Here is a 72,089-nt window from a genome sequence, read left to right as displayed (position 1 = left end):
CAGGAATAATAAACTGTTGATGTTCTTCATTTGTTGCCATATTCATCTATGATTGATATGTCAAAATTAAGCTTCCTTTATATAACCTGTATTTTTGGAGAGAAATCTGATTTTTTTTAAGTTCATTTGAATTTATTTTTTAAGGTTATTTGGAAATTTTATTTTAAATTTAGAAACCCCGCCATGTAATCTGTAAGTGTGCTTTAGATGATTACATTGACAGATTGACTAATTGAAAGTTCATGTATGGAAAATGAAACATTTGGTTTAATCAATATAGAAAGAATCTTTTCTAATTTCTCACATTAATATGTAAGGAGTATTTTTTAAGGTAATTCCATTCGGCCCGAAAATTTATGAACACAAAATGTCCCGAAACAATTTTTTTTTTTCAAATAAGGTCCCGAATGAATTTACCCTTATAAATAAATTCTTTTTATTTATGATTTGATAATTACTCTTTTTTGGAAATAAGGAATTTAACATAAATAGGTAAAGACTTTGTCATAAATTGCTCTTTTATTTATTATAAAAAGAGCAATTAATGGCTTTAGTAATATATTACTTGGTCATTATAATTCATTAGATTAGTGAGATTAAATTTTGTTATATATTTTGATTCTCTTAACACATGTATATAATTTTATACGAAATATAATATAAGTAAAATTAATAAATAATAAAAAAATTATTTTATAAAATCTGAAAAAAATTGTATGATGCATGCATACAATTTGATAGTTGGACTATATTATTTTTTTCTTAATTTAAATTATTAAATTATATTCACTTTAAAAATATTTATGAAAATAATACTATTTATTAGAGAATTTTGTACTATTAATCTGTCAAAACTTATATAATTAAAACTTTTCAATCTGATTAAAATAATAACTTCTTTAGCATGAAGTCAAAATTTAAAGAGAACGTATTTGATTCAACAATAAATATAAGATATATTTTTGTAGTAGAAAAATTGATCTTATCTACTAAGGGTATGTAAAAAACCGATAAAACCAATTATTTGAATCAAATATCGAAAATTAAAACCGGAAAATATGCTTAATCAACGGATCGAGTTGAGACCGAATTATTCTAAACTCGAGCTTAAACTCAAATATGTTATTCAAGTTTTATGTCGAGCTCGAATGAGTTTAAATTTTCAAGTTCAAATTTAAACTCAACTCGATTTGAATTAAAAAAATAAAAAATATTATTAGTAATTATACATTTATTTTTTTTATTATAAAATATAAATTATATAATTAAGATGATTATATATCTAAATATTAAAAATTGAAAATCACGAGCTTCTCGAGTTGATCTCGAACAACTCATATATCGTTTGAGCTCGACATAAAACTTGCATAACATAATGAAACTCAAAACGTTTCCATACTATCGTTAGAACAACTCATATATCGTTAGAATTTGAATACAAAATCTCGATCAAGCTCAACTTCATTTCAATAAAAAATAAACAATCTCGATCAAACCACAATATCTATAAAAATAAAATAAAATTGTCCAAATAATTTATTTTACCTAATATTATACTTTTAATTTTAAATTTTGATATACTCAAACAAATATAAATGCATTGATAAATATAAAACTTACCCTAAACCCTAAACCCTAATACCCTAAACCCTAAACCATAAGCCCTAAACTCCAAAATCCTAAACCCTAAACCCTAAAATTTTAAATTTAAATAAATATAAAAGCATGTATAATTTAATTTATTATGAATTTAATTTTTTAATTTTCTTAACTTTTTAAATTATTTCTTTGTTTCTTTAACGTTTCCATACTAAAACTAATATAGTCAATTGAAAGATTTAATATTTATATAAAATATTTAATATTTGGTAACAAATACCTTAATTATTAATTAAGGTAAAAATGGAAAATTTGTAGTTAAATCAAATCATTTGTTTCCATATCAACTATATTCATATTTAAGATTAGCTTAATTAAAATTTAATTTATTTTATTTTATTTCATATTTAATAATAAAATTTGATAAATAATTTTAATTATTAATTGAATTCCATAATATTAATTTTTTCCAGAATTTGATAATATAATATATTAAATAATTTAATTGGTTACAAATGACGAATTGTTAATATATAAATTAAATTAATTGTTTATTTTCAATTTGACTAGAATCATATTCAAATCACATATGAGATTGAGCAACATAATTTTAGAAACGTGCTTATATCTAGAAATTTTAATTAGCTAATAATAGCAAGTTGAGAATTTTGATATGTATTTTCAATTAATGACAATTTCGTAAAAGGCTATATATTCAATAAAAATTGGTATACTTTCTACACTTGAATCACTAAGTATTTTTTTTTGTTCATAATGTCTCAAAGAACTCCAACCAAACAAGTGAAAACCAGAGAATGGGATATGACTCCATGTCCTGCAACACTTGAAACTTTATATCTCACCACCCGTGGAAAGTTTGATTATCTTAAGAGTGAAGTTAAAGTATTTCTGAAAAGGCTTCTCATTTTTGTTAACGATGAGGAATTACGTGATATCATGTTGTTCCAGGAGCCTATGACAACTCATTATGAAATTTTTCGTGACGTGTTGAAAGAGGAGAAGGAAGACAAAGCACTCGCACTATAGACAAAGCACTCGCATTATTGCCTATTAAAATTAGAGGTGGAAATAGGCTGGGTCAGCCCGTGAACCGGCCCGGTCAAACCCGGTCCGAAATCGGCCCGGTCAAATTCGGAATCAAACTAAAACCGGCCCGGAACCGTACAAAGGGCGGTTTCGAACCGATTTCAAATTTGTTAAACCGTGAACCGGCGGTTCAAGAGTCGAACTCGTTGATAAAAAATATATATTATATATTTAAAATATATATTATATCTTTATCATATAATAAATATGCTTTTGTAATATAATATATGTTATATTTGTTTTAGTTAAATTTTTGGTTAATATTTTAAATTTTAAAAAAAAATTATTTATTTTCTTGTAATACTATCTCCGTGAGTTATTTTATTGGTAAATTACATTTTATAGTAATTAATTTTTTTTTCTAAACCGTTCTAAACCGGAACCGGAACCGTCCGGTGCCAAACAGTCATGGAACCGTCTTTTAGGGGGTTCTGGGCCAGTTACACTTTTTCTTAAACCGTGACCCGGTGATTCCGAACCGGAACCGCCGGGTTATGAACCGTGGCCACCTCTAATTAAAACCCTTAAAATTTGGACATTGCTACTTTTTATGAACAAAAATAGTAAACAAAAAAAAACATAGTTGACTAATTATTAAAAGATACTAATGTCCAAATCTTAAAAATTGCTCTAATCGTATCAAAACTTGCTCTGTAAATATTGCCACCCTAATTAATTCATTTTATTTCATTTCATATTTAATAACAATATAATCAAATTGAATAAGCTATCTTTTTCACTCAAATGAAATATTTTCCTCATTATTCATGTTCTAGATCCATTTGTATCTATCATTTTATTTTAATTTTTAATTTATCCACTGTTGAATAAAAAAAAATAGTTATATCACTCTTTTATATAGGCTACATAAAATAGTTAGTCATTTATAACAGTAAAACAATTATTAAAGTGGGAATGCAATTTTATTTCTATTGAAAATAGTGAGTCATTTATTATAGTGAGAGGAAATTTATTATAGTTAATAGGAGAATAATTGTTAGTATGAATGGAAACGATATTGATCGCTCCCTTTCCATATCTATTAAGGATAGTTTTTGAAATAAAATTTCATCATATATTTTACCAAATATGTATAATAAATTATTAAATATAATACAATTTTTTATATATAAGTTTTAAATTTATATTTTCTTTTTTATTGTATAATTATTAATTAACTCGAGTTGATCTCGAACAACTCATATATCGTTAGAACTTGAATATAAAATCTCGATCAAGCTCAACTTGATTTCAATAAAAATATAAACAATCTCGTTCAAACCACAATATCTATAGAAATAAAATAAAATTGTCTAAATAATTTATTTTACCTAATATTATGCTTTTAATTATAAATTTTGATATACTCAAACAAATATAAATGCATTGATAAATATAAAACTTACCCTAAATCCTAAACCCTAAACCCTAAACTATAAACCCTGAAATCCAAAATCCTAAACCCTAAACCCTAAATTCTAAATTTAAATAAATATAAAAGCATGTATAATTTAATTTATTATAAATTTAATTTTTTAATTTTCTTACCTTTTTAAATTATTTCTTTTTTTCTTTAACGTTTCCATACAAAAACTAATATAGTCAATTGAAAGATTTAATATTTATGTAAAATATTTAATATTTGATAAAAAAGACCTTAATTATTAATTAAGGTAAAAATAGAAAATTTGTAATTAAATCAAATCATTTGTTTCCATATCAATTATATTCATATTTAAGATTAGCTTAATTAATTTTTTTTGTTTCATATTTAATAATAAATTTTGATAAATAATTTTAATTATTAATTGAATTCCATAATATTAAATTTTTCCAGAATTTGATAATATAATATATTAAATAATTTAATTAGTTACAAATGACGAATTGTTGATATAAAAATTAAATTAATTGTTTATTTTCAATTTGACTAGAATCATATTCAAATCACATATGAGATTGAGCAACATAATTTTAGAAACGTGCTTATATCTAGCAATTTGAATTAACTAATAGTAGTAAGTTGACAATTTTGATATGTATTTTCAATTAATGTCAATTCCGTATAAGGCTATATATTCAATAAAAATTGGTATACTATCTACACTTGAATCATTAAGTATTTTTTTTTGTTTATAATGTCTCAAAGAACTCCAACCAAACAAGTGAAAACCAGAGAATGGGATATGGCTCCATCTCCTGCAACACTTAAAACTTTATATCTCACCACCCGTGGAAAGTTTGATAATCTTATGATTATGAGTGAAGTTAAAGTATTTCTGAAAAGGCTTCTCATTTTTATTAACGATGAGGAATTACGTGATATAATGTTGCTCCAGGAGCCCATGATAACTCATTATGAAATTTTTCGTGACGTGTAGAAAGAGGAGAAGGAAGACAAAGCACTCGCACTATAGACAAAGCACTCGCATTATTGCCTATTAAAAATAGAGGTGGCCATAGGCTGGGTCAGCCCGTGAACCGGCCCGGTCAAACCCGGCCGAAACCGGTCAAACTCGGAATCAGACTAAAACCGGCCCGGAACCGTACAAAGGGCGGTTTCAGACCGGTTCTAGATTTTTTGAACCGTGGACCGGTGGTTCCGGATCGGAACCGGCGGTTCAAGAGTCGAACCCGTTGATAAAAAATATATATTATATATTTAAAATATATATTATATCTTTATCATATAATATATTTACTTTTACAATATAATATATGTTATATTTGTTTTAGTTAAATTTTTGGTTATATATTAAATTTAAAAAAAATTATTTATTTTCTTGTAATACTATCTCCGTGAGTTATTTTATTGGTAAATTACATTTTTTAGTAATTAAATTTTAATTTTTTTCTAAACCGTTCTCAACCGGAACCGGAACCGTCTGGTTCCGAACCGTCATGGAACCGTTTTTAGGCGGTTCCGGGCCAGTTCCACTTTTTCTTGAACCGTGACCCGGTTATTCCGAACCGGAACCGCCGGGTTACGAACCGTGGCCACCTGTAATTAAAACCCTTAAAATTTGGACATTGCTACTTATTATGAACAAAAATAGTAAAAAAAAAACATAGTTGACTAATTATTACAAGATACTAATGTCCAAATCTTAAAAATTGCTCTGGTCGTATCAAAACTTGCTCTGAAAATATTGTCACCCTAATTAATTTATTTTATTTCATTTCATATTTAATAATAATATACTAAAATTGAATAAGCCATCTTCTTCACTCAAATGAAATATTTTTCTCATTATTCATGCTCTAAACCCATTTGTATCTACCATTTTATTTTAATTTTTAATTTATCCACTGTTAAATAAAAAGAAAAGTTATATCACTCTTTTATATAGACTACATAAAATAGTTAGTAATAGTAAAAAAATTATTAAAGTGGGAATGTAATTTTATATCTATTGAAAATAGTTAGTCATTTATTATAGTGAGAGAAAATTTATTATAGTCAATAGGAGAATAATTGTTAGTATGAATGGAAACGATATTGACCGCTCCTTTTCATTATCTATCAAGGATAGTTTTTGAAATAAAATCTCATCATATATCTTACCAAATATGTATAATATCTTATTAAATATAATATAATTTTTTATATATTAGTTTTAAATTTATATTTTCTTTTTTATTGTATAATTATTAATAAACTCAAGTTGATCTCGAACAACTCATATATCATTAGAACTTGAATACGAAATCTCGATCAAGCTTAACTTGATTTTAATAAAAAAATAAACAACCTCGATCAAACCATAATAACAATAGAAATAAAATAAAATTGTCCATATAATTTATTTTACCTAATATTATACTTTTAAATATAAATTTTAATAAATATAAAACTTACCCTAAACCCTAAACCCTAATACCCTAAACCCTAAGCCCTAAACCATAAATCCTAAACTCCAAAACCCTAAACCCTAAAATTTTAAATTTAAATAAATATAAAAGTATGTATAATTTAATTTATTATGAATTTAATTTTTCTTAATTTTCTTACCTTTTTAAATTATTTCTTTCTTTCTTTAACGTTTCCATACTAAAACTAATATAATCAATTGAAAGATTTAATATTTATGGAAAATATTTAATATTTGGTAACAAAGACCTTAATTATTAATTAAGGTAAAAATGGAAAATTTGTAATTAAATCAAATCATTTGTTTCCATATCAACTATATTCATATTTAAGATTAACTTAATTAAAATTTAATTTATTTTATTTTATTTCATATTAAATAATAAATTTTGATAAATAATTTTAATTATTAATTGAATTCCATAATATATAATTTTTCCAGAATTTGATAATATAATATATTAAATAATTTAATTAGTTACTGATGGAGTCTGTCTTATAAATCGGTGAATGAGACCTGCAAAACAGAGTAGAAGCTAACCAGACGGTGGTTGTCCGATTACCTCTCCGATGCAAAAATCAGTTTAGAGCTTTGAGCAGCGTTTTGAGTATATGAATGTAATTGAGTTTCTAGGCATACCTCATGCTCCTTTTAAAGTAGATGGACGCTTACCTTATAGAGTTGTAGTAGGTAAGTGAATCCTACTTTGTAGGGATTTACCTTGATTTAGCGTGATCTACCTTATTCAGACATGAGTCCTATTTAGGAACGTCTTCCTAAATAGTCTCGTCTTCCTAAGATAGACCTTATCTTTCCAAGTTGGAGACTGTGTCCAAATGGGAAGATACTTTGAGATATGATAGTAAATCTGGCGATTCGTCCGAATCCAGGATTAACGCGCTTTGGGCGGATCCTAAGGGATTTAGTCTTCGTCTTGTTGAATGATACATCGGCAGATCTTGGGGATTCGGCCGTCTTCCTCATATTCAGGTCTTTCATTAGGAGTCCGGTATCACCTGAGAATGGATCTCCTGTGACTCGGCTCTATTGTAATTAGTGTAGGATTCGGTATCCATCATTAGCCTCCCCGCAAGTGAGCTGAAGTAGGTATTCATGCCTTAGTAAAATTTGGCTCTTTTGGAGCTGAGTCTTTTCATATTCTGGGCGAGTCGCTTCATATGTCGGCGAGTCGCTTTTCTTCTTTAGTAAGATTCTCTTTTCTTGCCACGTGTCATCATTTAATGATTTGATGTTATCATGTTCCTCGTATTTAAACTCTTCGTGTTTCTCTTTTCCATTTCCACTTATCTTCGAAAGTACTCTAATTCTCTGATTATATTCTCCTGACCTTTTAAGATTGTTTTGTTCTTTATTTGCTCGTTGTCTTTCATCATTCGCTTTTCCAGATTTCAGGTATGTTTCTTTTGTTTGTTTGTGTTTTGAAGATTTAAAGCTACTTCACTCTTTTCTCCAATTTCTGTAAATGACATTCTGGGAATTGTTTCGTTGTTCTTGGTGTTTTTCGATATTTTTTCTTGTTTGATCTTTAGTTTTTATTTGTGTTTGTGATTTCCTGTTCTAGGATGCCTCTTAGTCGAGTAGAAAATGCACGCACCGCCATGCCCATCACCAAATCGGGGCTTCGTAGGAACGAAGTCTTAGATATTTATTTTAAGTATATTTTTCTTTTCGACTATAGAGTAATATTACCCAATGCCGATATGGCTTCTTCTGAGTCCTCTGGTTCGTCTTGTAGGGCGATTGTCTTTGAAGAGCAGTTCGCTGCTGATCTTAGGTTCCCTTTAGATCCTTTTCTAGTAGAAGTGTGTAGGGATTTAGGAGTTGCCTTAGGGAAGCTCTATCCTGGTACGATTAAGATAATACTCTCTTTTGCCGAAGCATGTAGGCTTCGGGGTCATATCCCTTCTTTTAATGTCCTTCATTATTTCATAGATTTTAGAAAGTGTGACGGTTGTTTCGTGTTTGCACTTGGTAGGAGAGGTCGATCCCGTATTTATCTTTCTTGTTTAAATAATCGCTGGCAGAGGTGTTTCTTTATAGAGTATCATAACTTTGCTTTTCTTCATTTTCCGGATGGTTTTTCTACTCATCAAGTTCAAAATTATTCGTCTCCTTTAAATTTATCCGAGTCCATCCTTTCTTTTGACTTGTCATCCCGTAGTGTCTTTCATCGTCCTATTTTAGACGTTTTGATTAGTAGTCATCTTCGATATCGATGGTTTCCTTTGGAGGATCCTTCTCGAGGCTTGGCAGATATTCGATATTCCTTTCTTCAAGGTATACTTATTAATTTAAGTTTATTAGTGTTTCTTTTCCTTTTGTAGGATGTCTTCTTCTTCTGACGATTTGCTTTTCGGGTTTCAAGTAAATTTGGATATTCCAATGGGCGGTCCTGAAGTCCACATCCCCGAGCCTGAGGCTCAGGTTACTGTTGTTCCTGCTGGGGCAGTGTTGCTTGCTGGCGATGGAGTAATCGTCATAGCAGATGGCGATGCGGTCGAGGAACCTTTGGGCGATGAGGCTGTTGTAGCTCCACTTCCTCCTCCAGCTCCAGTGAATATTCCAGAAGAAGCTGGGGAAGTAAATTCGGGCGAGGTGATTGTTATTGACTCGGAAGAGGTATTACCGAGTCAAGATATTATGGATTCGCCGTCCAGGAAGCGGCGTCGAGTTAGCGACAGATCTCCTTCAAGGGAGAGTCTTCCTGGAGGTTCGTCTTCTGCTCCTAGCTTGGTGCAATGGGTTGAAGGTCATGGTCCAGCTAGCTTGCTGAATCCACGGGTTCTGGCAGAATACATTAGGACTGGCGATTCCTGAAGATATTACTTGGTTTGCCTCCAAGCCTGGGCAGGAGCTTTCGGATATTGCTTGTTTCCATGGCTTCTCGGTAAGTTGATTGTTATTTACGTAAACTGCTTTTTATAGTCGCTTTCCGTTATATATATTTTTATAATTCGTTTTTCTTCGTGTTGGATGATAGGCCCTTCAATCTATTTTGGTGCTGAACGACCGTCGTCAATGTGCCGAGGAGGAATTCGAGCGCCTTTCTTCTCTTCTAGCGACTTCTGAGGCCGAGAGGGCGAATATGAAAGCTTCATTAGAAGAGCATGATTCGCTCCTGTCACAGCTTAAGGCGCAGGATGCGATTAATCATCACCAGGTCAAAGTAATTGAGAAGAAAACTAACGACCTGACTCTGGAGACTGAAGAGCTCATCCGGATCAATACTCTTGTCGGTGAAGAGCGAGATAAGCTGAGATCTGAGGTAGAGGGCCTTCATATTCGTCTTCTAGATATGAAGGCTTTTTATTCTGCTTTGATCAGCGAGTATCGTCTCGCTATTGAGAGAAAACTTTTGGAGCAGACTCCAAACATAGATCTGTCTGGAGTTAACGGGTTGGATCCTCAAGCAATTGCTCGCGATCTTCTTGAGAAAATGTCGAAGGATCGCGCGAAATAGATTTTTGGTTTTACCTTTTTGTATGAGATAACCTTATCTTGTAATATTATTTTGTAATATCAATTTATGAATACATCTCTTTTTCTTGAATGTTGGCTTGAGTGTTTGCTTTTGTTTTTATTTTATTATATCCCTTGGTGTATCGAGTTTAATATTTTCCGAGTCGATGCTTGATTTAGAGTTAGTTTAAACTCCAAGTTTTAGTCTTTTTGCCTCGGGAGTTAATCTAAACTCTTGTTTTGGCGATTCTGCTTTGGTTGAGTTAATCTAAACTCTTTTGTAATTTTGCTTTGTTCGAGTTAATCTAAACTCTTTTGTAATTTTGTTTTGTTCGAGTTAATCTAAACTCTTTTGTAATTTTGCTTTATTCTAGTTAATCTAAACTCTTTTTTAATTTTGCTTTGTTTGAGTTAATCTAAACTCTTTTGTGGCGGTTCGCCTTTTTGCGTTAATCTGAACTCAATTTTCATTATTTTTCGTCTTTGGTTTAATCATTCGTGATAGATCTTGATTTTTCGTTTCTTTTGTGATTCGTCTGGCCAATCATATAGTAGGAAAATTGAACTTTATTGATAAAAAGACCGCATACAAAATATTAAAGATAGTTGTGACGCCATCGGGTAAGACAAAAAATCTTTACTAGCGATGGGTCGTTTGTCCCCTCTATTCTTCCTTCTTCTCGGTCTTGTTCTCTTGGAGATCCACCACAGACTCGTCGTAGCATTTCTTAGCTATATTCTGATCTCCTCTCAGCGTCACCACTCCCTTTTCAGTTGGTATTTTCATTGCCAGTGCTCTTATGCTAGTCACTGCGGCTGAATCGTGAAGAAAAGGCCTTCCAAGGATGGCATTGTATGTTAGCTCCATATCAATTATGTTACATAGTGACATAACCTTTTTGTTGATTCCTCTCTCCGGGCCGATTATTACTTCCAATGTGACTGCTCCTAGCGGATTGATGGAGGGACCAACGAGTCCTAATAGTGGGATTGGGACTCGGCGCAATCTTGACGCGGTTCCTCCAAGCATCTTGTACGCCGCGTTTGTCACTGCACTTCCTTCATCAATTAGGATTCGCTCCATATTCCAATTCTCAATGATAGTAGTCAGCACCAGGGCATCATTATGGGGTGCTTTCACGTGCTCGTAGTCTTCAATATCAAAAATTACAGGTGGCATGTGGGTTTCTCTGATGTTCATCACTTCTTTCCTTTGCTTTCTTCTGATCGTTGAGTTGTTATGTCCTCCTCCATTGATCATGTGTATGGTTCCCAATATTTTGGATGGGCGTTCGTCTTCTTTCTCCTTTCCTTTGTCATCACTACATCTTTTTTCTCCTTTGCCGTTGTTTTTCGTTTTGTAGGCCACGAATTTCCTCAGTTCTCCCGTGTCTATCATTCACTCGATTTTGACTTTCAAATCTCTGCAACTGTCTGTTTCATGTTCGTAATCTTCGTGGAATTTGCAGTATTTTCTCGTGTCTTTTATTTCGGCCTTCATCTTCGGCGGCCATACTATGTTTTTGACGTTTTCTTTGATCCACATAAGGACGTTGGTTCGGCTGGTATTCAAAGGTGTGAAGTTGCTTTCATCGTCTCGAGGGTCGTACCTAGGTTCGTACCTCGTTTGGGGGGGCGAATTGCCTGCTCTCTTCTGGCCTTCCTCTTCTATCTTCAGATTTTGACTTTGGTTTTTCCTTTGATTTTTCTTTTGACTCTTTTCCCATTGCTTCTTTCCCGCGTATCGCCCTCCGGCACTCGTCTAGTTTGAAGTATTTTTGGGCTATGCCCATTAGGTTCGAGAAAGTCGTGGGTTTATTAACCAGCAGCTTGTCTACTAGTTTGCCGAATCGCGTTCCTTCTCGCAATGCTTCGGTTTCCATGTCGACGTTCAGGTTATCGATCTTCATATCTTGCTTGTTAAATCGCTCGATATAGCTTCTTAGCGTTTCTCCTTCTTCCTGGATGCATGACCTTAGGATGCGTGTGGTTGTTTTTGCTGGTATATTCGTGAGGTATCTGTTGAGAAACTCAGTTGACAGTGAGGCGAAGCTCTTGATAGATCCTGGTTTCAGCTTGTTGTACCATCTTTGGGTGGTACTTGTGAGAGTGTTGGGAATACCCGGCATAGAATTGTGTCTGATACGCTTAGTAGCCCCATGGTGGCTGTAAATCTGGAAGTATGATCCCCGCGGATCTCCTTCTCCGTTGAATGTTGCCAAGACTGGTAGCTTCATGTTGTATGGAATTGTTTCCTCCATGATTTCGGGCGAAGGGATGATCCCTTCAGCCTGATGTCGTCTATATCCAGCTCTTCCGACTTCAGTTTCTTGAGTGCTTTGGCTATCTTCTCCTCCAAATCCTCTTACACTACGTATGTGGCTTTGCTCTTTTGGGGCGATTATGAGGACTCGCCCTCCCCTTCTTGGTGTTTTTTCTTCGGCTGCTCTTTCCCTGCGTCTTTGTCCTGTCGTTTACTCTTGGGTGGGCATCTTCTTTTTCTTTCTCCCTTCGTTCTTCTCTTTTCGAGTTTAGCCCGCTTCGGGCGTCATCCTGGTTCTGCTCATTTCTGGGTGTTTCTCCGGGGGTTTGTTCGTCGGATTTTTGATGATTTTCTGGGAATTCTTCATCGCTCCTGTTCTTATTTTCTCGTTGGTTTTCGTCGTTTCTTCCCTCGTTTCTTTCTTCGTTTCCTCCGTTTCTGTGTTCCCTTCTTCTATCATTTCCTCCTCTAGTTGGCTCTTGTCGGCCTGGGTTTGTGTTTCGGTTCTTCCTCTTCTTCTCGTTGCTGTTGGGCTGAAATTATCCCTTAGGATTTTCATTGTTTCTTCATGCCTTTCGTTTCTTTTTGCTTCATTGGCTAATTTATCCAGGTTTGCCTGGACAAATTCTAGCACTTTTTTCAACATCTCGTTGTACAAATCTTGTGCTGCCATGCCTGGCGTTGGTTTTTCATCAGTTCTCAGATTGAAAGCAATTGGGTTGCTTCCTCTCATCAGGTTGTTTTCGTACTAGGGTGTTGAAAAAGAGGGTCCTCCGGTATCACTTCTCCCTCCGGAGCCGTGCAGCCCATATTCAGTGACGTTGATTATTTCTGGCGTGTTTTTAGGATCCATTGGTTATTTGTCTTTCAGGTTCATTCCTTCAGAAGTCATCTTCTTCTATGGAATTTGTTTGAGTTCAGAAAAGCTCCTTCGAATTTGAAGTTGAGTTAAGCTTTTCCCACTGACAGCGCCAATTGATGGAGTCTGCCTTCTGAACCGGTGAATGAGACCTGCAAAACAGGGTAGAAGCTAACCGGACGGTGGTTGTCCGATTAACTCTCCGATGCTAAAGTCAGTTTAGAGCTTTGAGCACCGTTTTGAGTATATGAATGTAATTGGCTTTCTAGGTATACCTCTTGCTCCTTTTATAGTAGATGGACGCATACCTTGTAGAGTTGTAGTAGGTAAGTGAATCCTACGTTGTAGGGATTTACCTTGATTTAGCGTGATCTACCTTATTCAGACATGAGTCCTATTTAGAAACGTCTTCCTAAATAGTCTCGTCTTCCTAAGATAGAGTTTATCTTTCCAAGTTGGAGATTGTGTCCAAATGGGAAGATACTTCGAGATATGATAGTAAATATGGCGATTCGTCCGAATCCAGGATTAACGCGCTTTTAGCGGATCCCAAGGGATTCGGTCTTCGTCTTGTTGAATGATACATTGGCGGATCTTGGGGATTCGGCCGTCTTCCTCATATTCAGGTCTTCCATTAGCAGTCCGATATCACCTGAGAATGGATCTCCTGTGACTCGGCTCTATTGTAATTAGTGTAGGATTCGGTATCCATCAGTTAGAAATGACGAATTGTTAATATATAAATAAAATTAATTGTTTATTTTCAATTTGACTAGAATCATATTCAAATCACATATGAGATTGAGTAACATAATTTTAGAAATGTGCTTATATCTAGCATTTTGAATTACCTAATAGTAGCAAGTTGAAAATTTTGATATGTATTTTCAATTAATGACAATTCCGTATATATTCAATAAAAATTGGTATACTTTCTACACTTGAATCACTAAGTATTTTTTTTGTTCATAATGTCTCAAAGAACTCCAACCAAACAAATGAAAACCAGAGAATGGGATATGGCTCCATCTCCTGCAACACTTGAAACTTTATATCTCACCACCCGTGGAAAGTTTGATGATCTTAAGAGCGAAGTTAAAGTATTTCTGAAAAGGCTTCTCATTTTTGTTAACGATGAGGAATTACGAGATATAATGTTGCTCCAGGAGCCCATGACAACTCATTATGAAATTTTTCGTGACGTGTTGAAAGAGGAGAAGGAAGACAAAGCACTCGCATTATTGCCTATTAAAACTAGAGGTGGCCATGGGCTGGGTCAGCCCGTGAACCGGCCGGAACCGGCCCGGTCAAACCCGGCCCGAAACCGGTCAAATCCGGAATCAGACTAAAACCGGCCCAGACCCGTATAAGGGCGGTTTCGGACCGGTTCCAGATTTGTTGAACCGTGAACCGGTGGTTCCGGGTCGGAACCGGCGATTCAAGAGTTGAACCTTTTGATAAAAAATATATATTATATCTTTATCATGTAATATATTTACTTTTGCAATAAAATATATGTTACTCCCTCCGTCCCATTCTAATTGAGAAAATTTCAATTGCACATTATTTAAGAATTTTAGTAACATTACATTTATATCCTTATATTACATTAAATGCATCACAACTTTTCAAAAATATGCTTTCTAAATGCATTAATTGAAGAGGGTATAAAGAGAAAAGTAGTGTGAAAAGTACTCTATAAATAGAAAGTGTCAATTAGAATAGGACACCCAAAAAGCAATAGTGTTTAATTAGAATGGGACGGAGGGAGTATATTTGTTTTAGTTAAAATTTTGGTTAATATTTTAATTTTTTTTTAAAAATTATTTATTTTCTTGTAATACTATTTCTGTGAGTTATTTTATTGGTAAATTATATTTTTTAGTAATCAATTTTTTTAATTTTTTTTCTAAACCGTTCTAAAATGGAACCGGAACCGGAACCGTCTGGTTCCAAGCCGTCATGAAACCATCTCTTAGGCAGTTTCCGGACAGTTCCACTTTTTCTTGAACCGTGACCCGGTGATTCTGAACCGGAACCGCTGGGTTATGAACCGTGGCCACCTCTAATAAAAACCCTTAAAATTTGGACATTGCTACTTTTTATGAACAAAAATAGTAAAAAAAAAACATAGTTGACTAATTATTACAAGATAGTAATGTCCAAATCTTAAAAATTGCTCTGGTCGTATCAAAACTTGCTCTAGAAATATTGTCACCCTAATTAATTCATTTTATTTCATCTCATTTTTATTAATAATATACTAAAATTGAATAAGCTATCTTCTTCACTCAAATGAAATATTTTTCTCATTATTCATGCTCTAGACCCATTTGTATCTACCATTTTATTTTAATTTTTAATTTATCCACTGTTGAATAAAAAAAATAATTATATCACTCTTTTATATAGGCTACATAAAATAGTTAGTCATTTATAATAGTAAAAAAAGTATTAAAGTGGGAATGCAATTTTATTTCTATTAAAAATAGTGAGTCATTTATTATAGTGAGAGAAAATTTATTATAGTCTATAGGAGAATAATTGTTAGTATAAATGGAAACGATATTGACCGCTCCTTTCCATATCTATCAAAGATAGTTTTTGAAATAAAATCTCATCATATATCTTATCAAATATGTATAATAAATTATTAAATATATTATAATTTTTTATATATTAGTTTTAAATTTATATTTTCTTTTTTATTGTATAATTATTAATAAACTCGAGTTGATTTCGAACAACTCATATATCGCTTGAACTTGAATACAAAATCTCGATCAAGGTCAACTTGATTTTAATAAAAAATAAACAATTTCAACCACAATATCTATAGAAATAAAATAAAATTATCAAAATAATTTATTTTACCTAATATTATGCTTTTAATTATAAATTTTGATATACTCAAACAAATATAAATGTATTGATAAATATAAAACTTACCCTAAACGCTAAACCCTAATACCCTAAACCCTAAACCATAAACCCTAAACTCCAAAACCCTAAACCCTAAAACCTAAAATTCTAAATTTAAATAAATATAAAAGCATGTATAATTTAATTTATTATGAATTTAATTTTTTAATTTTCTTACCTTTTTAAATTATTTCTTTCTTTCTTTAACGTTTCCATACTAAAACTAATATAGTCAATTAAAAGATTTAATGTTTATGTAAAACATTTAATATTTGGTAACAAAGACCTTAATTATTAATTAAGGTAAAAATGGAAAATTTGTAATTAAATCAAATCATTTGTTTCCATATCAACTATATTCATATTTAAGATTAGCTTAATTAAAATTTAATTTATTTTTTTTTTATTTCATATATAATAATAAATTTTAATAAGTAATTTTAATTATTAATTGAATTTCATAATATTAAATTTTTCCAGAATTTGATAATATAATATATTAAATAATTTAATTAGTTACAAATGACGAATTGTTAATATATAAATTAAATTAATTGTTTATTTTCAATTTCACTAGAATCATATTCAAATCACATATGAGATTGAGTAATATAATTTAAAAAATGTGATTATATCTAGCAATTTGAATTAGTTAATAGTAGCAAGTTGACAATTTTAATATGTATTTTCAATTAATGACAATTCCGTATAAGGCTATATATTGAATAAAAATTGGTATACTTTGTACACTTGAGTTACTAAGTATTTTTTTTGTTCATGATGTCTCAAAGAACTCCAACCAAATAAGTGAAAACCAGAGAATGGGATATGGCTCCATCTCCTGCAACACTTGAAACTTTAAATCTCACCACTCGTGGAAAGTTTGATGATCTTAAGAGCGAAGTTAAAATATTTCTGAAAAGGTTTCTCATTTTTGTTAACGATGAGAAATTACATGATATAATGTTGCTCCAAGAGCCCATGACAACTCATTATGAAATTTTTCGTGACGTGTTGAAAAAGAAGAAGGAAGACAAAGCACTCGCATTATTGCCTATTAAAACTAGAGATGGCCACGGGCTGGGTCAGCCCGTGAACCGGCCCGGTCAAATCCGACCCGAAACCGGTCAAATTCGGAATCGGGCTAAACCGGCCCGGAACAATACAAAGGGCGGTTTCGGACCGGTTCCAGATTTGTTGAACCGTGAACCGGTGGTTCCGGGTCGGAACAGGCGATTCAAGAGTTGAACCCGTTCATAAAAAATATATATTATATATTTAAAATATATATTATATCTTTATCATATAATATATTTACTTTTGCAATAAAATATATGTTATATTTGTTTTAGTTAAAAATTTGGTTAATATTTTAAATTTTTTTTAAAAATTATTTATTTTATTATAATACTATTTCCGTGAGTTATTTTATTGGTAAATTATATTTTTTAGTAATCTATTTTTTTTTCTAAACCGTTATAAACCGGAACCGTCCGGTTCCAAACCGTCATGGAACCGTCTCTTAGGCGGTTCCGGGCCAGTTCCACTTTTTCTTGAACCGTGACCCGGTGATTTCTGTTGGGTTTTATAGGTTCATAACGCAGCGGAATTTCAAAAATTTATCTAAAAACCCAAACCAAGATCCATGTAATTCGAATTAACAGAATAATTACTTACTTGTATGTCGAATTCAACAGCAATGTAGGAAGGAAGGAGGTGGTTCACTTTGGTGATACCTGGCCTCGGATCGGAAACGCCTCCAAAAGAACGCGTCCTCTACGAGTATCCACACGAACAGACCTTAGCCAAATCTAGTGCTTGTGTGCTAGCACTATTGCTTCACAAGCAATTTCGAATTTTAGTGATTTAGTGAATAATGAATTTCGTGATTCTCAAACCAATTGCTTAATGTGTATTTATAGTGATAAACAACACTAGGATTTGAGACAAATTCGAATTTCAATCTCATTGCAATTCTACAAGTTTATGTTTATCAAAAACTCCTTTATAATAATTATCCATATATATTAATTACTATATTTATTATCTTCCAAAAATAATAAATTAAGGAAAACACTTATCCTTAAATTTCGAATTAATATATATTTATTAATATATATATTACGAATTATATATATATATATATAATTAATCACTTAATCACATTGGGCTTGTACAACCCATAACTGTTTTGGGCCTGTCCTTAGTGTGCGACCCTGTAGGTTCATATAACGTTGGCAGTAGGCTCGAAATCCCTATTTCAGCCCACAAGTCATAAGTGGTCTCTAGCAAGACATTATGACTACCCAAGTTATATGAATATCGATAATCCGATTTAACCATTTACAATAATATTTTAATCCCTTTGTCTCTCGATATCTAGAATGAATATAAGGCATAGTTATGTCATCCTTATAATATTCAATCATTAGTTTCTTGACTCTAAGTAGACTGAAAATGATAACTTCTTATCAATTAGCATGGCCATGCATTTTTTTCAGTCTATCTTCTTCAGGGGGCCCATAGATATCTCACTCAAATAAATGAGGGACAAATTCCTTCTCAGTCACTCACATTTCTCACATAGTTACTTTCATATCCAATGACAATCTATTCCATTATCCTGTTAAAGATAATGTAAGACTGTATCAAAATATGAAATAGCAATGTAGAAATCCATGATGATTTCAAGGTCAAAGGATTATACTAATAGAACTGTAATGAGAATTACTTATGACAGTGATCTATGTAGTTGTTCGCCTGGAAATATTCCGGACTCGAATCTTTGAATTTATAATCGGGATCGGTTTGAGGTTTGATACTTTAACGAACCTATGCAGATATTCACAGGGCTTGTTTGGTTAAAGACACTTAACCACGTGATCTAAAAGATAATAATCTGGGAGTCACGGACTCAGGCGAGATTAATACCGAAAACTACTCCTAAATTAAAACAATCCGGAGATTGCGGGATAAAAAGCACTGGGCTTGGTTTTTGATTGATTGATTTGTTGATACAAAAATAATAAAACTCTGAGCTTTTTATAGCTCCTCATACTTAAGACTCCTAATTTAACTAGGACTAAGACTCTGAAAGAAAATCACTCCTATTGAGCTACAAACTCCTAATAAAATAGAAAAAAGCAATAATAAACAAGCTTTCCGTTGGGCCTTAATCCCTGATAAGCCCGTATGAAGTTCTATTCGGTAATTATTTGGGCCGGTGTAAACAATGCCCCCAACAAGTCTGAAACGTTTATCTTTTGGGCTTGTTCTTCCTTCTCAGCACTTCCAAGCCCACTACTGAGGCCCAATTCGTTCGAAAAAATTTAAAGGGGTGCGCATCTATAAACCTTTCGGTACCCCCTTTAAGCCACGTCATCTCCAGCTGTTCTCCACGATGCCACGTTTTGGCCCCACGACCCTTCGGCTTCCTCTGATTTGGTCTTTTAACAAAAATACCATTTCATTTCATCACTTACCTACTCTCTCTGCATTTATCAAGCTTTCTCTCTCCTCAGCAACCTCGAGTAATTCACCAAGTCTCTTCTGGTAAGTTTTCGCCCTAACCTTTCTTGTCTTTGATTCGCCCCTTTTGATCATTCGCCTAACCGAGATATTCTATTCTGCAGTTGTCACGACCCGATTTCCACCCCGAAACTCGAGCTGAGACCGGCGCTAGGGAATGGGAGTGGTTACTCCGAAACCCGTAGCAAGCCTGAAAATACAGTAAATTTTTTCTCGTTTTCCAAATCAGACAGTCGTTCATAGATTCACTTTTAAAATCAGACTGTCTTTCATAAAATATACGACCCCATTTTATAAACATCAGAGTTAAATATATAAGTACATAATGCTAGACTACTGCGGATATCTAGATCACAAATCTCTTTTCCAGACCTGTATAAAACAACTCCCGAGAAATTAAGACTTCGGGAGCTATCATTGAACCATCATTTGCTTTCCTGAAAATTGGAGGGACAGTGAGGTCAGTATATTGGGATATACTGAGTGAGTCCACATATTACTAATAGATATTACATAAAGGATGAAATCACTTCAAAACCCTTTTATGTAAAATAGTTGCTTTGAAATCATTTTCAAAACTATTTTGATTTGAACTCACCGTATACTCTCTTCAAACACCTTGAAAGTATTTATAGAAAATACTTTAAAAACCACTAGAATCATATATAGTCTATAGCATTTAATGCTATTGACTAAAAATCACTATAATCATATACATAGTCTATAACATCTAATGCTATTGACTGATAACCATATTTGGTTATCTTTACTCATATAACATCGATAGCAACTCTATCCGATGTGTCATAGACGTATCAACTACGTCTAACATTAGTTGGCTTTCACATGAATCCTATCACATCACATTCTACATGAATGCACTCAGAATATGGACCGTCGTCTCAATTCTGTATGTGGGCCCTGTTAAGTCTAGGCCGTAAATATTGCTGCCACCATATGACTTAATTCTGTTAAGTCTAGGCCGTAAATATTGCTGCCGCCATACGACTTAACCACATTATGCACATGTCTGAGATAACTATCCGCTGTCAATCCTAGGCCGTAAATATTACTGCCGACATATGACTCACTAGATAGTTATCTGATGCATTCTAAACGTATCATTTACGTTTAGCATCAATAGCAGAGCTATCTGATGTGATCAAACATCAACGTTCGATCGACTAGCCAACTAACGTATTCTATTCACATCATACTACTCGTTCTCTTATTGGTTGTAAATATAATGTATTGACTCCACAGGTATGGTGAATCTTACATTAGACGGATTGTCATTACAACCAATTCATGTTAACCTATAGCTTGTATAGGCTTAGTCATACTGATATTGTATGATCATTAATGAGGTAAAGCATTATTGTAGTGCTCCGTACTGGAAACACAATTGCGTTAACCTCATATCACAAACATAGTTAGCACTGAGGTAATACTTTATTGTTGTATTCCGTACTGGAAACACAAGCTGTATTAACCTCCCATTATTATTGGGGTGCTTTTCGTGTATTATGTGTACTCATTCATTATTGGTTTGATAATCGTTCTTGGTTTGTACTATAGTTACCCTCCCCGGTACTTTAACTCCAATGAATTATTTGTAATACGTTAGTATCAAACAATACACAATAAAAACGTATATACATATATACTTTTAAACAAGCAATAGCAATACCATAGTATTGCAATTCATATAGCCCATAGTATATCAAAATACTTGGCCTTATGAATATCGCAAAGCAATAAAGTGTACTCACCACTTGCTATCCATATAATCTCAATTCCTTAACGTATGCTCCTGTAGCCTATTAGCCAAACACCCTGGTGCTCTGACTAGGCAGATCGACCACTTGTCGGATCTAATTAGGATTCAAATATTAAAATATAATCTAACATTGAATCCCTATCTTTACTTATAACGTATGAACGTATAGACTTTTAAATAATAAAAGTCCTAAACTCGGCCCGGCGTTAAACATCTCGTTTAACCCTCCAAACGTCCTCGTTTACATTTTAGAGTCCAATTAAATCTAATTGGATCTAACTATGCGTTTAGGGTGAAAAGCCCACTTTAGTCCCCTTCAGGACGACGGGTGCACGTTCGTGCACCATGGTACACGTTAGTGTACCTTGTGCACGTTCGTGCACTTGTGTGCACGTTCGTGCACTTGTACAGGCAGGCCTTCTGGAACTTCGTTCCCGGGCCAATTCCCGACGTGCTTTCCACATTTATAATATTCTAATTTATTTCTAATTAATCGATTACTAATTATCAATTATTACCTCATATGCTTGCGGACTACCGAAGAAATCGGAGTCGAAATCGCGAAATGGATCGCGCCGCGCCCCGCCTCGGCTTGCTAGGTATAGCAAGCACGTCAAATTGAATTTGACGCACAGAATGAGCTGCCCCCTCACTTCTATTTATAGAAGTTTGATTTGGCTAAAGTACCATTTGGTACTAGCTCAATCTTGTACTTTAACTCTAATTTTAATTAGTCGTCCGTAGTCCAAACAGAGACTAATTCCAAATTTTATGAAACGTTGCTTAAAAATTCCATAAAATATAACGCAAATAAAAATATAATTTTTATTCGCATCCGACTTATATTTTATTTTTTAATAAATCCCCGAAATTTATTAGGTCTAAATCAGTCCCAGTTAAATAAAATTACTACGTCCAAATTTAATGAAAATTGAACCGTAGATTCTTCGAATTATTTCGCGAATAATGACACAAAAATTATTCGCTCGGGACCTATATATGATTTTATTTTTAATTTAGACCAACTAATAATATTTAATTAGTTTATAACTGAAACTAATTAAAGTTAAAAGTTCAGGGATCAAAATGGACATTTTTCCAACTTCACCGCCTCACTCCAACCGACTCAAACCTTTTTAATTTCTTTTATATATATATATATATATATATATATATATATATCTTAACTTTTACTCGTCCATAAAACGTCGAGCCTTCCAAGTTTCGACATTTTAATTTCGGGGTTTTGTCCGAAATAATTTACTCTCCATTTAGAGAGGTATATTGATATATTTATTATCAATATATTTTTAAATACGACGCCCTGTCATATTCTCCGTTTATTAGTCTCGTTCAGTCCCACTTTCAAATAAACTCCGTCCAAACTTTATGAAAATTTGACGGTAGCTTATTAAATATATTTCAGAGATAATAATATAAATATTACTATCACGGGATTGGCAAATCAATTAATATTAATTTTCTCTGTTTTACTTATTCCCGCTACATTCACTTTAGCGTCCACAATTTAGCGAACTTAACTTTTATCCTTCGCTAAATAAAATAGATCTTTTACGAATATTTTTCATAATATTCGAATCTTAAAATATTATTTTTTATATTTTGATTATCGTATTTTGATCTAGTGGCATATTCTATTCATTAGAAATCACGGGGTATTACATTCTCCCCTCCTTATAAAAATTCGTCCTCGAATTTAAAATCTTTTTCCACATAATTCAAATAACTCCATAACACTTTTTTTTTATCACACTTATGCTTAACATAGCATAACTTAACTTTCGAGAAGGGTTAAACTCTACCCTTACAACATTCGATTCGTGATTCATACACGAATGCTCGCAACCAAACTATTTTGTCGTGATATACTCATCACAAAACTAGTTTGTCGGTTACATTCTTCTTACTACTTTTGTACTTACTTTTCTCATCACGCTTTCACTGCGCTACTCCGATTCATCATTACTAACTGTTAACTTTACAGTTAGATTTACATGATTTCTATATGACATCATTCTTATGTCATAACCTCTTGGTTCTACGGACCACATATCATCTGATGTGGATGATCTTTAACTAAAGATCACTTAGTACTCAATTCATTATCAAAATGAATTGATTCGTACTTTCAATCTATCCACTTCTCGTTATTCGACATACGCAATATGCATATCGTATTGCGTATCAAACAGTCGTACTCTCTCTTACTCTCTACTCTAGAGAGTAAGTTCGTTTGTACAAACGTAACTATTATGGCTTTACACCCTTGTAAAGCCACGACGTTGTTCTTGTGTTCGGAATCATCACAAGACTCTTTTAAAGGCTTTTTTTTTTGATTCTAACATCAGAACAGCTCGCATCGCCTCACTATCGTTCTAACGATTTACCTACTTACATAGGCCTAATAAGACAAGGTACTCTCCTTTGTTCTATTCCTTATTATATTGCAAAGCCAATGTCTAGACATACTTATGTTCAAAAACACTTCCGTTTAAAACCACTTTTCTTTTCACATATTAAATCATGTCATAATTGTACACCGGTGTGATGACTTCTCTCATCACTAAGAGTTGCAATGGCATTCATCTTTTCTTTTCATCATACATAATGCAGATGATGCATGATCTACTAATGAATGTGGTATGAATGTAGTGATGAAATTTTCTATCCGTGCCAATGCAAATGCCGTAGTGATTCGTGTCCGGGTACAATTATGTATTTTCAAATGCCTTTGTTCATAAACATAGGTCATTTTATAAAACGGGTTTTACATAAGTTTCTATAGACAGTGGGCTTTTATAAAAACTTCTTAACTCATAACTTTCCACATTCCCTTTTCACAACTTTATACATCTATCTACTTATACGAAAGGATCTAATCCTATTTGTTACGTTCAGGCATCATTCGAGGAACAAGCCTCAAACAATTCTTTTTGTACTAGATTGGCCTGAGTAATTTAATCACTGTTGGGCCTTCTAGTGTTTCATTCCTCACCACTTCTACCTTATTATACAACATAACTGGTTGTACCTAACCAGAAGTTATCGTATAATAACTTTAGGTTGTGAAGGAAGTAGTTGGTTCACATTATCCACTGCATTCCAATGCATGGAGTGCAGACATTTCTTTTTATAGTGGCCCCGTCGACCACATATAAAACATGTGTCTGCAACTACACGACAGACACTTAAATGTCTCTTTCCACATTGTTGTCATGTGGAATTTAAAAAAAATTAGAGCTTCCTTGCTCAAACATCTACTAATGGTTCTAGCCTCTTTGGCTTCCTTTCTTTGTCTTTCTTTCTTATGGTTTCGACCTTGTCGTCGTTCCATTTCTCTACTCACTTGCTGTAACGTTTGGTTCTCATAACCATAACGTTCACTCCTATCTTATTTTGATTATAAGGGATCATAAATTTCATCAAAATGAATCAATGTACCCTCATGTTGTCGTGCACTGTCGACCACTTGCACTGATTCCTTGTCTGACTGAGTTAACAGTCCTACAAATTTTTAGATCCTAATCCCTTCACAAATCTAGTATTAACTCTGACTTGATCTATCACATCAAGTCTAGAGCAAACCTGCTCAATCGGTTTAACTCAGTAACATAATCCTGAACATATATGTTACCTCGTGTTATCGAGAGCAACTTGTCCATATTCCCCTCAACCACAACAAACGGTAGGAAAAATTCCTCAATTAAGGTCACAAGCTCCATCCATGTTACATGACCCATTATTGGTTCAATGATTTGTCAAAACCAATCCTTGGCTGGACCTTTCATTGACATTTTAACCAATAATATCGTTTGTCTTTCATTAGCTTGAAGTCTACAAGCTTGATGCTTGACTTTCACTAGAATGTCCAATGCATCACCTGAGCCATCACATTTACTTGGCTCAATTTCATTTATGCCAACACTAATTCCCTGTTAGCACTTCTCACTTGACATTGATACTGTTATTGTACCAACTATCTTATCATTAACGCACAACTCCACACATCAGTAACTTCTATTTCCAAATGAGTTATATCATTATTGGGTGATTGCAGCACTCCTAGTGCCTGCACAATCCCAATTTGATCTACTTCTGGCCATCCCCGGCCTCTGCCTCGTCCACGGCCTCTACATGTCGGCTGGACTAGGTTATTTTCATTTTCATTCACTTCGATCTCTTCCCGAGCCGCAAACACTCATTGTGTTGTTACAGACACCCAAGTGTTTCTTTACTCCGCCATTCTATGCATAAAGAACTCTCACTGAGTTCCTGATGACATAGATAACATGATATTTATATATCATGTACACACAAGTTTATACACTTTGCAGTGTTTCAATCATATTCGTATATACTCAAGTGTATACGCATCAAACAATCTAAGCTTAGCCACACCTATACATTATAGGTTACGACCGAGAGAATTTAATCCGTCTAGGTCATATGTGACTATAACTCACATATCACAAGCATTCAATCTTGTGATAGTCAATCACATAGAAAATATTTATCAAATCATAACTTATATCACATATATAAGTCATGCACAAATAAAATCCAGTTCATTTAGATTTTAAACAACCATGTCACACATACCTTAAGTCTCGAGAGTACTCTACTATTCGCAGACTGCGTATGTTCATAAGCTTATCACTTCTCTGAGTGAACAAGCTGCAAATCATATCATTTACAATACACATATAGTATGATTCTCGAGAGTTTATAACTCTAGCGCAGACTTACTATTTTCTCAGCATATCACTTCTCTTAGTGAACATGCCGTAAATCACATCATGTCATATCAATGACACAAACATCTAGGCAAATCATAGCCATAAACAACACATATCATTTAGAGTATATCACATATACCATGAGTCTTGAGAGTACACAACTCTTCACAGACTATAGTATACTCGAAAGCGTACTACTTATTCGAGTAAACACATAGTGCATATGGTACTTATGCACACGTCTAACTCATATCCTATTATTACATATAGGACAAGACGTTTTCGCAAATCTTTTGAAAAATCGATGAAAACATGCAAAAGACATGACAGGAAACTCCTATGATCCGCAGTACTCCTAAGTACTTATGAAAACTTTTTTTTTTATAGTATAACAATGTCTTTAATTCTCGAGTTAGAGAACCATTGTTCTGATACCAACTTTGGTATCAATCATAACTCACTTGACATATATTAACAATAATGTCTTAGACTATACAGTCCGAGAACTATTTCTCTGATACCAACTTTGGTATCAGACAATAGTTACTTGACATTATCAAGCAATGGTATGAATCATTGCTCTGATACCACAATTGTCACGACCCGATTTCCACCCCGAAACTCGAGCTGAGACCGGCGCTAGGGAATGGGAGTGGTTACTCCGAAACCCGTAGCAAGCCTGAAAATACAGTAAATTTTTTCTCGTTTTCCAAATCAGACAGTCGTTCATAGATTCACTTTTAAAATCAGACTGTCTTTCATAAAATATACGACCCCATTTTATAAACATCAGAGTTAAATATATAAGTACATAATGCTAGACTACTGCGGATATCTAGATCACAAATCTCTTTTCCAGACCTGTATAAAACAACTCCCAAGAAATTAAGACTTCGGGAGCTATCATTGAACCATCATTTGCTTTCCTGAAAATTGGAGGGACAGTGAGGTCAGTATATTGGGATATACTGAGTGAGTCCACATATTACTAATAGATATTACATAAAGGATGAAATCACTTCAAAACCCTTTTATGTAAAATAGTTGCTTTGAAATCATTTTCAAAACTATTTTGATTTGAACTCACCGTATACTCTCTTCAAACACCTTGAAAGTATTTATAGAAAATACTTTAAAAACCACTAGAATCATATATAGTCTATAGCATTTAATGCTATTGACTAAAAATCACTATAATCATATACATAGTCTATAGCATCTAATGCTATTGACTGATAACCATATTTGGTTATCTTTACTCATATAACATCGATAGCAACTCTATCCGATGTGTCATAGACGTATCAACTACGTCTAACATTAGTTGGCTTTCACATGAATCCTATCACATCACATTCTACATGAATGCACTCAGAATATGGACCGTCGTCTCAATTCTGTATGTGGGCCCTGTTAAGTCTAGGCCGTAAATATTGCTGCCACCATATGACTTAATTCTGTTAAGTCTAGGCCGTAAATATTGCTGCCGCCATACGACTTAACCACATTATGCACATGTCTGAGATAACTATCCGCTGTCAATCCTAGGCCGTAAATATTACTGCCGACATATGACTCACTAGATAGTTATCTGATGCATTCTAAACGTATCATTTACGTTTAGCATCAATAGCAGAGCTATCTGATGTGATCAAACATCAACGTTCGATCGACTAGCCAACTAACGTATTCTATTCACATCATACTACTCGTTCTCTTATTGGTTGTAAATATAATGTATTGACTCCACAGGTATGGTGAATCTTACATTAGACGGATTGTCATTACAACCAATTCATGTTAACCTATAGCTTGTATAGGCTTAGTCATACTGATATTGTATGATCATTAATGAGGTAAAGCATTATTGTAGTGCTCCGTACTGGAAACACAATTGCGTTAACCTCATATCACAAACATAGTTAGCACTGAGGTAATACTTTATTGTTGTATTCCGTACTGGAAACACAAGCTGTATTAACCTCCCATTATTATTGGGGTGCTTTTCGTGTATTATGTGTACTCATTCATTATTGGTTTGATAATCGTTCTTGGTTTGTACTATAGTTACCCTCCCCGGTACTTTAACTCCAATGAATTATTTGTAATACGTTAGTATCAAACAATACACAATAAAAACGTATATACATATATACTTTTAAACAAGCAATAGCAATACCATAGTATTGCAATTCATATAGCCCATAGTATATCAAAATACTTGGCCTTATGAATATCGCAAAGCAATAAAGTGTACTCACCACTTGCTATCCATATAATCTCAATTCCTTAACGTATGCTCCTGTAGCCTATTAGCCAAACACCCTGGTGCTCTGACTAGGCAGATCGACCACTTGTCGGATCTAATTAGGATTCAAATATTAAAATATAATCTAACATTGAATCCCTATCTTTACTTATAACGTATGAACGTATAGACTTTTAAATAATAAAAGTCCTAAACTCGGCCCGGCGTTAAACATCTCGTTTAACCCTCCAAACGTCCTCGTTTACATTTTAGAGTCCAATTAAATCTAATTGGATCTAACTATGCGTTTAGGGTGAAAAGCCCACTTTAGTCCCCTTCAGGACGACGGGTGCACGTTCGTGCACCATGGTACACGTTAGTGTACCTTGTGCACGTTCGTGCACTTGTGTGCACGTTCGTGCACTTGTACAGGCAGGCCTTCTGGAACTTCGTTTCCGGGCCAATTCCCGACGTGCTTTCCACATTTATAATATTCTAATTTATTTCTAATTAATCGATTACTAATTATCAATTATTACCTCATATGCTTGCGGACTACCGAAGAAATCGGAGTCGAAATCGCGAAATGGATCGCGCCGCGCCCCGCCTCGGCTTGCTAGGTATAGCAAGCACGTCAAATTGAATTTGACGCACAGAATGAGCTGCCCCCTCACTTCTATTTATAGAAGTTTGATTTGGCTAAAGTACCATTTGGTACTAGCTCAATCATGTACTTTAACTCTAATTTTAATTAGTCGTCCGTAGTCCAAACAGAGACTAATTCCAAATTTTATGAAACGTTGCTTAAAAATTCCATAAAATATAACGCAAATAAAAATATAATTTTTATTCGCATCCGACTTATATTTTATTTTTTAATAAATCCCCGAAATTTATTAGGTCTAAATCAGTCCCAGTTAAATAAAATTACTACGTCCAAATTTAATGAAAATTGAACCGTAGATTCTTCGAATTATTTCGCGAATAATGACACAAAAATTATTCGCTCGGGACCTATATATGATTTTATATTTAATTTAGACCAACTAATAATATTTAATTAGTTTATAACTGAAACTAATTAAAGTTAAAAGTTCAGGGATCAAAATGGACATTTTTCCAACTTCACCGCCTCACTCCAACCGACTCAAACCTTTTTAATTTCTTTTATATATATATATATATATATATCTTAACTTTTACTCGTCCATAAAACGTCGAGCCTTCCAAGTTTCGACATTTTAATTTCGGGGTTTTGTCCGAAATAATTTACTCTCCATTTAGAGAGGTATATTGATATATTTATTATCAATATATTTTTAAATACGACGCCCTGTCATATTCTCCGTTTATTAGTCTCGTTCAGTCCCACTTTCAAATAAACTCCGTCCAAACTTTATGAAAATTTGACGGTAGCTTATTAAATATATTTCAGAGATAATAATATAAATATTACTATCACGGGATTGGAAAATCAATTAATATTAATTTTCTCTGTTTTACTTATTCCCGCTACATTCACTTTAGCGTCCACAATTTAGCGAACTTAACTTTTATCCTTCGCTAAATAAAATAGATCTTTTACGAATATTTTTCATAATATTCGAATCTCAAAATATTATTTTTTATATTTTGATTATCGTATTTTGATCTAGTGGCATATTCTATTCATTAGAAATCACGGGGTATTACAGCAGTTATAATGGCTGCTCCTAATGACGCTATCGCCGCTCAAGTGACCGACAAGATGAACGAAATCCAAGCCGCTGCTCCAAACACCGATCTTCAGGTAATAGTGAAAACCAACGACGACAAAGAATGTGTCGGACCAATACTCGTTTCGCCCAGTCATCTCTGTGAAATTGCTACCCCTTTTCACGAAGAAGTCCTACCACGATTCTCACTCGCCCACCAGTCTTCCATTTGGGTGAACACAATGTTTAGAAACTGGCCTACAGAGCACAAGGGTTATCAAGAATGGGTAAACCGATTAAAACCTCACTTCGGCCAATTGTGGAAAGATGTTGGCATATACGACATGATCGGCCTCTGCAAAGCGAGCAGACCAATAGCGAAGCATTATATCATGGGGGCTTCCCTCTTCTGGTCGTCCGCTGTCAACTGCTTCTGTTTCAAGTTTGGTATGATGACCATCACTCTCCTGGATCTGGCTGCCATCTTGAACATCCCTGTAATCGGCGAACGTATCTCGCCCAACTTGGACGCCGAAATCCCCGCTTTCAAGCTGTCAAAGGCCCAACGGAGTTACGGTCTCTTCGTCAAACTTTTCATGGGCGAAGAACACTACAAACCAGACGCCAAAGAGCACATCGCCTTCCTGGCCTTCTTTGTGGCGAAGTTCGTACTCTGCACTTCATCTTTCAGAGTTACAACTGACTGCTTCACACTCGCCGCTGCTCTGGCCGAAGGGCGAAAATGTAATTTGGGCGAGTTCATGCTGGCTCACTTGTATAGGAGTCTAAATGAGATCGCCCCTCATGCCGAAACACGAACCTTTCAGTGTCCCAGTGGTCCGCTGTGGGTCCTGCAACTATGGCTCGCCCTTTACTTTCCAGAACTCTTTGAAATCGGCCCTCACATTAAAGCCGATTTGTGCGGCTACCAACTGATCGCTGCCGGCACCCGTCTCCCACACGTTTTGGACGTTTTAGAAGTGTTCACCAACTCCTTTCGTACCTCAGAGCTCTTTTGCCCCATCCTAACTCTGAAGTATCCTCCCTCTTGGTTATACCTCGGCTGGGATAGTGACGACACTGAAGAAGCTCTGGCCGATCCTAAACGGAGACTTGGAGGTCAATATTGGGGTAGCTCTTTAAAGAGCAGGAACTTAATCGCCGGTCTGGAATATAACCGCAGCAGTATAGAGGCATACTGCCCTAACTATGTGGCTCGGCAGTTCGGATATAACCAAGGAATTCCCTGTCCTTTATTGATCTCCGTCAATAATCGCGGGACCTACAGGCCTTCTTTAGAAAATTATGCTGACTTGCAATTCATAACTCGCCTTAATAGAGCATATCTTCCCCCTATATCTGAAATCTCTCGCCCTTCCATCTCACCCAAGTGTACCCCTGAATTTGATAGCTGGTGGGCTTCAGTTGTAGAATCGTGCTTCGACCTCTCTCCAAAAGAAATCCTATCCCTTCATGATTTTTCTTTACCTCCTTTATCAAGAAACCCAACTCATGCCGATCTGTTTCTTTTGCAGGCACCGAAACGTCCCAAATATGAAGGTAACCTATTCCATCTTTTTGAAATTTCTAGGTTCGAACGTTTTTACAAATTTAAATACAACCCTTTAGATCGGCCAGGTATGAACCTTAGGATGCAACGTCATAGACGAATAGCTAGGACTAAGTTCAACGAAAAGATGAAAAAAGTTTGGAAAGATAAGTACGAAAAAACATATTCTTATGAATTCTTCTTAGCCCATATTCGCCCAAAGTTCAAATATAAGAGTCCACCAGTTCCTAAATGTAACATGTTCACCCCTAATCCAATTAAACTGCCTAAAAAACGAGTAAAAAAGTCTAAGCCGATCGTAAATAACGAAGGGGTCACTTATACTGGCATCAGATGTCCCTCTGATGTCGAGGCGATAAGTGAACTGGTCAAACATGGCTACACTAGAATACCAGGTAACAAAGATATCATTTCGCCTTTGAAACTTTCCTTTATTTCATACTAACTTGCTGTTTTCCAGTTGGCGTGCCGAAATGGGCGAAAGGGGACGTTTACGACACAGATGGCGAAGACCTGCCAGAAGCAAAGAAATCTCGGCGCAAGCGTCCGGCGAGTAAAAAACCATCTAAGAAGGAGCCCAAGGAACCCAAGGCTAAGAAAATGAGGGCTGAACTCTCCGGATCTCGCCTTTTCGATCCCGCTCCTTCTGATCCTGAAATAAATCGCCCTTCCAGGAGCGCTCATTCCTCTTCAAGGGGTGATACCCAAACGGGGGACGATCGTACTGGCGACGAAGGCATTTCCTTAACGGGGAATCGCTCTTCCCAAAAAACATCGTCAGAAGTTGCCCCGACGGTGTCGCAGATGCTTAACTTTTCTCCGCTTCCTACTCTGCATTCGCCCCTTGGTTCGGACCTGGTGAACCTCCCGGTTCGTCTTGCTGCCAAGACTAAGGTACCTTATTTTTGTTTATTATTGCCTTAACAATGTCCCTATCAGCTAATTTTTTATTGCGGCCAAACATGGCAGATACCAGATGATGTCTCGGCGAAGCCTGATGATCTGGCAGCAAAAGCGGCAGCCTTCCTCAACTCTGACAGTGAGGAAGAGGAGATGCCCGTACCAGAGGTAGAGCAACAGGCCGAAGTAGCCAGCGGTCCTTCTGAGGTGTGGGGCGATCATCTAGACGTCGTCGGCTCTTTGAAGGCCCAAGGTGTGGCCATCTTCAAATCTGTTGAAGACTTTGGTCGTCTTAAGAGAGCGGCGACTGCCCTGGCCGATGCCCCTCCAGAGATTTTGGACGAGAAAGCTCGTAGTGCCATGGTCCGACTGTCTGCGTCGCTACCCGCATTTCAAAAGATTTATGATGAGGCGACGCAGATCCAGACGGATCATGACCAACTGACCCTTCAGGAGGCCGAAGCAAAGGAGAAGCTGGAAACGCTCAAGGCTTCTGTGAAAGCATCTGTTTCGACCCTGGCTGCTCGCAGGGACCATGCCAAGGAGTTAAATGACAAAATCTCAGCCCTGAAGCTCGAGCTGGAGACTGAAGAGAAAGGCATCGGCGAACTTGAAACTGCCATGGATAAAAGCCTTCTTGAAGGGGTCGGCGTGAAGAAGAACCGGAATGAGCTGAAACACAGCCTTGCCAAGATGAAGCCGAAGGTGGATGAAGCCCGGAAGTCTTTTAACACTGTTCGTAGTGAGCTTGGCGATATTTTTAGCCATTTTTAATTTTGTAATCATTTTTAAGTTCAAAACAATGTCAGTATTTGTCATCTTTTGTAATACTTTGAATCGCACTATGTTTTGATCGGCCTGGGGCCGTATCTTATTTGTGAGCATTATTTTTCGTTAATGTTTATTCGGCCAGAGAGCCGAAATTTTTCGTTATTTACACCTTGCATTGCTTTCAGGTCTGATTATTTTTATATTATCGGTCCGTAATTGATCCGATACGAAATAATGCTCATTTATAAAAAAGATAAGTACAATATGTTGAGAAAAAACGGAGAACCCGTTGAAAAAAACTCAACGAATGTGAAACGCCGAAAACGAGAGCAGTGATAACGAATGATCGGCGTTATCTTATAATCGCCGTGTATTCCGTAACATTTCAGGATATTCGGCGGGAAAGCACCAACAGCATTACTCTTCGTCGGCTCCGAATAACCGACGGTCTACGCCCTCCCAACAGCTTGGAACGTACTTTTTCAGGAACTGACCGTTGATCGCCCTATCGTGTTCTTCCCCATCAACATCTGCCAACAGATAAGCACCGCCTGTTAACTTGTTGACCACGATAAAGGGACCTTCCCAGTTCGGGCTCCATTTGCCAAGCCGAGTGTCTTTGTGGCCGATAGGCAAGATTGCTTTCCATACTATATCGCCTACGGTAAAAGCTTTCCGTTTTACCCGCTTGTTGTAAGCTCTCTCGACCCTTCTTTTCTGGGCTTCTAAGTGGTCTAACGCCGTTAAACGTTCTTCGTCAAGGTCCAGAGAATCTATTACCATCTTGTCGAAGTAATCTTCTTTGGACAATTCGCATTGGTATCTGCGGCGAGTAGACGTGACGGTTAGCTCCATTGGCAACATCGCATCATAACCATAGACCAGTCTAAAAGGCGAGGTCCTAGTAGCCGACTTCTGACTGGTTCTATTCGCCCAAACAGCTTCTGATAAAAACACATGCCATTGCCTTGGGTTTTCTTCAATCATCTTTTGAACTATGAGCTTGATGGCTTTGTTCGTGGCTTCGGCCTGTCCGTTGGCCTGGGCGTAGTACGGTGTTGAGTGTATCATCTTTATCTTCATTTGGGAGGCCCACCAACTTATATCGCTTCCCGTGAACATCGTCCCTTGATCTGTGGTTATGGACTCGGGCAAGCCGTGTCGGTGGACGATGTATTCTTTGAAGAACTTGATCACCGCTTCTTGTGTCGGCGACTTCAAAGGTTTAGCTTCGACCCACTTGGTGAAGTAGCAAGTGGCGATAATCACGAAAGCATGACCATCAGACGAGCCTGGGTATACTTTCCCTATCAGGTCGACCGCCCATCCTCTGAATGGCCAAGGCTTGATGATGGAGTGCAGGTCTTCGGCCGGGACGTGTTGTATTGGGCCGAATTTCTGACAGGCTTCGCAACCTTTGGCATATCTTATGCAGTCTTGTTCCATTTTCGGCCAATAAAAGCCGTATTTATGGATGAGCCACCTCATTCTGGGACCCGCCTGGTGGGCGCCTGCTATCCCTTCGTGTACCTCGGCCATAGCAAGCATCGCCTCTTTCGGGCCGATGCATCTGAAGAGCAGCCCTTCAAAGCCCTTCTTATATAGTTCGCCCGATAAGACCACGTAATTAAGGGCTAAAGTCCTCAACCTCCTATTCGTGGCGTCTGGTTTTTCAAACCACTTCAGGAGCTCGTCCCTCCAATCTTGGGTGACGTCCAGTTGGTAAACCGAGAACTGTCTTTCGTCGATCGTGATGCCCCCAGTGTGGAGATTTGGTGTTTCCCTCTCTATGGCGTCGAATTCTCGGTTTACCCTGTAACCGCTTCCGTGCTGAGCTAGGTCGTTTGCAACACCGTTATCGGCCCTCTCCGTGTATTCTATTCTCGTGTCTTGGAAGCCTTCGATCAGGTGTTTCGCCTTGTTGCAATACCTCACCAATAGCTCGGACTCGCATTTGAATTCTCCTGTCACTTGTTTAATGACTAGCAAAGAATCTCCTTTTACACTGATCGCCCTTGCCCCTAGCTCGGCTAAAATCTCAAAACCGAATATCAGGGCCTCATATTCTGCCTGATTGTTGGTGCATTCGAACTGGAGTCTGAATGACAACCGATAGGATGCCCCCAAGGGCGTGACGATGTATACTCCTGCGCCTGCCCCCTGGCTTGTTCTAGATCCATCGAACCACATCTCCCATATGGCGATGTCACAAAACGTGACCGCTTCTTCCTTGAGGGTAATACCCGGGTGATCGGCTAAGAAATCTGCCAACACTTGTCCTTTTACCGCTCTTTGGGGAACATACACCAACGTAAATTCGGACATAGCAATCGCCCATTTTCCAATCCGATTCCTCAGGTACGGCTTTGATAAGATATACTTAATGATATCGGTCTGGGATAATACATATACTACGACCGGCAACATATAGTATCGCAGCTTGCAGCATGTGAAGTACAGACATAGACACATTTTTTCTATGTCGGTATAGCGAATCTCTGTGTCTGTCAATCCTCGGCTTAAGTAGTAGACTGCTCTCTCGACCCCATCGTCCTCTTGGGCGAGCATACATCCTAGGGATTCGTGTGCAGCCGATAGGTATAGTAACAACGGCTTATTCGGCTTTGGAGGGGTCATAACCGGAGGTTTCGCCAAGTAACCTTTCAGATCATCGAACACCCTCTGTTGCTCGTCCGTCCATATCCACTCATCGGCCTCTTTTCCCCTCAGCAAAACACTCCAGCTGCGAAGTCGGCCTGCTGTGTTTGCTATGAATCTTCTTAAAAAATTGATTTGACCGATGAGCCTCTGGAGCTGCTTCTTGGTTTTGGGTGGTTCAGCATTTATAATCGCCTTGGCTTTGTTCTTGTCTATTTCTACTCCCCGCTGGTGAACCAAGAAACCCAAGAAGTTTCCAGCCGAAACGCCGAACGCGCATTTCAGAGGGTTCATTTTTAACCCATTGCGTCGTATACGCTCGAAACCCTTCCGGAGATCGGCAAGATGAACTCCGCCTGTATTTGACTTGATTACGACATCGTCGATATAGACCTCAAGGCAGTCAAGGCCTCTGAACATTTTGTTCATAGCCCTCTGGTATGTTGCCCCCGCGTTTTTTAAGCCGAAAGGCATCACTACCCATTCGTACGCTCCGATCGGCCCAGGGCATCTAAAAGCCGTTTTGGAGATATCCTCCTTGCTGATTGGAACTTGGTTGTATCCAGAGTGCGCATCGAGAAAACTGAGTATCGTGTGTCCTGCTGCCCTGTCTATCAGCATATCGGCCACCGGCATCGGGTATTCGTCCTTAGGTGTAGCCAGGTTGAGGTTCCGAAAATCTACGCATACTCGTAGCTTCCCGTTTTTCTTCATCACTGGTACGATGTTAGAAAGCCATTCGGTGTACTGGGCCTCCCGAATAAACTTGGCATCTTCCAGCCGCTTAATCTCATCCTGGATGAGAGTATCCACTTCCCTGGACATTCGCCGTGGAGGTTGCCGAAATGGCCGAAACCCACTCTTTAATGGAAGCTTATGCTCGGCGATATCGGGATCAAGGCCCGGCATTTCATCATATGACCAGGCAAAACAGTCGCGGAATTCAATGAGTAGGGCGACCAGTTGCTCTCTGAATCCTTCGTCCAGTCCTGCGTTGATGTATATGGGCTTAGGCAATTCTTCTGTCCCCAGATTGATTTCGAGGAGATCGTCCTGTACTTGGGCGGGATCATCTTCTAACTTCCCGGTTGCCAATCTTATGTCCCCGATCCGCAACGATCCTGTTGGGACTTGGTCTTGGTCCTCATATATGCATTCGGCCGATGTAACATCGTACAGCGATGTTAGCTGTCTAATTTTCTCCCTCAATTCGTTATGTCGTGCTATCATTTTGGATCTCTGAGGATGGTGGATCGGCCTTTGCCCCCAAGGGTCACTGATACTGGCCGATCTGTGTTAACAAGCAGGCGAGGGACGTTCGTCTCTCCTTTTGAACTGAGGGATTGTATGTTGCGCACTTCCTCATCATATAAACGTGCTTCAAGCACATTGTGGTCCTCGCCGAAGGGGTTGGGATCGCCCTGAACAACTTCTGCCTCGCCGTCATCTCGCCATATAAAGAGCATTTGATGCATGGTCGATGGTATACACATGTTAGAGTGTATCCAATCGCGGCCGAGCAAAATGTTGTAGTTGCTCCGGGCGTTGACCACGAAAAACCCTTCTTCGGTTTCCACTCGCCCTACCTTGATTCTGAGGGTGATGTACCCCTCGGCCGGCGTCTCGCCCCCTGCGAAGTCAGTCATGTAAACGTCGGTCGGGTCCAGCTGATCCCGTGTTATACCCAGTTTTTTGAGCATCTTCGCCGGCAGTATGTTGACGCCAGCCCCGTTATCGATGAGGACTCTGTTAATCGATACCCCATTCAAATCGGCCTTAATATACAGCGGCCGAATGTGCCTAGTCATCCTCGTTGGAGGTTTGCTAAGAGATACTACCGCGGTATCGTCGGCGCTATCTCCTTCTGGTACGATTACATCGCCTTCCAACGTTGCCTTTTGCCCCGGTTTACTTCTGTAGGAGTTGGGGAGCGTGACCACTTTCACTCCGTATTCGTCCCTTATCACCGGGACCCATGCTTTCAACACACCCTTCTTGTGCGAGACTATGACTTCGCGTTCTTTGGGCAATCTTGCTTTAAGTTGGCCACCGTGGTGCGATATGAGTACGTCCTTGTAGGATGATCGGTTGCTGGAATCTTCGTCATCCTTGTGAACCACTGCCGTTACGGACACATCGGCCGATTGTTTCTCGCTCTTCGGTATCCACACCTTCCTTACCTTGGCATTTCGCCTATCAGGTGATTTGGCGTCCGCATCGGCCTGGTTCCTTGCCCCCAGTCTCTCGGTTATTGGCCTATTTCCGTGCTGCTCTCTGAGAGCCGATTCTGCCCCGTGATTCGCCCGCGACTCTTGTCGCAGCCTTTGCATTCGCCTCTTCTGGGTTTTCGTCATACGAGGGGTCTCCTCCGTTGGCCGAAATATCCTCTTGAATACATTAGTGGCAGGCCTCCGTTGTGGCTCATGCCTCTGCCACTGTTCTGTGGGCGATCTCGGTTTAAAGGTCTTGGGATGCTTCCTCGTGTTTTCTCTTCCCTTGACTTTAAAACACGTACTGCATGATGGGCAAGTCATATCTGCTGTAGGCGAGTTATATCGCTTCCTCTTCTGTTGTTGAGGTTGCCCTTTTTCTCCTCGCCACTTTGAACCGTCGGTCTCTACTCTCGGCTTGGGTCTTCTTGGATTCCACTTACTTTGTATCTGCCCTTGCTCTAGGTAGCTATCAAAGTGAGGCCGAACTGTGTTAATAGACACGTATTTGGCATCGGCCTCTTTCTTTGTTGGGAATAGAAGTTTCCCTTCGTTAATCGCCTTCTGAACCACGTTTCTGAAGTTTACGCAATTGTTCGTGCTGTGCCTCCAGGAGTTATGGTACTTACAATAATCCTTACCGACTAGCTCTTCCGACGGTGGAATCGTATGTCCTTCGCTTAGGGCGATCTGCCCATCCTTCAACAGGGCATCGAATATGTCGTCGGCCTTAGTCAGGTCGAATGAATACTCTTTTTGTACCACCGCGGTCTTATTCCTTTTAACAAAGCCAGGCTTTCGCAAGGCCGAACATTCCAGGGGTTTCGTTCCCAAAAATTCGGCCATGTTGACTTCATCCTCGGAACCACTATCCTCGCTATCGGACACCACGGCCACGTCAAGCTGGTCTTTGTAATAGGTCCCTTTAGATGCGCCTCTCCTCTGTTCTTTCTCCTGGAGGAGTCTTTCGTAGCTCGTTACCCTGTTCGTTAGCTCGAACAAGTCACGAAACCTGTGGCCCTCGAAGTGTTCCCTCATGGCGAAACTCATCCCTCTTACCACCATAGGTACGCAATCGACCTCTGACATTTTGGTGGAGCACCTAGTCCTGAGATTTCTAAATCGGCCGATATACTTCTCTGCCGACTCACTCGGTAGCTGCGAGATTCGGGCGAGGTCAGCTAGGGTGACATCAGGTGGTGCCCTGTAAAATTCTTCATGGAAGAGGATTTCGAGGTCCTTCCATGTGTCCACCGAATTGGGCGACAATCTAGAATACCATGTAAACGCCATTTTTGTCAAAGAGCTGGCGAAAAGCCGGAGCTTCCAGAAATCATGAGCGGCTGCTTCGCCGCATTGGGCTGAAAACCGGGCGACATGTTCAACCGTAGATTGGCCCTTTTCCTCGCCCGAAAACAAACTAAACTCTGGCACTTTATACCCCCTTGGGAAAGGATATAACTTGTCGATCCAGTCCGGATACGGTTTCATGTACGATGGGCGAGGCATAGGTCGCAGGTCCACCCCGAGCCTTTCTAGCATGTCCACGAGTTGTCCCTGGTTGTATATATTTGGATCGCCTCCCTCGGAGTACGATTGTTCGCCCGTGTTGGGCTCCTGGGTGTTGGCTCCAGTAGCTCCCCCTTGTGGTCTAGCCTCGCCTTGTGGGTTGGACGAGCTTGCTCCCGGATGATCGGCCCTTCCTGAGAACTCGGCCTCGTTCCTTGTTAAGAGCTTAACGGAACCATATGTATACCCCATCTTGTTGGGTTGTTGTTCGGCCGAACCACCTGGTTGACCAAAACGGCTCGGTGTTTGGTTCTGTTCGGCCCTTCTGTACCCTTGATCGGCCGCGGATTGCCCAGAAAATAATCGCCCTAGGTTTTCCATTGCCTTGTTGAGGCCATCTAAGTTCCCTTGGATCTGCCTCTGGACCGATGTTTGGTCGGCCATGATGTTCCTCATCACTTCGGACATCTGATGCATAGCACCGTCGAACATTTGCTTGTTCTCTTGCGCTATTTCGCCCCTCATGGCCGAGAAGTCGGCCTGTGATAAAGAAGGGCGAGAGGGAGGAAGCTGGCGCGAGTAATCTATCATGTCATCGGTCGCGTCGTCGACCTTGTCCTTAGGTAGGCTCCCCTCGGCGTCCGTTGTATTCGGCGCCTTGCTTGATTGGTTCACCTGTTTGTCCTTGGCCATGGTTTCTGATCTATCCGAATCTGATTCGTCTACTATGTCACCTTCCTTCCGTTGTTGTCGGCGTATAGACCGAGCGTGCCTGGAATCGTCCTTAGAGTCCGTTTTTGTGCTAACCATAAACTGGTCCCCAGTGGAGTCGCCAAAAGATGTTCGCCTGGAAATATTCCGGACTCGAATCTTTGAATTTATAATCGGGATCGGTTTGAGGTTTGATACTTTAACGAACCTATGCAGATATTCACAGGGCTTGTTTGGTTAAAGACACTTAACCACGTGATCTAAAAGATAATAATCTGGGAGTCACGGACTCAGGCGAGATTAATACCGAAAACTACTCCTAAATTAAAACAATCCGGAGATTGCGGGATAAAAAGCACTGGGCTTGGTTTTTGATTGATTGATTTGTTGATACAAAAATAATAAAACTCTGAGCTTTTTATAGCTCCTCATACTTAAAACTCCTAATTTAACTAGGACTAAGACTCTGAAAGAAAATCACTCCTATTGAGCTACAAACTCCTAATAAAATAGAAAAAAGCAATAATAAACAAGCTTTCCGTTGGGCCTTAATCCCTGATAAGCCCGTATGAAGTTCTATTCGGTAATTATTTGGGCCGGTGTAAACAGTAGTATTCTCACAGTGGGTCATCCAGTGGCTTATTTCTCAAATAGCATCTATGATTTGACTTAATATCTCATATACATGATTAGTAAAACATAATCATCAGTCAACATCATACTAGTCTCAATGTTGTATTAAGACTAGGGATAGATGGTATATAATTCTTTTATTAAACCTAAGGGTTCTACTATCAAGTCACATACTTGATGACCTTAGAAAGAATTAACCATTCAAGTATTTTAATCATTAATATAAAATGATAAAAACTGCCAATCAATAAATAATAAAATGATAAATTCAAAACATGGTCAAACATGATTGACCTAGTGCATATCACTAACAGATTTCAAACCGGAACCGCCGGGTTATAAACCGTGGCCACCTCTAATAAAAACCCTTAAAATTTGGACATTGCTTTTTATGAACAAAAATAGTAAAAAAAAAAAAGCATAGCTGACTAATTATTACAAGATACTAATGTTCAAATCTTAAAAATTGCTCTGGTCGTATCAAAACTTGCTCTGGAAATATTGCCACCCTAATTAATTCATTTTATTTCATTTCCTATTTAATAATAATATACTAAAATTGAATAAGCTATCTTCTTCACTCAAATGAAATATTTCCCTCATTATTCATGCTCTAGACCCATTTGTATCTATCATTTTATTTTAATTTTTAATTTATCCACTGTTGAATAAAAAAAGGTTATATCACTCTTTTATATAGGCTACATAAAATAGTTAGTCATTTATAATAGTAAAAAAAATTATTAAAATGAGAATGCAATTTTATTTCTATCGAAAATAGTAAGTCATTTATTATAGTGAGAGAAAATTTATTATAGTCAATAGGAGAATAATTGTTAGTATGAATGGAAACGATATTAACCGCTCATTTCCATATCTATCAAGGATAGTTTTTGAAATAAAATCTCATCATATATTTTATCAAATATGTATAATAAATTATTAAATATAATATAATTTTCATATATTAGTTTTAAATTTATATTTTCTTTTTTATCGTATAATTATTAATAAACTCGAGTTGATTTCGAACAATCCATATATCGTTCGAACTTGAATACAAAATCTTGATCAAGCTCAACTTTATTTCAATAAAAAAATAAACAATCTCAATCAAACCACAATATCTATAGAAATAAAATAAAATAGTCCAAATAATTTATTTTACCTAATATTATGCTTTTAATTATAAATTTTGATATACTCAAACAAATAGAAATGCATTGATATATATAAAACTTACCCTAAACGCTAAATCCTAATACCCTAAATCCTAAACCCTAAACCCTAAACCCTAAATCCTAAACCCTAAACTCTAAACCCTAAAATTCTAAATTTAAATAAATATAAAAGCATATATAATTTAATTTATTATGAATTTTATTTTTTAATTTTCTTACCTTTTAAATTATTTCTTCCTTTCTTTAACGTTTTCATACTAAAACTAATATAGTATATTGAAAGATTTAATATTTATGTAAAATATTTAATATTTGGTAACAAAGACCTTAATTATTAATTAAGGTAAAAATGAAAATTTTATAATTAAATCAAATCATTTGTTTCCATATCAACTATATTCATATTTAAGATTAGCTTAATTAAAATTTAATTTATTTTATTTTATTTCATATTTAATAATAAATTTTGATAAATAATTTTAATTATTAATTGAATTCCATAATATTAAATTTTTCCAGAATTTGATAATATAATGTATTAAATAATTTAATTAGTTACAAATGACGAATTGTTAATATTTTTTTTTGAGAATAAATGAGATTTCATTCATAATCTGAAGCAGTACAAGTGTGAGGTATCCAGGATAGTGACAATACCACTCATGATGTCCTGAAATGGAACGGGCTTTTTGCGCCAGAATATGCGCTGCCTGATTCGCAGAACGTCTCACAAAAATAAAAATAACATTACATATCTGCTTTCCTAACGACACGCAATCACTAACCAACAAATCCGAATCAACAAGATCTGGATTCCTTATTTCTAATACTACCTCCATTGCGTCTGATTCGATAATGAGCTTATCGAATCCTTTAAGCCAACTTAGCGCTTCTCTAATGGCTATCGTCTCAGCGTCCCTTGAGGAATAACATCCCTGGATCATCACCTGCTTCGGTTGGACCAATTTTCCCCTCCAATCACGCACAACCACTCCTATACGAATACCTCTGTTACTTGAGAAGACGGCAGCGTCCACATTTGCCTTCACCCATCCCTCTCCCGGCGGCTCCCAATTTTCACGCCCATCTCCAGCATCTGCAACAGCCATATTAAACTACCCAGCTGAACATTTACTAATCTGCCATGCAGCCAATTGTGAACAAGCTTGCGTGAAAATTCCTTTAGCTTGATTGCCCTTTTTGCTCCAAACCCATGCATTTCTATTGGCCCATAACTGCCAACATACAAAAGCTACAAGGTTAATCTCATTATCTTGCAATTGAACAAACCAGGAGGCCACCCAATCTACAAACTCGCTCCCTTCATCAAATCTTGGAACAGAGATTATTCTCCAACAATCTGTCGCCACGGCACAAGAGAAAAAAATATGATCCGGTCTATCTACTCCCGCATTACAAACCGAACATTGATCATTTACAAACACCCTCCGTCGTGCTAAAGCTTCCGAGGTTGGAAGATAACCCGAGCACGTTCTCCAAATAAAATTGCGAATGTGAAGAGGGACTGAAATTTTCCAGATTTTGCTCCACACGACATTAATCTGCTCATCAACTTCCCCTCTCAAAACTCTATAACAACTTCTAACTGAAAAATTTCCTTTCGGTTCAAAAATCCATCTCCACCTATCCTCCATATTCCGGCAACTAGTAGGGATATTAAGAATACTATCTGCATCCTCGGCATTGAATACATCGCGGACTAAGCCCACGTCCCAGTTGTTCCCTCCAACTTCAAACAGATTGCACACTCTTGAATCCCTTAAAGAATTCGGTTTAGGTGTAGAAACATACCCCGACCTATCCATCAACCACGGGCAGCCCCAAACCGGAGTGTTAACACCATTACCTATACGCATTCAAGCTCCTTTTTCCATCACCGATTTACATTCAAACAAACTTCTCCATACGTAACTAGGATTAGATCTTAAGCTTGCCTCAAGAAAAGAAGTTTCTGGAAAATATTTTGCCTTAAAAACCTTCACAATTAAATTATTTTCCATCGAAAGAAATCTCCAAGCTTGCCTAGCCAGCATTGCTATGTTAAAGTCACGGACTCGCTTAAAACCCATACCACTAAATTTCTGCGGATCACAAAGCTTCTCCCACCTTGCCCAATTAATACCTTTCTTCTTCGTTTGATCTCTACCCCACCAAAACGAATTAAGCATACGTTCTTAATCAAAAAAACATTCATCACATAGTTAGGCATTGATTGAGCTACCGTCTTTATCAACACTTCCTTTCCTCCTCTCGAAAGAAATTTAGAATTCCATCCCTTTACTTTATTCCAAACCCTATCTTTGATAAAAGCAAAGATTTGGTTTTTATTCCGCCCCACAAGGGAAGGGAGCCCTAAATATTTTCCGCTATCCGAATCCTTTACCACCTCCATAACCGAACAAATACTCTCCTTACATTCTCGGTCTACATTAGCACTAAAAATGATATTAGACTTATGAAAATTTACCTTTTGACCCGAAAAGTTTTCATAGAAATCTAACACATTTTTCACAACCAGCATTTCCTCCACCGAAGCCCGGAAAAATAAAAAGCAGTCATCTGCAAAAAATAAGTGACTAATCGTAGGTGCATCTCTACAAATCACTGCTCCGTGGAGCTTTCCTAACTTTTCCTCATGTGATAACAAAGACTTAAACCTTCCGCACAAATAATAAAAAGATACGGAGAGAGAGGATCCCCCTACCGCAGCCCTCTACTGGGAATAATCGGACCAGTGCCTATACATTCCCCAATACTAGTATACCGAACAAAAGAAACACAGAACATAATCAACTCACCCATACCTCACAGAATCCGAGCCTTTACATCATAAACTCCAAAAAATTCAACCTCACCCTATCATACGCCTTGCTCATATCGATCTTAAGAGCCGCCATACCAAACTTACCCCTCCTTTTACATCTCAGATAATGCCCAATCTCATAAGCTATAAAAAAAATTATCTGTAATCAAGCGGTTCTCAACAAAAGCACTCTGATTTTCAGAAATAATCTTAGGCATCAACTTTTTCATTCTATTAGCCAAAACTTTAGAGATAACTTTATAAGCCACATTACATAACGCAATAGGTCTGAGATTAGTCACAGCTTCAGGATTATTAATTTTTGGAATTAAAACAAGAGCAGTATCATTTAACCCATCAATAAAAAAAACCATTAGCAAAAAGGTCTCTACATAATTTGACTAGATCTCCACCAACTACTCCCCAATTTGACTTGTAAAATGCCGGATTAAATCCATCCGGACCCGGCGATTTATCATTGTGCATGCTAAACACCGCCTTTCGAACTTCAAAATTAGAGATAGGACTCAACATACAATCATTATCAATTTGAGACACACACGAGCTGACCTCAATAAAATCAATATTAGGCGAACTAGAATCAGAAAATAGTTCATTGAAATACCTCAAAATAATCCCATCGATCTCATGTTTTTTGGACTGCCAATCACCTTTTTCATCCCTCAACCTGTTGATATGGTTTGTCCCTTGCCTCGCCGAAGCATAATTATGGAAGTATCTCGTATTTGAATCGCCACCCGCCAACCAAAAGCTTTTAGATCGCTGTTTCCAGTACACTTCTTCATCCCTCAATAGGTCATGGTATTCTTTAGATAGAGACATGAAATTCTGCGTCCCATGAGCATCATTCCTACTCTGAGCAGCTCCCACCGTCTTCCTTAAGCTATCCAAACGTTTTTTATAATTCTGACCTGATCTCCCCTCCCAACTTCTTAAGGAATTTACAGTTTCCTTCAATTTATCCACCAAATTCGTCTCCATCGAACTCGATTACGCTGAACCCACCACCTGCTTATACTCTTTTAATCTAGGCAAACATTATTCAATCGAAACTGCTTTGTTGAAACGTTCCTCTCCTTGCTTCTTAAGATAAGAAAAATAGGCAAATGATCAGAATTTGTTATCTCCTTATTTTTCAGCTCAACTTCTGGATAAATTTCAAGCCAGTCATTAGTTACCAGGGCCCTATCCAAACGTTCCTCCACTCTCTTCGCACTCCCACGTCCTCTCGACCATGTAAATCTATACCCCAACACTGGAACCTCCATCAGACCACATGAAATAATGGTTTCCTTGAATCCAGTAACTAACCAATTTGGATGAATAGAACCACCTTTTTTCTCCTCATGACTAGCAATATCGTTAAAATCACCTATAATACACCACGGCAAAAGACTTGTCTATTTAAGAGCATGAATCGTACTCCACGACTCCCTTCCCCTCCCACTCTCCGGAAACCCGTAGAAACCAATTAACCTCCACGACTCACCCCCTACTTCTTTCACCACCATGTCTATATAATTATTGCATGAGTCAATAACATCAACAACGAACTCTTTCCTCCAGAACATAGCAATCCCTCCTTTCCTCCGTACACTATCGATAGCAATACACCCATCAAACCCCATAACATCATGCAGAACTTCAACTCTGGACCCAGGAATCATTGTTTCACATAAAAAAACAAAAGAAGGTTGTAACCTTCTAGCCAAGTCACCAAGGAATCTAATGGACCGTGGGTTGGCCATCCCACGACAATTCCAACTTAGACAACTCATTTCTTCGGGCCGGCCTGATTATCAAGGCTCGCCGGTCTGTATATAGAAGAGTCAATAATCATATCCATACTTTAATAACTTGACCCAACATCATAAAACCCACCACCTACACCTGGATTTGCTCTCTTCCTTTTGGGATCTCCTGCCACCCCACCATCAAACACAGTTGGCAAGTTTGAACTACCCAATTCAAATTGATTTGATTAGATTTTTTCCCCTCTCTAATCATCAAATCTGTAGACTTTCCATCCAGATTCCCCTTTCCACCCATCGCCCCCTTTATCACTCAACTTTCTATTTCCAAATTCAAAAATCGGAGCAATTGTGGTAATACTCAGATTTTCAATGATTCTAGTATTCAAATTTTCCACCTCAGCTTCACCTTCTACATTTCCTTCACTCACCGGACTAGAATTCTGAATCCACTTATTTGACATTATACCCGGAAGTTTCTTCAAGTTAAACCTCATGTTAGAATCATAAGGCATCAACTCCTTTGCTATTGGATTATCGAAAAACTTGGCATAAATTTTTTCCGAATGGCCCATAATCCCACAGTAAAAACAGAACATAGGTATTCTCTCGTATTTAAAATTTATCCAGCTACACGTATTCACACTCGTCTTGACCTTCTTCCTCCTCTTCAACGGTTTCCTGACATCAATGCCAACTCGTATCCTCATCGAACTCCCCTCATTCACCTTGGAAACTCGGTTGTCATGACGGATAAATCTTCCTAAGAAATTGCCTACGTCTTCCCTCAATTTCTTAGAAACCAACCCCAGCGGGATATCCACCAAATGCACCCACAAAGCAGCCTCCCATAACTCAATGTTAACCGGCGATTCTCCAACTACCAATTGACGACAAATGAATAAAAGATATTCAAAAGTCCAAGGACCATCATCCAACACCCTCCTCATATCAAACTCATGGAAAAATTGAAACAGAAATAAATTTGGTCCTGCCTCCGTAATCCTCACCCCTTTCACCGGCTTCCAGACTGGTGGCAGCACTCTTTTTATCGCCTCACAGTTAACCTGCTTATCCGTGAGAAATTTTCCCACAATACACCACTGGTAACTTTCAGACTCAACCCCTACCTCCACCCCTGAAAAATCCAGACCTTCACCCTCCTCCTCTTCCTCCACAGCTAGTCGGTTGTTATAATCAATTACACCACTTAACCCAGCCATCGAAAAAACCAGAAGAACACAACAGGAACTAACTTTAGGTTTCAACGTTAATATACGTAACAATTTGCATGAAAGAGCCAAGACTGACCAATCCTTTCTCACTAAAGTGGGGAACAAATCTTACAATTTCTCTCTCTCAATAGTGGGGAACAAAACTGTCAGGCAATAATTAGTTTCTTTCCAATCACAAAAAACAAGAATTCAATGAAAAAGTTACACTTGTTGCAAAGCACAAGAAATTCTAACTTGCCATACGCAAGACTTAATTGGGAAAATACGAACTTAATCTTTATTTGTTTACTTGTTCCCTGTATTTGATGAATTGTTAATATATAAATTAAATTAATTGTTTATTTTCAATTTCACTAGAATCATATTCAAATCACATATGAGATTGAGCAACATAATTTTAGAAATGTGCTTATATCTAGCAATTTTAATTAGTTAATAGTAGCAAGTTGACAATTTTGATATGTATTTTCAATTAATGACAATTCCGTATAAGGCTATATATTCAATAAAAATTGGTATACTTTCTACACTTGAATTACTAAGTATTTTTTTTTTGTTCATAATGTCTCAAAGAACTCCAACCAAACAAGTGAAAACCAGAGAATGGGATATGGCTCCATCTCCTGCAACACTTGAAACTTTATATCTCACCACCCGTGGAAAGTTTGATGATCTTAAGAGCGAAGTTAAAGTATTTCTGAAAAGGCTTCTCATTTTCGTTAACGATGAGGAATTACGTGATATAATGTTGCTCCAGGAGCCCATGACAGCTCATTATAAATTTTTTCATGACGTGTTGAAAGAGGAGAAGGAAGACAAAGCACTCGCATTATTGCCTATTAAAACTAGAGATGGCCATGGGCTGGGTCAGCCCGTGAACCGGCCCGGAAACGGCCCGTTCAAACCCGGCTCGAAACCGGTCAAATCCGGAATCGGACTAAAACCGGTCCGGAACCGTACGAAGGGCGGTTTTGGACCGGTTTCAGATTTGTTGAACCGTGAACCGGTGGTTCCGGGTCGGAACCGGCAATTCAAGAGTTGAACCCGTTGATAAAAAATATATATTATATATTTAAAATATATATTATATCTTTATCATATAATATATTTACTTTTGCAATAAAATATACGTTATACTCCCTCCGTCCCATTCTAATTGAACGTATTTTTTATTTTGGGTGTCCCATTCTAATTGACAATTACTATTTATAGAGTACTTTTCACACTACTTTTCTGTTTTTACCCTCTTCAATTAATGCATTTAAAAAGCATATTTTTAAAAAGTTGTGATGCATTTAATGTAATGTGAGGATATAAAAGTAAAATTACTAAAATTTCTTAAATAATGTGCAATTGAAATTTTCTCAATTAGAATGGGACGGAGGGAGTATTTGTTTTAGTTAAAATTTTAGTTAATATTTTAAATTTTTTAAAAAAATTATTTATTTTCTTATAAAACTATATCCGTGAGTTATTTTATTGGTAAATTACATATTTTAGTAATTAATTTTTTTTTAAACCGTTCTAAACAGGAACCGGAACTGTCCGGTTCCAAACCGTCATGGAACCGTCTCTTAGGCGGTTACGGGCCAGTTTCACTTTTTCTTGAACCGTGACCCGGTGATTCCGAACCGGAACCACCAGATTGTGAACTGTGAGGACCTCAAATTAAAACCCTTAAAATTTGGACATTGCTACTTTTTTTGAACAAAAATAGTAAAAAAAAAAAACATAGTTGACTAATTATTAAAAGATAGTAATGTCCAAATTTTAAAAATTGCTCTGGTCGTATCAGAATTTGCTCTGAAAATATTTCCACCCTAATTAATTTATTTTATTTTATTTAATATTTAATAATAATATACTCAAATTGAATAAGCTATATTCTTCACTCAAATGAAATATTTCCCTCATTATTCATGCTCTAAATCCATTTGTATCTACCATTTTATTTTAATTTATCCACTGTTGAATAAAAAAATAGTTATATCACTCTTTTATATAGGCTACATAAAATAGTTAGTCATTTATAATAGTAAAAAAAATTATTAAAGTGGAAATGCAATTTTATTTCTATTGAAAATAGTGAGTTATTTATTATAATGAGAGAAACTTTATTATAGTCAATAGGAGAATAATTGTTAATATGAATGGAAACGATATTGACCGCTCCTTTCCATATCTATCAAGGATAGTTTTTAAAATAAAATCTCATCATATATCTTACTAAATAGAGAAAACAACAAAAATGCCAAAAATTGGCCTCCAATTACACTAATTGCCATTTAACTCATTTATTTTACATTCGTACCACAAAACACCAAAATTTTACATTCATGCCATCCCAATAAGAAGAAGACATGTGGTCTCTCTTTCTCTTTCCCACGTGGTCCCCCTTTTTCTCTCTTTTTTCTCTTTTTCTCTCTCATGTGTTTTTTTTTCTCTCTTTCTCTCTCCCTCTTGCCACGTGGTCCCCCTTTCTCATACACACACACACACACACCACATACCTGAATAATTCATTTATATAACATAAATTTTAAAAACAATATTACTTTTAATTCTAAAAACTTAAATTTATTAAATTTATTAAATTTTAAAAAATACATAAATACACAAATAATACAATTTTTATAAATTATTTAATTTTTATGCCATGTATAATTATATATTATGATGTATCTATCATGTATAAATATATATCATGATGTATCTATAAAGTACATTTTAAAAATGTATCTATCATGTATAAAATATGTATCGGAAAATGTATAAATATATAAATGAACTTATCGAATTAGTCGGTTGATTCAATTAAATCGATAAAAATTAATGATAAAAACTAAAAAGTTTAATTAATTCGGTTAATTAAACTCTAATTTACTACATATAATTCACTTTCTCGATCAAAAGATTTTGGAAAAGATAAATTAATTCACATACGCGTCTTTTAACTATTTATTTTTTAAATAATAAATTAATAATTATCTAATAAACCTGAGATGTATCAAAAATGAATCAAATATGTATCAAAAATGAATCAAATATATTTATAAAAAATGAATCAAATGTGTATCAAAAATGAATCAAATATGTATCGGAAATGTTCAAATATATATATATATAAAAAATACGTAATAAAACAAAAAAATATATAAAAACAAGAAAAAATATTTTGAACGATCGAATATATATCAAATATGTATCGAAGATGCATCGTACCGGGAATGTATCAGAAATGTATCAAATATGTATCGAAAAATATATCAAATATGTATGAGAGTTGTATCAAATATATCTCCAGCATTTTTGTAAATATTTTTTCTAGTATAATAGTGAAGTAAAATATTTCAGATTCTTAAATATAAATTAAATATATAAAACTTCAAAATATAAAAATATTTGATCTGCTTCTTTATCAATTTTTATACTCAATCCCACGTGGCTATGCTAAAAATATATCTGAAATGTACCATACATGTGTACGCTCTAAATTATATACGTTTCATTTCATACAACTGCTTTTAGCAATTTTTTCAATTACCGAACTATTAAAAATGCCACAAATATTTATTTTTATTAAGTTGTTAACTGGTAATTAAAAATAAAAAACGATTAATTAATTATAGAATGGTTGATTAGAGGGAAATGTAAACCTACTCTTTAATAGTAATTAACCTGACTACTTAAAAGTTAAAGAAAAAAGACTAAATCTTAAAATATAATTTGTTAAGTAGTGAGTGAGCATTTGTTATTTTTTCCTTCTCATTCTCTTCATAAAGGACACCACGTGGGAGAGAGAAAAAGAGAGAGAACAAATGTCAAGAGAGAGAAAGAGAGGAGGGGGACCACATGAGAAAAAAAGAGGGATACATGAGAGAGAAAAGAGGACACGTGTAGGCTATTGATAGGGATGACAATAAGTTAACATAAAAAAACATGTGTTTATTCTTGGACATGTGTAAGGTTGAGGAAGATGGCAGTAAATGAAAACTAAATAGATTTTGTGCTATTAATTGAAATAATAATGGTAACAAAGAAATAACTCTAACTAAGATGATAATTGGTGAAAAGCGATTGTAATTTATGACTTTTCTTGTTATTTTCTCTACTAAATATGTATAATAAATTATTAAATCTAATATAATTTTTTATATATTAGTTTTAAATTTATATTTTCTTTTTTATTGTATAATTATATATATATAAATCTGAAAAAATAGAATTAATATAATATCATTTTATATATATTAGTTTTAAATTTAATATCATTTAAAACTGAAAAATACAAAATTAATTATTAAATATAATATCATTTTTTATATATTAGTTTTAAATTTATATTTATATTTTTTTATCAATAATTATTAATATAAAACTGAAAAAAGACATAAAACTTAAAAAATGCAAAATAATCAATATAAATATCATCTAGAAAAATAATATAAATTATTATTGATATGAAAAATGATATGGAATGATATATAAATTATTAAAATGTGTATTCTTTTTAAATACTAATTATTATTTTTAAATTTTATAAAACTCACTAATTTAATAAATTATAATGACCAAATAATATATTAATGAAGCTATTAATTCTTTCTATAATAAATAAAAGAGCAATTTATGACAAATTTTTTATCTATTTATCTTAAATTCCTTATTTCCAAAAAAAAGTAATTATCAAATAATAAATGAAAAAGATTTTATTTGTAAGATGTAAATTTATTCGAGACCTTATTTGCAAAAAAAATTATTTCGGACCATTTTGTGTCCAATTTTTTTTGTGCCGTTTAGCATTGCCCTTTTTCATAACGATACATTCCATTATTTTGAGGTTTAATGACAACAATAATTAATTCTCCACAAAGTAAATGTTTAGGGTTAAATTAGTCATTTAGACTTATATTTAAGGCAAATTTATTGACTCCTTAATATGTGAGCCATTACCAAAAATGTCATCTAATTTAAAATGGAGGGAGTATAATTATATGTACTTTATATAATTGTTTTGTTTGTTACTACAACTTAGAATTCCTATAAATTTGGTGCTATATTGATTATTTCCTATTAATGTTAAGACTTAAAGACACGCTGTAAATCTTTGTAATTGGATTGAAAAACAAAGTAAATTAATGTGTTTGTTTGTAGAATTAAGGTATCCTATTTATCCTCCTTAATCATCGCATATTCATCCTCATTTTTCTAAGTATCACATATTCACCTTTTTTTTCTTCTTTACATTCTTGATCTATCTTTCTTTACAATGTCTCAAGAAAGCTTTCTCTCCGACGCCACAACAACCACCGCAACCACCTCCACCTCCGCCCACAAACCATCTCAATCCTCCATAACAGACTACTCCCACAAAATCCAGTCCGCCCTTCAATCCCTTTCTCCCATAATCACACTCTCTCCCTCCATTCTTTCCTCTCAGGACCCGCCATTTTCACTCCTCCATCACCCTCATGTCTCCTCTCAAATCTCCACCCTCCTCCGCCATCCCGACTCCGGAGCTGGCGACAACCACCTTTGCAGGTGGTTTTACGACACATTCCAATCCGGCTCGCCTCAACTCCAACTGGTAGTCCTGCGGTTTCTCCCCATTATAGCCGGCTTATACCTATCTCGCATTCCGTTACGTAAACCGTTAGCCGGGTTTGAGGCGGTTTTGTTAGCACTTTACGCGCACGAAACCACATCAAGAAACGGGCAAGCAATAACCGTGAACATACCTGATTTATCAAACTCGAGCGTTTATCACGAAACGAAGGAGATATCAAAGAACAACTCGACTGATTTCAATCTGGCTGTGATATCTCCAAGTTTGGAGCCTCATGGGACAGTAAGATCAACACGAAGAGCACGAATCGTCGGGGTTACGCTAGAATTATATTTCAGCAAGATATCGGCTATGCCCGTAGATTCCAAGGTTGATTTCTGTGAGTTTTGCAAGTTATGGTGTGGCGAAATGTATAAGGAGTTCGACGGAAAAGAGAAGGCCGACGAGGAGGGAAGGATTCCGCTTCCGTGGGAATTATTGCAGCCAATTTTGAGGATATTGAGCCATTGTTTATTGGGCGCTCATCGGAAAGAGAAGAATTTGGTGGAATCGGCTGGTAAAGCTTGTGCAAGTTTATATGGAAGGTGTTTGCGTGATATTGATGCTAAAGCGATTTTGGCTACCGGGAGTCTTCTTAGGCTAAGTAAGATGGACCATGTGAATCCAAATATTGAAAATGAAATTGATTGCACTGAGGTAACAATTACTAGTGTTATATCTCTATAACTATATATTATTATTGTAATTTTGTTTTCTAATTGTTTGTGTTTTTCTTTATCAACGAATGGTTCGTTTAAGTGCTTTCCCTTCCCATATTGATGAAAAGAATAAATGGTTCATTTTAGTGACTACCAATAATCGGTATGCTATGAAGTTTCCAAGAGCACTAGCCCATATTAGTATTAGAATTTTCAATAAGCCGCACGTAAGAAGGTTTTGTGATAAATTATTATTTAAATTCGATTGATTATGTTACTTTATACCAATGTTTTGAAAACCGAGGTTCATGGTTCAACCGGTTAAATCGTGTTCGATCGGATTTTTAAATTTAATAAATATAAATTTTTTAAATTAAAAATATATATTATTATGACAAAAATATGACTAAAAAATTTAAAGTAATTTTTTTAAATTTTAATATGTAAAATATAATTATAAATAATTAATATTTAAAAGTATATAATATAATTACTATACATGAGAGAAAATAGTGATTTGTTTAATTTAATAAATAGTAATCATTAAATTAAAGCTATAAAATTAAAGTTTATAAATAAAAAATTTAATGACATATTTACGTAAAATTAATTATTAAAGGTGTAAAATATAACTACAATTAATCAATATTTAAGTGTATATAAAACATATTTTATGATAAAGAAAAAAATTAATATTCATAAATATTAATTGTATTAGGTGGTCAAATTTAATAAATAAAAAATATAATGGTTCATTTTAGTGACTACCAGTAATCAGTATGCTATCCCATATTAGTATTAGAATTTTGTGATAGATTATTATTTATATTACTTTATATATATACATGCTGTGGCAGTGGCAGTGGCCTCACTAGTTGAAGATCATAAACGTGGTGTTAGAGCAACCACAGTAGCTATATGTATTGCAGGGTAATTCATAAACGTGGTGTTGGAGTTCTTTTTCTCTACAAAAATTTGATTTAAAAAATAGGTTAATATCATATAAATTCATCATCTTTTATTTTTTTTGCAAATCTATCACCGATAAAAAAATCTGGTGTCTTTTTCCTCCCAAATATATGTCCTTATCTGACTAATACCTGAAATCCCTAAATAGCTAACTTAGAGGGGGGTGAATAAGGTTTAGTGAGTAATTAAAATTTAATAGGAGTTTAAGAGAAGAAAAATTGACACAAACAATTTAGAGTGGTTCGGATCACAAGTCAATCCTACTCCACTACTCAAAGATTGAGATTTTAAAATTCACTAATGGATTGTGCTTTAAAGATAAACACAAACTTTACAAAAGAGATTTCCAAGAAATAATCTCAAACTCTTTCTAAGGATAAAAACAAACCTACAACACTAAGGATTGAATCACAATGATTAATCAATCAACAAAGAGAATAAGCTATCAATAATTGATGCACAATAAATGTAGAGAGAATAAATTGAATGCTTGATAATATTTGTTGTTGCTAGAGTGTCTAACCTCATAAATGAAGTAGACAAAGGGTATTTATAACCCCAACAACAAACCCTTGAATCTTCTAGAAGAAAACTCAAATTTGTGCTGAAAAACTGTCTGTCGCGCCCGTGATGCCCTACGTCGCGCCCGAGATCTTTGAATGTCAGGAATTCGGACAATGGTTGAAGGCCACTTGTCAAGCAACTGATGGAGGGCTCTGAAATAGCAGTTGGACCTTCAACGGTCATATGCATCGCGCCCGTGATGCATATGTAGCGCCCGCGATATACTTTAAGATCCAAAGGTGTTTGGATGCCTGGTATATCGCGACCCTGATAGGGTTTGTCGCGCCCGAGATCGATTGATCTCGCCCGTGATGCTTGAGGCATCTCGGGCGCGAAAACCTACTAGAACTAGTGGTAAATCCGATTTTTCGATTCTCACTAGAAAGCTCTGATTCGACCCGAGATGGTTTCTATATGTTCCTACACACTAATAAACATGATTAGACTCTTTAAATTGATTGGCAAACTCAAAATTAGGGTTCAAATGGGACTTGGTCCAACAATACCCTAATTAAAACAAAAGATACCTTCTTTTTTTGTCGATTCCGGTTGTTGAATCAACAAAAATACACCATATTGGCGTCGCCTCCACTCATAGTGGCGTAATCGCCACTCCATATGGTGCCACTATTCTTCAGCCCATACCACTCCCAGATCTTCCAAATTCGTTAGGAAGCTTGTTTTCGTGTTTCCGGATTCATTTGAGCTCGGAATTGGGCGAAGTATGAGCCCAAGGCTTTGTAATTAATTATGGTTTTATATTATGTGTTGTAATGGGGCAGACCCAATGTATTTCAAGTTTAAAAGCCATTTTTGTAATCTGACATGCCAATTAGGCCCTGAAGCCCAAGCCCGCAAGAGACCAGAAAGTTTCAGAAGTAATTTCGAGTTTGTTTGAACTCAAAATTGACCCTGGTTCGAACCAGTGGATCGTATCGATAAGACGAAGAACTTTTGTGTTTTGACCGATTTTAGATTCCGATCACACACAGCTATACAATAGACGAGTGTCACACACTCCTGGTCTACAAGGTTAAAAAGCATTTCTAACCTTATATGCATATCAACTGCTAATTATGTATTTTTGCATTTAATCACTTTCCAAAGCATGTCCAAATTCAAATATTAACATGCTACTACGTTATTTTAGCTCTAAATCCAACAAGTCCAGTAAATAACTTAGAAATCATAGGATTGCGATGAAAATATAATAGTGGTTATATAGGTGTTCAAGATGAATTGAATAAAATCAATCTCACTTATACATGCGGTCTAGACTTTAGCATGTAAAATGACTAAGACCCGCCTCTGTCTACTATATAATAGGTTCCTCCAAGATTAAATATATGTTTAGGAGTATTTGCTGCATGTTTCACATGCTAGTACAGATCGAGTCATATGCGCGTCTCACATGCTTTATCGCTTTCCTTTACCAGTTTTTCAAACTTGTTTACATTTCCATCACATTATCCTATGGACTGTGTGTATGATTAAGATGAGATAACCGGATATGTCCTGTAAATACGATGCAATTGATAAGTCAAGTACAAGAAATTTGTCTTTTAGTCCGATGTAAGGTGGTCTCACCTATAAACGTGAGAGATCTATCTAGTCAGTATAAAAGACATTTCCTACCTTTGCTAGGTGGCGAATCCATTTTTCAAAACCTTTTGAGATCAGTAGTCAGCCTAAGGCTGAGCGAGCGGTCCTCGAATTCCGTTCCACTCACAATAATGCAATCAACTTGTCAGCAACGTTTGCATTTTACTAGGATTGTTACACTTTATCTGCAATAAAATAGTGTGTTTTTTTACATATGGCCATAAGCATAACAAATAAACAAAGCATAATATACAAGCAAAGCATATCAAACAGACCATATCTATATATATATATATATATATATATATATATATATATATATATATATAATAACAAACAAATTATATTTTAAATAACAAATAAATAATAATAATACTATATCCAGCTATAACCATTAGTATATGAACCTAAGCATCAATCTACCTACTTGAATTATATTATATCACTCACCATTAAAGACTACTCTCTCTCTAAAAAAAATTTCCTCTCCCTTCTCTTTAAACAATTTGCTCTCTACTTCATCTTTTAAAGGGTGGGAGGAGGTAATTTTCCGATCTCAATCGGAAATCGCCTCCTCTCCGCCCATAAAAGTTTACTATTTTATAGACTTAAGTTTTATTTCAATAAATTTATCCGTTTAATAGTTTTTTCGGTATGAATTTTAGTGTTTTTTGTGCTTGAAAGTTTATGTAATTATGGTGTGTTTTCTTAGATCTATCAAGAATCTCAAGTGATTGTTCAAGCTTCATAGTCAATTTTTTTGTACATCTAAGATTTTTGGATGAGTATTGTTCTAACTTTTTAGAACTTCATTGAAGATGAGGATCGGAATACTTAGCTTCAACGGATCAAGCGGTTTACCGGTCAAATCGGAAGGACAAATCGAAGACCCGCTCAAACGGAACTTCGCTCTTAAGTTCTCGTTCGGTCCTTTTATGCGGAATCGATGTCTAGATTTTCCTAATTTCGATTTATTTTTTTTCTTGTATCTTAAATTGTTTGTTACTTTTTTAGATCAAAATTGAAAGATCATATATTAATTTTGTTATATGACTTTCCAATGTAATTTACTTTTCATCAATGAATTCTGTTTTTGGTAAAAAAAAAAATCTACCTACTTGTAAACACAATCTGAAAATACAGAGATATCAGCCAAGAAAACACATTTATAATTTGTGTTATTTTCTTCATATTTTAAGATTTACAAAACTTTGGACTGTTTTATTTCTTCAGCTCTAACCATAAAATCTCCAATTTTATTTTCCATATTAATCTGTGGTGTGTTGTTTGACTTTTGGCATTTAATTTCTTATTTTCACATTCCAACACGCTTCTCAGCCTTCAATTCATTAATCACGTAACTTTTTTTTCATTGATTGATTCATCGTGCCATAAGAAATATCTACAAATATTTACTTGCAATTAAAGGCTTAATACATAGTTTGACCCCTGAACTTGTACCCTTTTACCCATCTAACCTCTAAACTTAACGTCTCACCTATCGAACCTCTGAACTTGTTAAATAATCCGATTGGACCCCTAAACTTGATAAATACGTAAATATTGAACCCCTCTGTGCCACCTGTCACTTGAAACATTCTAGAAGAAATTGTGTACGGAGGGGTTCAATGTTTACGTTTTTATCAAGTTCAGGGGTCAAATCGGATTATTTAACAAGTTCAGAGGTTCGATAGGTGAGACGTTAAGTTTAGAGGTTAGATGGGTAAAAGGGTACAAGTTCAGGGGTCAAACTATGTATTCAGCCTGCAATTAAATAGAATCACACTTCCAATAATTACCAACAAACAATCACAATCATTTTAGAAAGAAAAATAGAATGGAAACTAAAAAAATTATATATTCACAAAAAAATATAATTTTGAACTCACTCGCTTTATAATTACTAGTCTCGCTTTACGTGCTATGCACGTGGCTCGTAATATGACTCGTCAATATAACGTAAAAAATTATCCATTTTCTATTATCAAGAAATTATATTTTAATTAATAGATATACTCTAAGAATAAATATTATGAATGTGTTGTTATTTAAATATATTTATAATATAAGTATTTTATGAGCTTTAGCTCTAATTATTTCATTATGTGAGTTTATATTTTAGAGCTAACATGCCAATAGAATAATTATAAATTATATATGTATAAAAACATCACAACATAAATATAATTTTAATAAATATTATACATGTCTATAATGAACTCTGGATTCTTACTAATTAATACTAATAATAAATAATATGAATGGCTTCATTCTTGATTCATCCCTCTGAGAGTTTATTGTTACCTTGATATTAAAGTAAACATCCTTCCTCTTTTGTTTTGAGGTATTTTTTTCTAAATAAAACGATTTTTTGATTTCATTAATTTTATATGTTTTGATGTTGTTATTATATACATTGAATTTCTAAATTAACATGACATATGTTCATTTCTCATACTTGGCCGAATCACTTGTAAACATAAAAGTTCATTTTGCCCCCCTCAACTTGACATGTTAATATTTATAGACATGTTAATATTTATTATGATGTTTTTATAATGAGTTACTACATACAGCTTACAACATCACAAGATAAACAGCTCATTAACAAAATATGAACAACAATATATAAGCCACCGGATATGATTAACCTTTTATTAATTAGAATCATCAAGTTGATTTGTTTCTATTGAAAAACTGAGTGAGATGCCACTGAAGCATGAGAAAGTCTAAAATTCTGAAGCTTCTCAATTACGACAGGTTAGGAAAAGCTAAAACGACAGCAGGTTAGCAGTATTTAAATTAAAAAAAATCATAAATTTATTACCTTAGTATCGATCAATATTATTTTTCTAGCTTATTTGCTATTTTTGAATGTTTCAACATCACATATGCGAAGAACTAAAAATTTGATGCTCCAATCTTTATCACCGATTTTAAGAGAGTAAATTGTAGCTGAAAAAAAATTACTTATATAATCAATCACTTTTATTACAAATTAAGAAAATTATTACAAATAAAAAAATACGAATATTTACTTTCATTATTAATCGAAGAAGACGACGGAGTATCAACGGAAGACGACGGTGTAGTATCAATGGAAGACGACGACATTGTATTATAAATACAATAGATGAAAGGAATAATATAGTAGTTATTTAAAGTAGAGAATAATAAAATATATAGATGAAACATTCTATATATAATATAAAGCTGACCTAATTATATTAAGAGTTATAGTCTTAATAATATTCCTAATCAGATTTGTATTCTTATTTTTAAGAGTCCAAAAAATTGATAAATTGTAATATTAAACTGGACAGAGCAATATTATTTCGAACCAACATTTAAATTAATTGATTGATCATCTGATTTTTTGAATGCATAAATGCAAATACCTCAGCTTGTGGTCCTATATTTTATAGTAAAAAAACGACATGCCCTTAAATATAAGCCACGAAAACAGTCACCTAAAATTTCTATATTAATTGCATGGCAAACAAACTCCAACAACTCTATATAATCATTCATACTAAAGATAATTTTCATCTAATTAGGACTCTATTATAATAATACGAAAACAGTCACCTATTAAATAGAAAACAATCACCTATTAAATAGAATTATAAATTACTATAAAACCATATTTTAAATGATTGTTTAGCTATAAACTAAAAAGGTTTATTAGGTAAATGTGCCTGTCTCCTCCCATCCGTACTTTTATATATAGTATAGATGTAATCTATAAAACGGTCATTTAGAATTGTGAACAATTCATGAAGTTTATCGGAGTGTCTTCACTCTTAATCACATGATTCAACATTTGCAAAGTTTTAGTTGTCAATCATATTTTATCTTCTTGTTGCTTTTTCTTTCTAAATTTGATTAAGGTGTAATGAATATTATCGTATAATTTTGACAATTTTGATTCGTTGGATCAATTTCAGAATTTATAGAGTTAAGGATTAGAAAGGGAAAGTAAAAATAAAAGTAAAAGAAAATATATATATATCTAAGGAGAAATAAGAGAGAAAATAGTGGGGGCAATTTTTAATGTCAAGAAAAAATTAATAATGCAACATCTAACATCAGTTGTCCGTAACGGCTACTTGAAATTAAGAGACACATTGTTATTTGGGATACAAAAAATAACTATTCTTCGTTTAATTTTTCGGGTAAGATTGTTGAGTGCCAATTTCTTATTTCATCAACTGAAAATTCGTGGATTGTTGAGTGCCAATTTTTATTTCACTAACTGAAAATTTGTGGAAACAAAATCCATAAATTACGCAAGAGTAGCATGACTAGTTGGATTGATATAATTTAAACCAGCTAAAATTAAATGAAATTTGGCCTTAATGATACATGCGTTTATAAATTCCATTAAATCTAGTCAAAAGTAAGAAAAATCATTAGAAGAATAATCCATAAAATAGAAAAAGTAAAATTTACGAAAAAAAGTCTACTACACACACATATATTGAAAAGAATGATTCAAATTATAATCTAACTCTCTTGGCAATTCATATTGAAATAAATTCAACAAGTTTCACATGATCTTTAATTATTAATACAAATAATTAAATAGGTTACATAAATAAATAATCAAGAATCACACAAAATTCGAAACTCCGATCAGAAGAATGTTAGAAGAGATGAAAATGCTAATCCAAGAATGAAGGGTTGAGCAATTTTTGAAGCACTTCCTTTTGATGGACTGCTAGCTAGCCCTTCTGGTGCCAGAACACCTTGTAACCATTGAAATAAAATATTAAGTAAAATTATATAATTTAATATAAAAAAATCAAACACCTAAATCCTAATTAATATACCTGAAGGTGGAAGTGCTCCACTAGACAATGGTGAGGGAGATTCTTCACTTGACATTGGACCTGGAACCGGGTATCCTACAGCTGAAACAAATCAACAAAAAATTATTTTAATCACTTCACACTATGGATTGATTTTTTTTTCTTCTCAAAGACTAAAATTTCCAATAATAATAATGAAAATTACATGAACGGTTTCACAACACATTTAGTAAACTATTTTAGAGAGGATGATGAGAGGTGTAATAATACAGTCATCGAATAGGGCTAAACTAACCGTCTAGGGTCATCCAAATACATAGCCAAAATAACTAGATCTAAAAATTAAATCTATTTAAAAGACAATAATAAATTACAGATCTAAATAATTACAACAAAAAAAGTCAAACAATCAAGTTGAAAATATCTAAATTTGTAAATTGACCTTCGAAGTAGACGATTTCTTACAAAAACTTCATCTTTCAAGAACACAATACTCCATAAAAATGATGAACTCATAGAGAGTAGGAATCCAAAATGGAAAAAAAACAACAATAAACTTATTTATATGATAGAATCATTTATTTTAGACGATTTATAAGAAGATTTGAGTGTGAGTAGGTGATTTTTGACTAAAGATTGGCCAAAAACCACCTTCCCAATAAAGAGGCTATTAGGGTTTGTGAAAGAGGAAGAGAGAGTTGAGAGAGAGAAAAATTTAATATTTAAAAATGCACTAAAGGTCAATGCGCCCACTAAATTTGTGACACAGAATCATCTAATCCAATTTATATATTTCTGAGCAAGTAACCTAAAAACTCTTCATTTTTAGGTTAAAAATCCCATAATTGTATTTTTAAAACACGTAAAATACAAATCGGAGGCGAGGGATGCAAAAAAGTATTTAGATACTTCCCTAATTGTTGCGATATAATTATCTTAAATTCATTTTTGAAATAAAAATATAAATTATAAGGTTATTTGATCAAAAAATGAAGAGTTTTGAAGTTAGTTGTTTAAAAAAATATAAATTGAATGATCCCATGTTATAAGTTCAGGGGGCATGTTTGACCTTTTATTTATTTAAAAATGATATCTTCACAGCTAATTTATCTCAAGTATCAAAACATCTGACCAAACTTTCTTGAAAGATATGTAATTATTTATAGTAGTTTTTTTTTAAAGGAACTAGTATTTATAGATATTTCTACAATTGGGCTATTTATAGTAATTTTTTTTTGCCAAAATGATTTTCCATACTCACAACTGTGGTCATTTTATCATATATATTCATAAATATAAATTTGACATATTAAGCCATCAGTGAATTGGACAAATATTTTCAAATCGCAAACTAAAAATATTTTGGAATTTATTTGTATAAATCTTTGACTTCATAAATGATAATCTTACACGATGATATGTAATTTTTATTTAGAAATGGTTATTTGAGTTTAAAATGAAAATTATGTGTCGAAAAATAAATTTCAATTAAGAGTTTAACATATTTGTCTTAGTTTGTATATTTGACCATAATAATCAATTTATTTTAAAAAATATTTAACAAAATGATTGTGAATATAAAAAAGCATTTTATTTTTATTTTTTCTAATAAAATGCATGAATAATAAAGGGTCTGGATAATGATTGTAATAGACACACTAATATTTTATAGTTAGTAGTAATATTTTTTAAATATATAGTATTATCCGGAAAAGATGCCTACTTGCAGATTAGATCTCAGGGTTACCAATAAATAAATGCTAAGGCCAAATCTATGAAAAATATAGGTATCATAATTATTTAAAAGTTGTGCAGTTGATATTAAATAAGTTCAACTGCCAAGGAAAGATAGATCTAAATGCACTTCCAGAAAACAAAAATGGTAGACGATGATCAAATATTTTTGTGTCATATTAAATGTAAAAGTCAATTTCTTTTCTACGAAACGACAATATACAGCTATGATCCGAATGTATATGCATGTCACATAAATGCATTAAAAGTACTCATTTAAAATATTTTTTCTCTATTGATTTGAGAAAAAATGAATTTATATATTCATAATTATAATGAAATTAACAAATAAATTCTTTCACAGTTTAATTCAGTAATTTGAAACTTTATACCCAAAAAGTATGTAAAAATAAATAATTTAATTAATAAAAATAACATTCAATTCAGATTTTTAAGTTTTAATAACAAATTAGTTCATGTTTAAATTGATATTTTAAGTAAAAATGTCTTTAATGACAAAGGTATTTTAATATCAAAGTACTTTTTTTATAAAATTAAATATACTCCCTCCGTCCCGTAAAGATAGAAAAAGTAGCCACTTTTTTTGTCCCATAAAAATAGAAAAAGTGATGTAAGTTAGATATAAAATTATTAAAATACCCTTAAAATTAATTATATCAATATTAATTAATTTATAGTTCTAATGTGTGACTTTAAACATATGAAATTTCATTGGACAATATTTATGTAGTGGCTTTGGTTTTTGTAAACCATTAGAAAAATAAAAGGGTAATTTAGAAATTTTAACACAAATTAACTATAACTAACTAACTTCTTAATTCTTGTGAAAATGCAACTTTTTCTATCTTTACGGGACGGAGGGAGTATAATTTTTCAAATTTAATTATTAATTTCTGGACTAATTTGTCATTAAAATAAAACTAAAATATATTTTTTTAAATCCAAAGCTTCATCTCATATATCTAATAAATGATTAGTAATTTTTAGTCAAAAAATAAACCGAATTTTACTTTGATGATAGATTTGAGATAAAATGAAAGGCCGTACCTTTAAATGCCAACTTTTGAGGTCGTGATTAAAATAAAACTTCGTGTAAACGTCGTGATTTTTTATGAAATTAACCCTATATAATAATGTTAAAATATGAAATATCTTTCCAAAGTCGGATCATATTTTATAATTTAGTTGCAAGTTGAATTTAAAAAATAAAATGCAAATTTGTGGATACAGTCGCAACAAACTTTTTAAATTAGAACATAATTATAAAATTTAAAAAGTTGATCATAATTTACGAAAGACATAAAAATTTTGCATTTTAAAAATAATTTTGCATAAAAATAAATTAAGAGACCAAAACATGTTAGCTTAATTCCTTAAAAAATACGACCTTTTAAATCCCTTTTCAATATTAGCTGCTTGAATATAGTTGACATAAGTTATAAAATAGCTATACAAAAGTGTTAACTTGCTAGGGATGTGATTATGGATGAAGTGAAACTAAATTTGGACAATATCATTAATATTGATTTTTGAAAGAGTTAAAAAAATAGAAAAAAGTACCTGAGCACAAGCTAACCGGAGGAGTAGTAACACGGCAGATAGAAGGAAGCTTGAGAGCTCTGTTAACATCAATCTTTATACCAAAAGACTCCGTTAACTTGCTGTTACCCAGTAGCTGACACAGACATATCGGGTTACTGTCTATCAATCCCGCCAGCTCCGGGCAGCAATTCTTGTCCGGAACAGTCGCATTACTCGACTCCGTCACATAACTCAGGCAATCTGTCATATTAAACAGCGGTGTCAAACACTCGTTTTCCGCTTCAGGCGCTAGGGATTCTGAAGGCGGCTCCACGCCTCCACCTGAGAAGGGTGCCGGAGAAGGCGCTTGCGCAGAAACTAAGCATATGGTTGATGATAAGATTATGGCGGCAACGGCCAGAACGGCGGCCGGCGAGGGGGAGGGGGTGAGTCTTAGCATGTTGATGGGGCTGTGGTGAGGAGTTGTGAAGGGAGATAAGTTATATAAGAGAGATGTAGGTGGATGAAATTAATGAAAATGTAACTACTACCCAAAATTGCCTAACTATTTTTTTCTTTGCCTGCACCGTCTTCGTTGTCATTGTAGTTATAGCATTTATATCCGTTTCTTTTTAGAGTCAAAAGCAAGAAAAATGCTTAGTTTGTTTTGGTTGGCTATGTGGCTTCTTTTGTTTTTTGTTTTTTACTTGTTAGTCAAGAGTTTAATTTAGGCCAAATTCATATAAATGTCCCTGTACTTTACACTTTTTTTTTCTGTAGGTCATTATACTTCATTTTTGTATTATCTGGTCCCTATACTTACCTATTTTTGATTTTCAGGTCCTTTGTGAGTTTTTTCCAGTCCCTCTACTTACAATTTTTGTTTCCTCCAGCCACACAAAAGGACCGAAAAATACTCATAAAGGATCTGAAAATCAAAAATAGGTAAGTAGAGGGACCAAATAATTCAAAAATAAAGTATAAGGACCTACGGAAAAAAATGTATAAAGTACAGGGACCTCTATATGGATTAAGCCTTTAATTTATTCGTTAAGCTAGTGTGGTGTCTTTTAAAGATTTAACGACTTAATTTGGTTTTTAGTTTTATTTTGTTTTACAATAGAAAAGGGTCTATTAGATTTAAGAGTTTTTTTTCATAAATACCGAGAAAAAAGAATATATTTATAAAAATGCAACATACATTTTTTCTTAACAGAAATATAAAAAATAATTACAAAAGTACAATTTTTTAAAAAATAATTACAAAAATATATTTTTTACATAAAATTCGATTTTTCCAGATTTTATATATGTTTGGTATAGAATACGTATATAATCTGAATATAATTTATTAATTTTGTATATAATCCGTATATAATACGAATTATATACGTTTTTTAAAAAGAAATTCAGATCCGAGAATGAAAATATTAAATCTGAAAAACGAAGAAGATGAAGATGAAGCCAAATTGAAAATCTGAAAACAAATTGAATAAATCTATACATACAACAATAAATCTTAGATTTATACACACAAATCATAGATCTATACATATAAATACTAAATCTATACATATAAATATAATTTTAAAATATTATAATCAAATGGCGGCGGTGTGGAGGAGATAGCAGCGGTGTCCTGGTTGTGGAGAGGACAGCGGCGTCTGATTGCGCGAGGAGGCACAGCGGCGGCGGGGGCGTGGAGGACACAACAGCGGCGGCGGCGACGTGGTCGTGGAGGGGACGAGCTGCGGCGGCAATAGAAGAATGGCTGTTGTATGCTTTAAAAAATTAAGTTTGATGATGGGTGGTGGTCATTCATGGAAGAAGAAAGGAAAAAACAAACTAGGATTTCAAAGATAAAAGAAGAAAGAGGGAAAATATATTTTTGCTAATAAAAAAAGATAAGGTGGTATATTTGGAAATATAAAAAACACTTTTGTAAAGAGAAAGTTTAAGATTGCATGTTTGTAAATATTTTACCTTATTATGCTATAGGTGTAAATATTTCTAGATTTAATGCCTAATGTCTCAAAAAAAACCTTAACCTTTTTTATCCCCTTTTTAATCCTATCATGACATTGAAAACTGATCGATTTTATCATGTTTCACAATTTGTCATTTCAATTGTACCTAAAATATAAAATTAACGTCTTTTTTGTTTGAAAATAAATTCAAAAACGTTCTCAATGTATAGCATATGTTAATTGCATGTGTTTAAAATTTATTTAGATTTAATTATATTAATTGAAAATTTAAATTAGTTTTAATTTGATTATGATTTTTAGTTAGTTTTTAAAAATAAAAGACTTATTTGTACTTTTTTGAATGGAAATGAATTTAATTTTATCTTTATACTTAGTTAATTAAATGATTTCATCATTTAAGTAATAAAATTAACGAAAATTAAAAATTGAGGTACAATTGAAATGATAAAATGCAAAATAAGGTAAAATGGACCAGTTTTTAACGTCAGTGTAGGATTGAAAAAAGGTTAAAAGGTCGGAGTTTTTTTTAAGATATTAGACCTAGATTTAAATAATAGTTATGTTCTTACTGCTAAATTAAGGGTGCAAATAATATGTTTGGAGTTCAAACGTACCCTCAAAAGTTAAGCATTTTGTTTGGTGTATATTTCGGTATAGTCTTCCGACAAAAAATGTGTTTGACCTTTGTCTTTTCATATTCCTTGATTTTTATTTTGATAATTAACTTTGAGTGTTCTAATATTTTTTATAAGTCTGTAGGAACACTCGGGAGTCAATTCAGAACCTTCAAGCGAGAATCGAGTTTTCGATATTCTTGACTTACAATACCAAAATCGCAGGCGTGATTTTTGGGCTTCACAGGCACTAGTCATACCCCGCGGGCGCAAATCCTATCCTTCACGGGCGCGACTCTTGAACTGATGAAACCCTAGTCGATCGTTGGATGGATCATGAGCGCAAAGAACATGTCACAGGCGTGACACTTAGAGCTGTTGAAGACTCAACGGATATATTTCTGAAGCCCTAATGAAGTCATGACGTGTGGCACTAACCGTTGCAAGAATTTGTCATCTTGCAAGGTCACGGGCGCGACATACAATTTGTCAGCAAAAATAATTTTGTTTATTTGTTGTTTTCTTGAGGATTGTTTTGGGTATAAATATAAACTCATTTGCAATGTTTAAAAGTTAATGATTTTAACACTTTGAAACAACAAACTTCTCATCGTTAAATTACCTTTGTTTTTTGCAGTTTTGGAGTAAGCTTGTAAACTCCTAATCATTGTAAGTTAGAGTTTAGTTTTGAGATAACTCAACCCTTTTAAGTTAGAGATTAACTTTAAAAAATCTCATAATTGGTATTTAGCTTGAAAGCACTAAGTTTGGAATTAGCTTAGAAAACTCTTTGTGAATCTCATTTAGTGGATTTTAAATCTCAATCTTTGATTGAATAGTGGAGTGTAAATCGATTTGTGATCTGAACCACTCTAAACTCTTTGTGTCAAATCCTCTATTACTTAAACTCTTTCTAAATTCTTAATTCCGCTGAAAAAGAATACAATCTTTCTATTCACATTTAAAATCCCGATTTGACATACCCCATAAGGAATTACAACTGGTAGCAGAGCTTATTGCTCTTCTTTCTGCTTAATTGCAAGAGCTTTTCGATCAAAAATAGCAACCGAAAATTTCTTCATCATTCTTAAACCTTTTCTTGATGGTTCAAATTACAAATTTGAAAATATAGGATGGAGAATTATCTTGATACGGAAGAGGTAGATCTTTGGAGCTTCTTTATAAAGGGATGGAAACATCCAATTGATAATGATGGAGCTCTTTTAAACATAGAAGAGTGGTCCAAATGTCAAATGAAGGAGTGACATAGATAGAAAAGCCACTACAACTCTCATCTCCTCAATTTCTAGAAAAGAAAAAGGTAGAATTCAATATTTGACTTCTGCCAAGCAAATGTGGAAAACTCTAACGAACTATCATGAAGGTAGTCACCAACTCAAGGCAAAGAAGCATTAATTGCTTCTTAGAGAATATGAAGGCTTCAAGTGCTTGCTTCATGAAGATGTTTCCTTGGTGACCTCAAGATTTCTTGGGATTATTACAAGCCTTGAGGCACTTGGGAAAGTCTACAGCTAAGGGAAATGAATGGAAAAATCTTAAGATCCCTTCCTATTCTTCTTATGACAATCTAAGGTAAACGTCATTGACTCATGACTTGTCTATATTGAAGAAAGATGAGTTGATTGGCAAGCTACTCCTCCATGAGATACCCTACATCAAGAACATCTAAAAGGAGAAGATAAAGAAAGACAATATTTCTTTCAAGGCTTCACATCCTAAAGAAAATAAGAAGGAAAACAATGAGGAAGAAATCTTGAGGCTCACCAAAAGAGTAAAAGAGCTCAAGTGCAAAAGTGGCAACCATGGGAGACCTTCCTCTTCAAGAAAGAGTGCTAAAAGAGGATCCAAAGCCTCATGGGATGATGACTTTCAATCCGAAAAAAAAGAATCATTATGATGCCAACTTATATTTAATGGCATTTGAGAAGGAGCCAACATTTGAGGTAAACCCTCCAACCATTTTATCTTGGGATGGTATTCGTGTTGAAGCACATGATGCATGCTTAAACGTTAAGAATGATATTATTGATAATAATGCACATGATGATGATGTTTATAGCTTGATGAGCTAGTAACTAAATATGGTTGTAATAATGCCAAGATGCTTGCTTTTAAAAATGGAGCTTCTAAAGCTAAAAATGAAATGCTTGTTTAGAATCAAGAATTTCATAAGTTTAAATTGTTCAATGAAGATCTAAAGTCATCTTTAAAATCTATCCCTAAGTAAGGTTTAAATACTGATAACTTGCTTAATGAAAATGATCAACTAAAGAATGAAATTCTTGAATTAAAAGATTTATTTTCAAGATTTCAAAAAGGGGAGAAGAATTTGGATACAATTCTTATTTCTCAAAGATATCCAACCAAAATTTATGACTTGGATAAATCAAAGTGCTTCTAGTTTAAATATAACTAAATTTGTTAAAGTATCTTTGCCTCAAACGTTTTTTTATAGAAGTTTTTCCTAAATTGGTCAAACCAATTGGGACAAAGAAGGTGCATGCTCAAGCTCCCAAGTATAAACCATTCTTAGTTCAAAAGGCTAAGAGCAACAAGGGTACAAGACTCTTTAGACATGGATATGCTTCTCTACATAGTCACAAATGGAATAAGAAAGCAAAAAAGAATACACATGCTCATGAATTTTCACATGCTCCTACTTGTTCACATGCTTGTGCTTGTTCTCGTGAGACTCATAGAGCCAAATCACCTCAAATGCAATCACATGTGAATCGTAAAATTCAATTCGTATATTGTATGAAATATGGTCACAAAAATATTAATTGTTATGTGAGAAATGTTCAATTAAGATTAATCTCTTTGACCTATTCAAGCATTAACTTTCAAGGATCCAAAGTTGTTTAGGTACCTAAGTGACTTGCTTTGTAAGTACATTTAATGTCCACTAAATCAAATTCAATATCATACGGTGGATGATCAAAGAGAAAGGAAGCATTTTATGAGCATCCAAGTAAGTCTTTTTTGGAAAATGACAAGATAGTAAAATCATATCATAATATATGTGTTTTTAAAATATTTTCAATCTCTTAAAACATAGATTTAATTTTATGCCATGTTTTCAAAAAAATTTGTTTTTAGGGGGAGAATTAATTTTTAAAATCTTATTCTCCTAATGTTTTGATATGCTCTAAAATTATTTTTAATGATTGGACTTTTGTGAGCAGAGCGGGGTTAGGGGCCGCTCGCCCAAGGTTATGCCTTTTCTACCAACTAGATAACCTCACTCGCTTATGAGTGAGATTATCTTGCATCGGACTACAAGAACGGGTTCGTGGGCCATTTATAGAAACTCTTATATTTGCCTTATCGATTACATTTTATTTACCAGACATATCCGGTTATTTCTCATCTCGACATTTATGCAATTCATAGGAAACACGTATGAAAGCAATAAAGGAAAGCACTAAATCATGTTTGGCGCACATATGACTAGATCGGGACCGGCATGTGAGGCAAGTTGCAGGTACTCCTAAGCATACATCTAACCCTGTAATGTCTATCAAATAACAGATAAGTAGCTTGTCTGGATCATTTTACATGCATAAAGCCTAAAAATAGATGTTTAAGTGAGATTAATTTTATTTGAGTCATGTTGAATGCCTATACAACCTTTTAATTACATTTTCATGGAAATCGTATGAGTTCTAGGTTATTTGTTGGACTTGCTAGATTTAATTATTAATTTATGTTGTTAAGTCCTTTATCCTGTTAATATTGGATTTGGACATGCTTTTGAAAGCGGTAAACATTGCAAACATACACATAAGGCAAATGATATGCATACAAGGTTAGAGATACTTTTAAACCTTGTCGAATCAGAGTGTTTGGCACTCGATGTGGTTTGGATGTTAATGTGGTCGAAATCAGGACTCGGTC

At 34.8% G+C, this 72,089-nt stretch overlaps 5 protein-coding genes across 5 annotated transcripts; 1 reads left to right on the top strand and 4 right to left on the bottom strand.

The window, feature by feature from the left end:
- Nucleotides 1-11,457: 11,457 nt before the first annotated feature.
- LOC126672622 (uncharacterized) lies at nt 11,458-12,319 on the bottom strand. Its single transcript, XM_050366573.1, has 2 exons — nt 11,703-12,319; nt 11,458-11,620 (listed from the first exon to the last, which is right to left on the bottom strand). The coding sequence occupies exons 1-2, from the start codon at nt 12,317-12,319 to the stop codon at nt 11,458-11,460; spliced, it is 780 nt and encodes a 259-aa protein (XP_050222530.1).
- Nucleotides 12,320-33,767: 21,448 nt separating this feature from the next.
- LOC126672621 (uncharacterized) lies at nt 33,768-37,238 on the bottom strand. Its single transcript, XM_050366572.1, has 2 exons — nt 36,310-37,238; nt 33,768-36,093 (listed from the first exon to the last, which is right to left on the bottom strand). Exons 1-2 carry the CDS (start codon nt 37,236-37,238, stop codon nt 33,768-33,770), a joined length of 3,255 nt encoding a protein of 1,084 aa, XP_050222529.1.
- Nucleotides 37,239-44,129: 6,891 nt separating this feature from the next.
- Nucleotides 44,130-46,078, bottom strand: LOC126672620 (uncharacterized). The gene is made up of 5 exons (XM_050366571.1): nt 45,448-46,078; nt 45,124-45,220; nt 44,978-45,028; nt 44,396-44,930; nt 44,130-44,354 (listed from the first exon to the last, which is right to left on the bottom strand). The coding sequence occupies exons 1-5, from the start codon at nt 46,076-46,078 to the stop codon at nt 44,130-44,132; spliced, it is 1,539 nt and encodes a 512-aa protein (XP_050222528.1).
- A 7,186-nt stretch (nt 46,079-53,264) lies between these two features.
- On the top strand, nt 53,265-54,450 carry LOC126674326 (uncharacterized). The gene has a single exon (XM_050368765.2). The coding sequence runs from the start codon at nt 53,353-53,355 to the stop codon at nt 54,373-54,375; it is 1,023 nt and encodes a 340-aa protein (XP_050224722.1). The 5' UTR covers nt 53,265-53,352; the 3' UTR covers nt 54,376-54,450.
- Nucleotides 54,451-61,975: 7,525 nt separating this feature from the next.
- LOC126671102 (non-specific lipid transfer protein GPI-anchored 2-like) lies at nt 61,976-66,104 on the bottom strand. The gene is made up of 3 exons (XM_050364814.2): nt 65,609-66,104; nt 62,315-62,395; nt 61,976-62,230 (listed from the first exon to the last, which is right to left on the bottom strand). Exons 1-3 carry the CDS (start codon nt 66,027-66,029, stop codon nt 62,118-62,120), a joined length of 615 nt encoding a protein of 204 aa, XP_050220771.1. The 5' UTR covers nt 66,030-66,104; the 3' UTR covers nt 61,976-62,117.
- Nucleotides 66,105-72,089: the final 5,985 nt, after the last annotated feature.

This window comes from Mercurialis annua, linkage group LG3 (genome assembly GCF_937616625.2).
Source record: "Mercurialis annua linkage group LG3, ddMerAnnu1.2, whole genome shotgun sequence".
Lineage (NCBI taxonomy): Eukaryota > Viridiplantae > Streptophyta > Magnoliopsida > Malpighiales > Euphorbiaceae > Mercurialis > Mercurialis annua.
Note: the sequence above shows the minus strand (reverse complement) of the source record. Positions and strands in the feature narration are given on the sequence as shown.

Excerpts from the sequence above, each read along its gene's own strand:
- LOC126672622 (XM_050366573.1), bottom strand. The coding sequence starts at position 12,319 with ATGGAGGAAACAATTCCATACAACATGAAGCTACCAGTCTTGGCAACA. Across the intron at positions 11,621-11,702 it reads GGAAGGCCAGAAGAGAGCAG|CCGAACCAACGTCCTTATGT; the intron begins GCAATTCGCCCC and ends TTTGAATACCAG.
- LOC126672621 (XM_050366572.1), bottom strand. The coding sequence starts at position 37,238 with ATGATAGCACGACATAACGAATTGAGGGAGAAAATTAGACAGCTAACA. Across the intron at positions 36,094-36,309 it reads GAGCGTATACGACGCAATGG|CTGGAGTGTTTTGCTGAGGG; the intron begins GTTAAAAATGAA and ends CCGACTTCGCAG.
- LOC126672620 (XM_050366571.1), bottom strand. The coding sequence starts at position 46,078 with ATGGAGACGAATTTGGTGGATAAATTGAAGGAAACTGTAAATTCCTTA. Across the intron at positions 45,221-45,447 it reads TAGAGACCTTTTTGCTAATG|CTTATGAGATTGGGCATTAT; the intron begins GTTTTTTTTATT and ends TTTTTTTTATAG. Across the intron at positions 44,355-44,395 it reads AGATCAAACGAAGAAGAAAG|AAATTTAGTGGTATGGGTTT; the intron begins GTATTAATTGGG and ends TGTGATCCGCAG.
- LOC126674326 (XM_050368765.2), top strand. The coding sequence starts at position 53,353 with ATGTCTCAAGAAAGCTTTCTCTCCGACGCCACAACAACCACCGCAACC.
- LOC126671102 (XM_050364814.2), bottom strand. The coding sequence starts at position 66,029 with ATGCTAAGACTCACCCCCTCCCCCTCGCCGGCCGCCGTTCTGGCCGTT. Across the intron at positions 62,396-65,608 it reads TCCGGTTAGCTTGTGCTCAG|CTGTAGGATACCCGGTTCCA; the intron begins GTACTTTTTTCT and ends GATTTGTTTCAG. Across the intron at positions 62,231-62,314 it reads TGGAGCACTTCCACCTTCAG|GTGTTCTGGCACCAGAAGGG; the intron begins GTATATTAATTA and ends AATGGTTACAAG.